The 72089-nt window shown below is 39.9% G+C and overlaps 3 protein-coding genes across 3 annotated transcripts; all 3 read right to left on the bottom strand.

Moving 5' to 3' along the window:
- Nucleotides 1–4496: 4496 nt before the first annotated feature.
- On the bottom strand, nt 4497–29056 carry LOC121943430 (Down syndrome cell adhesion molecule-like protein 1 homolog). Its single transcript, XM_042486953.1, has 4 exons — nt 28905–29056; nt 17604–17924; nt 7899–8045; nt 4497–4585 (listed from the first exon to the last, which is right to left on the bottom strand). The coding sequence occupies exons 1-4, from the start codon at nt 28945–28947 to the stop codon at nt 4497–4499; spliced, it is 600 nt and encodes a 199-aa protein (XP_042342887.1). The 5' UTR covers nt 28948–29056.
- Nucleotides 29057–44175: 15119 nt separating this feature from the next.
- fxyd6 (FXYD domain containing ion transport regulator 6) lies at nt 44176–56588 on the bottom strand. The gene is made up of 8 exons (XM_042487330.1): nt 56386–56588; nt 48409–48462; nt 47939–47962; nt 46240–46275; nt 45998–46072; nt 45745–45781; nt 45442–45491; nt 44176–44653 (listed from the first exon to the last, which is right to left on the bottom strand). The coding sequence occupies exons 2-8, from the start codon at nt 48455–48457 to the stop codon at nt 44616–44618; spliced, it is 309 nt and encodes a 102-aa protein (XP_042343264.1). The 5' UTR covers nt 48458–48462; nt 56386–56588; the 3' UTR covers nt 44176–44615.
- A 1240-nt stretch (nt 56589–57828) lies between these two features.
- On the bottom strand, nt 57829–70442 carry tmprss13a (transmembrane serine protease 13a). Its single transcript, XM_042487144.1, has 13 exons — nt 70253–70442; nt 66503–66677; nt 66254–66367; nt 65193–65357; nt 63868–63994; nt 63438–63536; nt 62679–62722; nt 60859–61021; nt 60410–60588; nt 59765–59863; nt 58918–59060; nt 58194–58346; nt 57829–58068 (listed from the first exon to the last, which is right to left on the bottom strand). The coding sequence occupies exons 1-13, from the start codon at nt 70268–70270 to the stop codon at nt 58054–58056; spliced, it is 1494 nt and encodes a 497-aa protein (XP_042343078.1). The 5' UTR covers nt 70271–70442; the 3' UTR covers nt 57829–58053.
- Nucleotides 70443–72089: the final 1647 nt, after the last annotated feature.

Below are 72089 nucleotides of genomic sequence, written 5' to 3'. Positions count from 1 at the left end.
ATGCTTGCTTGCAATTTATATGCATACGCACCCATGCACACACGTACAAATGTACGTACATACACACACACACACACACACACACTTCACCACGGTTGTTGTGCGCTGTCAAACAACATTAGATTGCAAGGAGGTGTCAGTGGGATAATTAGAATAACACATCCACTGTATTCTTCATTATGTGTGTCATCTTCACTTACTGGCTGTGCATCCTCACTGACACCACCCTCCACCCCTTACACTACCCCTTACTCTACCCCCCTGACACACACACAAACACACTCTCACCCCATCCTAAAAGTCACATGCTTTTAAAGGCAAGTCATGATCCCTATTAGTGATGGCCTCAAGTACAGATCTGATTGTCTGAGCCCGATCATATTTTTTCCCTTAATTAGGTTCTCGGGCAGGAGGAGGAGGAATGCAGCAGTGATACACAAAGTTGATGCACAGCATTACTGTTTGAGGAAGAGGGTGTTGGCGAGGAGATCATGGTGGGTGATGAGTAATGCTCTGACGTCTGCTCTGCATTTGGCAAAATATTTGACAGCGATTCTGTCTGCTGGCATGTACTTACACTATTATAGTAAGTATATATGCAGGAGGGTACAATGAGGCACGTATCTGTTCAGTCAGAAAGATGCAGACGCACTGCTGCACTGCAAGTAGAGTAAGCAACGATCTTATGCACAAAGACTATACAGTAGAAAATCAAAAGCATATCAGCTGGCAGGTCAGAAACAAACAGATTCACATGCATGTACTCGTGCACACCTTGGCTGAGTGCGGGTAATGAATGACTAACAAGCAGAGAGGAAAGGGAGCCATCTTCTCTGAGTAAGGCCAAATGAATTCGGCGAAGCGCTATGCAAATGTTCCCTGGGCTAACGAGACTGCCTGCATGATTGGAGTGCCATTGAAATTCTCCTCGTGCACAGCCCTCTCTCACTTCCTACCTCCCTCCCTCCTTCAATCTCCCTCCCTCTCCCGCCATTTCAATCTCTACGCAGAACATCCATGTTCCTGTGCATGTACAGTGTCTGTCTTGTCTGTCATCCCACAAATAACCTGCACATTAACTTCTCGGTGTATCTTAAAAGCTACAAATCAGCATTTCCTTTCAACACTCAAATCATGTCAACCACTCAGATACACACTGCGGCCCTTGCAGTGCCTGGACGGCAGTGAATGCCCCTGTGTCTTACTCTCTCTCTCTCTCTCTCTCTCTCTCTCTCTCTCTCTGTCACTATAACACACACACACACACACACACACACACACACACACACACACACACACACACACACACACACACACACAGACACAGAGTCCGCTCAAACAGAGCGCGCTCAGAGTCACTCTGCACCTGTTCTCTCTGTAAAACATCCAAACACGAGTGCTGAATAAATAACCCAACCTAACACAAATAACTGCCAGGTTCACACACAGACACACAGACAGACAAATACACACACACACACACACACACCACAGCCCATAAACACACATCAATAAGTAAACACCACCTATTTCCCCTCCACGGCTACCCCCTGTCCTCTACCCTCCCACCCCTCACATTAGGCACAAACTGCTACCATCCCAAAAACAAACACACATAGATGTGCACGATGTGTGTAATGGTTAATGGTTAGAACAGGGATAAATAAAAAAAAGTCTAACACAGAAAGAGAGATGGAGGAAATAGGATAGGTGGTGGGCTTTAAGCACTTGTCAAATGCATCTTTAATGGCCAGACACAGCGGATTTAAAGCCCCTGGCCTCCTCTTCCTCCCTTGGGTGCTGGGGACAACAAGAAAACCAAGCACACACACCTCTCTCTTTGTCCATCTTCCCATCCTCTCATATACCTACTCGCCTCATTCCATCATCCCGCCATCCTATGCCCACTTTTCCATCTGCATAATTTAGCATGTCATGCTTTTGTGCCACTTTGTCTTTCTTTTTCTGCCTATTCTGCCATTTTTTGGTGCCTATCTGTTGTTCACTTTCGGGTTTGATGGAGTGGAAGGAGAGGATGAAGCTTTGTCACTTCATCTCCTAATAAGTGCCTCTAGAAAGGAAGCGTGAGGGAGGGACGAAGTTAAAAGAAGAGTGGATAGACGAAGTGGTAGAGAGAGTATAGGGCCTCTGCAGAGTGGCCACAAAATGGAGACTGGGACAGAAGCTGCAGCAGCTGTGGTGACGCTACACTTAACACACACATACACACACACACACACACACACAGAGAGAGAGAGAGAGAGAGAGAGAGAGAGAGAGAGAGAGAGGGAGAGAGGGAGAGAGAGAGAGGCAGTGTGTGTGAAAGAGAAGGGGGATTAAACAACCTCAATCAATGAAAAAAAACACAGACGTCACACTTTTCCACACCCTTGATACGCTCCCTCTCTCTGTCTCTCTCCCACTGTATCAACCAATCAATGGCTCAGTAGATCAATATTTCAATCTATCTATGTCCATATCGTTCACTTTGTGTCTTTCTCCAATGGTCTTCTGTCATTCTGAAGCCTCTTCATGTAATACAGCAGAAGACAGGAAGTACTGTACGATTTCATCATATTTTTTTTTAACAAGTTATTATTTATATTATCGTAAAACTATAAATAATTTTTTTCTTAAAATGCAATTTTAAAATATAGCCAATAGTGTAAAATATATGTATTAACTAGCCTGATTTATCACAGCAATATGTATACAATTTCATGTTATATTTCCAATTATTTCTTTGCGGAGGGGCTGCTTACCACAGTGGTTGATACTTCAACACAAATTGTCCTTTCTAGAGCCATGGTTTGTCCATTCTGAGCTACTACACAACCATGGCGGTGCAGAATAATATTTCCATGGACAAGGTCCTACTGCCTATGTAGATATAAACAGCTTATTTATATGTCACAAAATGCAACCATTCTTATTTTCAGGTGATTATACATCAAAGAAAGCATACTTATTGTATTACATTCCATATCTGCCAATATGTCCCCTCTAAACCCTTCACAGTGGACCTGTAACTAGCCTGATTTATTACTGCAATGCATCAAACTGTCAATGTGTTCTTCTACATTTGAGGAATTATGCTAATCAGGTGTCACCGATTTGATATATTCAACCTGTATGTAATGTGATTCACATGAGCATGAGGAATTTAAGAAGAAAGTGCTATCTATGCTATGACGACAGCAGCGCATGTAGATGCAGCAGCCTGTAGCTTCTCAAATCCTTGCAACTTTTTTGCCATATTTTGTTGGATTTTTCTATTTTTTCAACACAATGGCCCCTTCTGCTGAAGAATGACTTTTCTAGGATAGAGTAGCACTTATCAAAATCGGGAGAAGTTGTGTGGGGTTGGGACTGAATATAGCAGACCGCAAAAGGATCCCTACCAACTGCATACGCCAAGCGGCCAGTCAGACCAGAGGGGAAAAACAAAACTGAAAGCACCGGACAAAGAGAGGGGGAGAGCCGGCATCGGGGCAAGGCTGCGTTGTTCTTCTACAAAGCCTTTTTTTGGCTAAAGTCCAGTAGCAGGAGAATAAAGTAGATGAGATGTGATTGAGGCTCACTCAGCAAAGGTCTTCACAGAGACATGGCTAACCCTTAACATCCTGGATCAAGCTATTGCACTGGATGGGCAGACCTTGTTGGGAGCCATAAGGACATGAGACTCTGATGCAAATTCAAAAAATGCACTGCAGGAATTGAATGATGCCATCAGCAGCAACATGCCTGAGCAAACCGACGAAATCTTTATAATAGCTGGTGATTTTAATCAACTCATCCTTCAACTGTAGACATCCCATGGCATCCTTTTGTACCAACCATGTTGGAGTAGCTTGTCAGAAGTGGGCTAATAGTGGGCCACATAAAATTACGAATTTGGTGGTCCACCGCCAAAAATGTAAAGCGTCAAACACTTAATTTTCTGCACTTTCTGAGTACATCAATCTGTGCATTGTTTTTGCATCAGTTTGTGGCTTTAATAATGGTGCAAAATTTTGACAAAACTCAAGTCCTCCATTACTTTCATGCCCCCAACTGACTTTCATGCCCCCAACTGAAATCTACATCTTTGACCCATTGGCTGAGACACACACACATTATCAATATATCTACCATAAGAGGATATTTACCAATACAGAGCATTGGCCCAGCTAATTTATTGGTCTTGCTCTCATGTGTACTGCACAGGCACATAGTGTCACCCACAAACCAGAGATACAGTTAGACAGAAAGAAAAGTGCTAAAATCTCCACATTTGTAGATGAAGATTCATTCTTCTGATAGTGACGACATGTATATCTACACCTCCTGTCACTGAAGTGTACATAAATATGAGGCTATGTCATCCGTGTGTGTGTGTGTGTGTGTGTGTGTGTGTGTGTGTGTGTGTGTGTGTGTGTGTGTGTGCGCGCGTGCAGGAGCCGAGCCGTGGTGATGCACTAATAAAAATCAGGCATCGATGCATCCTCACACCTTCCTCATTCCGCCCGCCGGTTCGCACCCGTTACCATGGTGACCAGATAAAACTCACACTGTTTTAAGCTCCAACTGGAGGAGGAGATGGATACTAACAAAGTGACACACAGACAGACACAAGCGCATGCACACAGACACACAGATGAAGTTCCTTCATACACATCCGTCAACAGAGCATCCTCTTTCAGTTCCCTAACTGACAAGCAAACAAATGCTAATTTTCTAACCAACGGCAACACCAGCAAACCATCAATTAGAGGGAGAGACGTGGTGAGATAGAGAGATAGCACGAGAAGGGGAGGTATGACAGGGGAGTAAAAACCAGGATAGCCAGTCAACACACAAAGCCCTCCTCTGTTTGACTGTCTGCCTGTCTATCTATCTGTCTACTCCTTCCCCCCCTCACATCCCTCTGTGAACGGGCCTCAACGCAAACAGATTTGGCTGTCAAATACTGACACGACACCCAGGCAGGGTCGTCTCGCAGTGAGGCCAGCTGTCAGCAAACACCCTCCTGCCTCTTCATCAAAGCCCATTCAAACTCAGCTTTATTGACCAACACAGCCGTCTGTGTGACATGTGTCATCCTGTCAAGCCAATACCTTGGCATACACTGTCCCTAATAAATGGCAAACCACTAGAGCATCTCGAGTGCTATCGAAAGAGAGAAAGCTGTACTTGCCACCAGGAGCTGATGGATAGAGTGGATGGATGGATGCATGGATGGATGAGGTGTCTGGTGGAGTGTAGTGGGGTGGGGGGGGGGGCACACATGCACTCACGTGTGTGTGTGTGTGTGTGTGTGTGTGTGTGTGTGTGGCCATGATGCTGACACAGGCCACCAGTCTGTACCAGGGAGCGAAAGAGATGAGAGGAGGCTTCGAGCCAAAGACGGATGGAAAGAAGAAGAGGAGCACTGTGTTACTAATAAGACCTATTCATCAGCCCTGGAAAGAGAGGGAGGAGAAAAAAAGAGAGAGAGATGGAAAACAAAAAAAGCTCTTAAACCTTTTTAAATGCAAATTGTTATGGTTTACTCTAAGATGGTTATTGATGATTAAACTACATTTCGGGCAATATTCTTTATTACCTTTTACTAATTTCTTGCAATTTGTGGGACATTTCTTGCCAAGTTGGTCATTGTGTTTTTTTCCATGTTTTCTGAAAGAAATCAAACCAATTTTCTCAGGTTTTAAAGGGTTAAATAGCTTGTGAGAGGCTTCTGAATTTAGCACATGAAAACCAATGTTGAACTACGTTTTAAAGGGTTAAAATGTCCATCACACCAACCCATGTTTTGTCTTGCTCAATCAACACTCCTTAACTGACAAAATATTTTCAATCACATGAAATAGAAAAGCAGCAAATCCACATAACAAAAAAGCTGGAACAAGCAAGTGTTTGTCATTTTTGCTTGAAAAATAATTGAAACTGAAATAGTTGTTTGATTAGTTTGATTAGTCGATTAATCATTTCAGCTCTAAAAATGTTGTTTTATATTCTGTTCTGCCAGACTGGTCCACTAAAAATCTTGGAGTGGCACACCACAACCAAAGCAACAGCTTAATTTCACAATTTCTATTCAGCTGTTGCTACAGGCTAGTTTACAACTATGTCAATACTGAGAGTTCAGAGATCACTCACTGATATGCTTTGGTTTCTTGTTTACAGTTAATTATAAATTAGGTGCATTATTTAGCCCACTTCCCAAGCTACTCCAGCATGGCTGGTACAAAAGGATGCCATGGGATGTCGACTTTTACAACATGCCAGTATCTTTCTAGCCTAAAAAAATAAGCAGCCACAGCCTCTTAAAGACAGAAATGTCCGTCTGCAGTTATTTTCACCTGGTGGGAGTATACCATATATACCATATAAAAAGCAATAATTTTATCCAGTTTTTTAACCTCTGGATATGATAAAAAATTATGAAGTCTCTCCAGCATGAACCTTTTTTACATGGCATTATTTCTAAGATGATTCTGTAAATATGGTCATCTGATCATAAAGGTAAAAGATCATTTACAGCCTATGGATGACTTTTTCTGATCTGCTTAGTCACATAAAGCTGTTCCTGTGTGTTTGCGCATGTGTGCGTGTCCACACACACACACACACACACACATGCTCTTGCTTGTTCATATGTGCATGTTTTAATGTCAAACAGACTAGCCTGGCCTCACCACACTCACACTGAGGGATCCGTGACAAGAGAGAGGGGAATCCAACAGCAAGCTCTATCGATCCAGACTGGAAACCCCCCTCAGGCCACACACACACAAACACACACACACTCTCTACAGCTGTGCTGGATCAATGAGTGCTCCTGTGTGAAGGACATGAGCCATACAAAGAGGCGCACAAACACACACACACCTCTATTCACACACTATTGAGAGAGATGAAAGGGGTGCTCAGTATCAGAGACTGAGATAAGGGGCAGAGGGAGCAATACGTATCATCTGACCTAAACAGTCTCATCTGACACCCTGCAATTTGCAGTTGCTCCACAGAGCAAATGTTAACACTGTGCCACACAAGCCTGCACACACACGCACACACACAGCGCAAGTAGACACAACATACAGCAGCATGTAGGAGACTGACATTCAAACTGATATTATTATTCCTCAAAGAATGATTTGAACAGAGGATGAGACGGAACAGACAGAACAGCTCTAGATACAGCAGAGCCCTAGAGGTGTGGCTGCTCTCTTTTGGGTGACTGTGATGAGCAGCTAAACAGATCTATCACTCATCAAATTAGACCCCCCCCCCCCAAGCCACACCCCCTCTGTCTTTCTCACATACACGCACACACAGCAAATGTCTACCAATGCCTGATTTATCCCTGTAACACAGCTATTAACCACAGTGGTGTCAGCTAGTGAGCGAGGAGCCGAGGATGTGCCAAGCAAAGGCCATTTCATCAGACTTCTTTCTGAATGATTGCACCATTTTTTAAACCATCCTCTCTCACTGACCAAACAGGAGATGTCAGTTACACAATTACATTGATTAGTATCTATTAAGGGCTGTCCACAATCACAAACACACCACACAAGGAAAAAGGTCTTCATTATAATAAAACATAATAGAAAATCCCATTTTTAAATCACTGACAGAACTCTGTATTTTTGGTCCCAGTTTAAAAATGAGGGGAGGATATTCTCATTTCTTGCAGAGCGAATGTTCTTGAGTCCATTGACATACTGGGATAACATTAGATTATTTGCTTTCCATTAATATCCACCACCTGATCAAACACAGCCAGCATACACTCAGCCAAATACAACTCGCAAAGCTATATGAGCGCAGTTTGTAGTGACAGTATAGATAGGACAGCAACACAAAGTGGATGTGGGTTTGTGTTTTGGTGAACCTTCCTTGGCTGATTTTCTTACCTGGGACGATAGAGACGGTGTCTTTCTCCCAGGACACCACGCTGACATACTCCTGGACGGCTGAGGGGATGAGGCACTTGAACACGGCGACATTACCCCGCATGGAGCGCTGGTCGGCCACACGGACTGTGTAGGGCTCCCTGAACACTAAGGTGAGGAGAAAAGAGCTCTAAGTTAGTCACTGGAGGTGTGGTGATTGATGGAGATAGGTTGAAGAACATAAACTTCTCCCCTGTGCTAGGTAGATGTGAGAACTAAGGCGGCCGATGCAAAAAAACCCAAGCAGCAACCTCCAAGGATGAAAATGAAGCACAAAAATGTCAAAAACTGCAGTTCCTTGAATGGCCATTGGGGCTGGCTACAAGAATAAGTCAATCCTCGTAGACCCTCATCTTAAAATGCTCAGCGTTACAGGAGACATATTCACTTTTACAGTCTGATTATAAAAATAATAAATATTATTATTATTTTGGTTTCTATTACAAATTTAAACATTCATGAGAACTGTATTAGGTATGAATTTTTGTATTAATCACCTGTTAACATTTTATTAAGGCTTAAAAGTTATGCATATTTGATGGTGGGGCCACTTGAATGACAGGCTGTCTACAAGGCATCGCTACAGTCTGAGTCAGATCCTCCCCTCGCTCATGCACAGCTCTAACCTCATGTCCAGACAGGGTCACTATTGGCTTCAAAAAACCGAGCTGGGTACCGCTGAAATGCCATATCCAAGCTTTCAAAACAGCAGTCCACAAACCAATTATTTTATACAGACTATATCCCAAACCTAAAGAAGTTCAATTTATCATAGGATTATACAGAACACTGAATTGTTACAGTCACAAAGCTTGAACCAGCAAATATTTTACCTCAATAAAATGACTCAATTATTAAAATGGTTGTCAATTCATTTTCTGTCGATAATTATCTAATTAATCGACTAATTGTTTCAGTTCCTGTGTAAAGGTAATAATTCACTCATCTTTACAACACATGTCGACACTGTACAGTTGACACCCTTTTGTCCTATTTAACCCATAGCAAAAGCTGGGGCAGGCCTCGTAAACAAACATGTCTGGTGTCCTGTTCAACCCCATTAAGTCGGCGTTTCTCTCTTTAGCCCCAGATCTGAAGTCACACTATGATTGTAAGGAGGGCTGACACAGAGCTGCGTTGAAGGGGATACACAGTGAGCGGCCCTTGGCCTTTTAAAGAACAACGCCACAGATGCTATGCGACGGCGGAGGAGCGGAGGGTTGCTCACGGCCGATGGACCTGTCACATGCAGGCGCCGAGCTTCAGAAACACACCCCCTGCACATGGCACGCAGAGCACTAGGCTGTGAATCTGTGCCAGAGTAAAGAAAGGATGGTGGTGATTAAGACGGGCTTAATGATGAAAACAGTAGCCTGTAGCTAACCAAATTATGTCTCCAGTTAACTCCGTCACATTTAGACTAGTGAGAAATGTGAAATGCTGAATCAGAGCATACATTTTCATTAAATAAATTAAGTAAAGTGAAATTAAATTAATGGATTATTTTGGCGAGGAGGAGAGACAGGTAGTTCAAGGGCATGCTAGCTTGAATGAATGGCCTGCACTTTCCGAACTGAGCTGAGCTGAAGTGGTGTAACCCTCGACCATGATCTCATTTATATAAAGGGGCGTTGCCACATTTTTCTCCAATAACTCTAGTATCGTGACTGTCAGGGGCCCTAAAAAATTCAAGACTGTTTTTTTTCAATATAAAATGATAAACCTATTATAATTAACAGGATATTCTATTTAGAAATGTGATAACAAGCACTCACCGTTTCTTTTTCCTGTCATATTTTTGGCAACAAAAAAAGTAAACATTCAGAGAGCCTCTGTATTATACTCATGTCAGCTCATAGCTCATAACTGAAATTTTTGTGATGATGTTATTTCTAGTGGTTTTTAACCTCAGAAAAGTAGAAATAAAACAGTCTAATATATATAATGCTTAATCAAAAGAAAAAGTCCTGTATTCAAAATGCTACTTAAGTTAAAGTATTATCAGCAAGTGTCAAATAAATGTAGTGGAGTAAAAAGTACAATATTGCAAAGATAGAGTCATTTAAAACCCTGAATGGGTAGACTGGGTTCTGGAGGTGTGGTTACAGCTTTAGTGCAGGAATCGTGTGGCCTGTGGCCCAATGTGATATTTTTCCAGGGGGCCATACATCCCTAGCGGCGCTAGTTACAGAAAACAGAGGCTGATGTTGGGGAGTGTTTCTGGGATCACAATCTAACACAATCTATCTGCTCAACCAGGCTTCCCATTGAAATGAGGACAATAATGGCCTAACAATGTAAAATACACACACACACACACACAGACAAAACACAGGGAGAGGCTCCACCCTCCCGTGTTTTCACTCTCTCCCCCAGCTCTCCAGTGATATAATTAACGCCTAGCCTGAAGGCCAGTTTCCTTGGTCATTAATAATGGTTTATGCCAGCCGCCACTGTCACTGGAACCCAGTGGAACCAAAGCCGATGTCCTTGTCCAAATGGTGGGGAGTCTTTCACCTTAAAGTCCAAGGTTTAATCTCCTAAGTCTTTGTCTGATTCCGTCCATTGCTTCTACACTGTTCTACTTTTTCATAATTGGCCGAACTTTGGACCTTTTCTCTCTTCTTTCCTGACATGTGACTGAGTTAAGACTGGAGTGGAGCAGGGACTTTTCTTCAAACATTGTTGAAATTTAACCTTGAATATGTGGCCATGCCAAATTTGCATGAGGTTTATACCACTGGATTTTGGGTCTTAAGAATTCCAGTTGTGATGCTACTTGGGTAAATTATTAGTTGCAGTAAGATATCCTCTAGAGGAGTTCCCAATTGGTGGTCCTTGGTCCAAAAGTGGGTAGCGGGTCCATTCTGAATAGACCGCAAGTGACCGTTGCCAGTAAACATGGCAAGTTTGTAAAAAACACACTTTATTTTGAATTACAGTGAATTTACAGCACAGAGCTTTTATTTTGAAGTGCTGTTTCTGTTTATTCCTGCAGTATGATTTATTTCTTTGTGTTCTAAGTAGGGCTGTCAAATGGTTAATTTTTTTTAATCACAATTAATTGTGATTTTTTTAATCGCATAATTTCAATTCCTTTATTTTGCATTACAAAACATTTTTGAAGTTCATATTGACAAGATAGAGCAAGTCTTATCAAATTGTCTTGATTAGCACTCAAATGACAGCATAAAATTGTGAGGGAGTAGCATCAAGTGGGCATGCCTATAAAGCGGAAACTCATGGGTACCCATAGAACCCCTTTTCACTCAGATATCTTGAGGTCAGAGGTCAAGGGAACCCTGTGAAATGAATGAATGATGCTGTTTTTCCGTATGATTACGGGAATGATTAGTTCGTATGATACCAGTATTATTACTCTAGCTTAAAAACTCAGCCCGGTACAGGAATTCCCATAAAAACAGGAATTTTGGCTGGTGATTAAAATGATTTAAAAAAAAACAACACGTTATGTATGGACCTTAATAACATCGCAATTAACTCCTTAACGCTGACAGCCCTACTTTAAGCCAATGTGTTGTTTCTGTGAAATAAAATTGAAAATGTGGTAATTTGTCTAATGTGTCGACCTTGATCTAATGACTAAAGAGAAATATGGAGCCCCTGGCTGGCCCAGTTGGGAACTACGGCTCTAGAGAGCATATCACTTCTCACTATGGTCACCTGACACACAGGACACTAATGTGAGCTGAAGCCTCATTTGTAAACAAGACAAAGGTAAAGGACAAATAATTCCAATCAAGTCTTCATTTCAATTCTTCACTGAAACAGCCCCTGCTTCTCATTGATGCCATCTACCTACAGATCAATACTCAGGATCGACTGAGTAGCCTGGGCTATTGTGGCCGAGCCAATTCTTTCAATCATTTATTTACTCTCTGATTGACCCTGCTGCCTCTCGTCAATACCAGTGAAAATCCCCAATGCCCACTGTGCCTCTCATAGAGTGTTTAAAGCCAGCTTGACAGCTTGTAAATGTTTGGTGCAATGATGACAGTCATCACACGTCAGTTCAGTGGGAGTTCAAATCCAGTAACCTCGGGTTTCTGCTTCCCGTGCTTTGACCCCAGCTCGTCCTACACTTGCTAACCTCTGAGAAAGTGTTGTTTAGCTACTGCCCCCTCACCCTCCCCCATTAAAATCAGTGAAATACACCTTGTATGGCAACATGCCCTTGTACACAACCATGCAACAAGCTCTAATAAGAGGCAACTGTTGTGATAGCATTGTCATTTAACACACGTTCCTCTTCCAAGATATGAAAGACACAGGAAAAAAAAATCATTACATATTCATTCTCTTAAGCCTTGTGACAGGATGCAAATGGTAGCCCAACTGATTTGTGTGTAAATTGCACTCCCCCTCATCGCATGCGCAGCAGAATCATTAGGATGTTACTGATGCCTGACTATATGCAGCATGGTTGCCTAGGAACGAGCTAAAACATGGGTCTGGTGCACTGGGCGCACTGGGAGGCAAGTCTTGTATCACTGTCGCTTCAATAATTAACGACGGGGAAACCAAATACTGCATTTACTTATTCATAAAGCGAGCAGCAAAAACACAGAGAAGGAGAAAGAGAGAAATAATGACATACGGGAGAAATGAATGGATGCAGGTTTCATTATTGAATGGATACTATAAGAAAAGCAGTTCTTGCGTATCAGGTTCAGGGACCCTACTTATTGTATTAGTCAGGAAATATCAGCCAGAGAAAAGATGAGGAGGGCAGGTGGACGAAAAGGATCTGAACACCTGCTCTCTTGACCCGGGCCTACATAGGTTTGTGTGTTTTAGTTGGGACAAAGGGGAGCTGAGGTGAGCTCACTTAACAGGTGTCCTCATTTTATTTTATTTAGCTTGTGTAAAGAGGACGACAACGCCCTCAGACTCGGGCAGAATGTTTTTCCAGCACATACGTCTGCAATGACTTCCTGTATTTGCAAAAGGTGTTCTTTCATTTTGAGAGTAAACTCACACATCTGCCATTGAGTCTCCTTAACTTGTTACCAAAAGTGAAAATGATTTGTGTGTCCTTAAGAAAAAATAAGTGAAGAAACGCATTGGCAAGAAAAGATCCTTAAAATACAGTACGACCTTATTCCTGAGGCTGCAGATCCTGCCAGACTACTAAATATGTTGCATACTCAAAATGCTTTACTTTAGGAGTTATGATCCGATTCACAAATATGGCTTAATGCAGATTTATTTATGTGATGTGAAATTGATTATGTCGGCCTTTTTCTTTCATAATACTCAGTTTGACAACTGAGAAGATTTGTTTGGAAACTGATTGCCCTTCTTCTCACTCTAAAGAGAAGAACAGACGCAGATAAAGTGAAACAGGTAGAAATCTCAGTCTCCACAGATGACAGTTAAAAAACAAGTTATAAAACAAGTGCAGATAATGTGCTTTTTAGAAGTATTCGAGTAAAATGGTTCACTATCTATACTGGTGATGAAGGGAAATTGTCCTTTGGGTAGCTGTGTTCAGTCTCTTACTCTTCTGATGAAAATGAAAATCTTAAGCTCATTTCTGAGGCTGTTCTGTAGTTTGTTTTCCAATAAATAATAAATATAACAATTTCTGATCAACTAATGTCACCCTTTCCAGTTATACTTCTAGCCACTTCCAGGTTGAACTCTGCCTATTTCGAATATAGATATAGATACAGAAAATTTAGTTAGTTGAAGAGATACAGATACATATAATGGTGTACTCACACTCATCCCTTATAATTAGAATGTGTTTTTTTATCTAAACAAAAGGGCCAATGTTCAGCCAGCCAAGTAGCTGGGATATTAAGACAAACAAAGGAATTATGTTTGAGAGATGAAACAAATACTATGGTTGAAAATAATTTTTTTCTGCTCAACACAGTTAATCTAAAGCAACCAGTTAAGAGAGAAATGGAAGCGGCTATACCAGAATAATTACCGCCACTGCAAAAGAACCAATTAAAGAAAAAAAAACTTTCATGAGCAAATTCATTTTCAATTAAATTTCTTTTTTTCTTTATAGTTTTTAAAATAAGACCTCCAGTGATTTCGCATGTTAAGCCCATTTAGCTAAGGCACGTATTTTGCATGTATTGTTTCAGATTCAATTGATTTCCATTTGGTATGACAATAAAAAAGCAGACTTTGGAAGTTTACTTGAGTTGTGTAATGCAGCACAGTGAATATCAAGCATCCTTTCATTTTGTCTTAGTTATCTAATTGTTATCTAATTTTGGTGACCAATCCGTCTGAACTGCATTACCATGTGACAATCTGAGATTGAACCAGTCTAGGATGTCGAGCATATTGGAGTGTCCTACACACTTCAGTATGTAGTGATTCTTTATGTCATTTGCTCTTGTCCTACAAGTAATAATGAATCAGTAGCTCTTTAGTTGTCTCTCAAACCTCATTCTGAAAACTATCAAACATTTTTTTAACTATTACAATAAATGTGTGCAATAGACTGGTGTTCCAAAAAACACTGTCAAAGGTGCTTGAGTAAAAATAAATACAGAAAACTCAATTAGCCGCAATGAGAGATCCAAATAAAAACATATACAGGAAAACAAGCAGCCCACATGGTGGTTTTCATAAATATAGCGCTATCCAGACAGGTGCTAGTGCTATTATTGGCCCACAATCAGCATGCATGGGAGAGGGTGAGAAAGAGGGAGAGGGATAGAGAGAGATGTGAAGATGTGAAGAGAAGGGAGAGTTAGAGAGGGAGGGAGAGGGTGGGAGGGAGGACAAGACGGATGGCAAGGGGGGGTGAGGGTGGGGGTGGGGCATATTTTTGGGGGGGTGTCACACTGTGAGCTGTCAGCTGCCATCATTCTCCTACGCCACCTGAGACAGGGCATGCCACACCCTAGCGCTCACGCCTCTGTCGCCCATGGCAACTGCAGTGTTGTGTATGTGTGTGAGCGTGTAAGTGTGTGTGTTGTGTAGGACTCTGGAGGTAATGAGGTGCACACACATGCACGTGAGCCCTGGTTATGGAGCTGTGGAGTTGTGGTTGCCTCAGCATTTAATTGATTAATTGTTGTAATTATTTGGGCGGGAAGGTCATCCCAACACTGAGGCTGGCTAGAAGGTCACTCTCACGCTGGAGGGACTGTCCTCCTCTGGGGACCGCACAGGCCATATGGGTGTGTTTATGTGTGTGTGTGTGTGTGTAGGTGTGTGTGTGTGTGTATGTGTATGTGTATGTGTGTGTATGTGTGTGTATGTGTGTGGTGGTGAGGAAGAGAATCCAGCAGCATTTTGGAGAATAATTTTGTTCGCATCCATGTGCAGGGTAGGGAACTGCTGACTGCCTCTTCATGCAGGATTGATCAACACAGTTAAAATGTCTGCCTGGCTATTACCGTGACCTGAAAATCCACTTTTTTTTCATGATTCTGTTCACATCTTTCCATGTCTGTAGCTGACTCTCCAAAATCTTTCCTGCCAAACACCCTGACAAAGAGCTGGCAACTAAACACCAAGAGCCAGCTTGACGAAAATGGCTGTGTGTGTGCACGTGTATGTGTGTGTGTGTAGTTAGGGGACTTTCCAGTCCATGGACAGATGGAGAGACTGGGAGACAGGAGGCTTGCTGGCACGAGATACACGCAGGCTGGTGTGCATGTAAGCGTGCGTGTGTGTGTGTGTGTGTGTGTGTGCATCTGAGTGTGTGCGTGCATGTGCATTTGCATGTGAACATACATGTCTGTTGTATACACATGTATCCAGTGTGTATCACATTAAGTCGTATGCACGTGTTTATGATGTTTATGTGTTTGTGTGTGTGTGTGTGTGTGAGAGAGAGAGAGTGTGTAATGAGTGTAATGAGTGTGAGAAAGAGCAGTAACACCTTCCCTCAGTGTGTTCAGCGGCTCTCTCCAGCTTTGACCTTGGCATGGAGTGCGGACAGGTCACCAAACCAACTGTCTATGTGGCTGCGTGTCTGTCTCCTACAGAATTTTTAATAAGCAAGGTCAAGATGCTTGTGCTTTGGGACACCTCAACCTTTTGACAAAAATGTCACATAGAGCCTTATAATTCTAAGGTGATGATTTGATGATGACCAGAAAAATATTATGACCCTGACTCAAGCTGCTGTATTGAATTTTCACTGTTCCAAAACAAGTTTTTAAAGACTCACAAAAAAATAATAATTCCCATGATGTCATCAGTGCTACCTCTGACTAGTCTTGAGAATTAAAATTCTCAACACTAAGTCTTTGTTACAAAATTAAGCTGTGATGTTTGAAAGACCAGGTAGGTCAGACCTGATGAAAGACAATATTGAGCTGCATTATGGAAATTATGGGACCCATTCTAGAGAATAAAAGTCAGGATGTCTCAGCTTCAAATGCTTTAATTTTGACCACCCCTATTTTAAAGAGTACCTTGTGATACTCCTTTTTACTCTATTTTAATGAATGTCCAATGTGGAAATGCTGCAGTACACCTTTAAAGATTAGGCCAGTCTTAAAATAAGTTAAAGAAGTATTTCACTGCCAGAAAAATCATCTTTTTTTCATAAACTGGGTTATCGATGCAGAAGAAAGACACAAGTACTTTCGAATTGGGTGCTATATGACCAGAGAAAAAAGAAAAAGGGCTGTGGCATTTGCTTTTGCTCAAGAGGTAGAAAACCTTCAACTACCAGAATGCACTGCACTGTAACAGACCAATAAATGCTCCATCTGGAGGGGAACACAATGTAAGCTTGGTCATTTTAACACAGGAAAAAATATGCCAGACAGATGGTAACAAAAGTTCTCGAATAATAGTAAAATGGTGCACTAAAATACTGTATGTTTCTGAAAAAAAATTAGGTGAGAAATAGGCAAAATAATAACAATCCTGGTTCATATTTAATCACCACTGCTTTGTTTTACAGTCTGAGCTCAGTATTTTCAGCTTCTATTTTTACCATGCAGGAAACAGTATAGTGTCAACTTCAACAATTTCTTTTAAAATAGTTAACATTGCACTAAATTATTGTTTTATGAAGACATTTTAGGTGAGAAATAGGCAGTATAAGAAAGAGATAGAAATGAAGAATCTTGATCCGAATCTATATTTGTTGTGTCCATGGTGGCATGCACACAAATAAGTGTTAATACAATCTGTAGGTGGAGCAACAGCCTTAGAGTCAGCAAAAGTCTGTGTTCACAAACAGTAACTGACAATCCTGCATTGCAAACCTTTAAATTTGATGAAGATTTAACTGCCACTACATGCTGACTCCTACTCCTTTAAAGATATCATACCAAGGATTTTATAATTGTCTGATTTATGGGCCACAAAATGTTTAAACCCCCAACATGTAGAGGCTCTCCATGTCACCCTTAATAGCATAAGCGAACCCAATGAAGGGGCTACAGAGCTTAGCAAAGAGCTGCCCTGCTGGCCCCACCCAACTCACTTAGTCCACAGTTCAGGTCACGTGCAGTATTGATTCAAGAATCATCCAAAATATTTGCAAAGGTAAAGGTAATGTCAGCTTTCAAAATTCTTCAAAAATGCATGCACAGACCTTAAGAAGTATAGCTGGGTGTTTATGCAGTAAGTTAGAACAATTAGTTAAGTTCCCTGAGAGTCAAACTTTGAACATTGGCTTGGCGTTCATACAGTATGCCCAACGCTCACCTGCTTTGATGTGGATGCTGGGGCTACGAATCTTGCCTGCTTGGTTCTCAGCAGTGCAGAAGTACTCGTTGTCGTGGATAATGCTGTTATAGGCGGAGGGGGAGAAGGGGTAGAGCTGGAGGGTGCCGTTGGCATGCACGTGGCGGATATGGGGCACGTCGTAAATGTCGTCTCCGGCGGCCAGGTACCAGCGCAGGACGGCATGGGGGGCGCCGCCCGCAGGGCAGGGCAGGGACACCCCCACCGAGCTGGAGAAGGTCACCCGCTGCAGGGAGGCGTTCACAAAGTACAGCCGCGTAGAGACAACATCCTCACTGTTGACTGTTGGATGAGAAAAAGGGAGACAGAGTCAGTCAGTTGGCAAAGTGTCAAACATAAAGGCAGCATTTACAAGTCAGATGGGGAGCATGTACACAATTATGGTGCATTGCTGAGGAATAACTGAAATGCTCATTGTGTCAGCAAGACTCTAAACTGATAAATTGTCCAGTGTAAATAAAGTATGTAATATTCATAACTATCTTTTCTGATTGTTTTATTATCACCTGAAAACAAGAATCATATTTTTGTAACCTTAGAATGATCTGTTGATATTTACATACAGTACATAGCTGGCCCTCCTCCATGGAGTCCACCATGTTCTACAGTAGCCCAGAATGGACAAACCAAACATTGGCTCTAGATGGGGTCATTTGTGTTTGCACGTCAGCCGCCGTAGTTCTCTCACACACTTTACACACCAGAGAAATTTCAGTTCTGCAACCGCTAAATTCTACACACTGGATCTTCGAATAAAATGGAACATTGAATAAAATGTCATAGTGAAAAAAAATGTTTTCCAGTATAAAAACAATTTAACAACCTTTTAACACTTAAAGTGCCAAAACATACAACCACCAAGGATATAACAACAAAAGTACAAAGTGTTAACCCAGTCCATGCAAAAATGCTCTGATTATTTACTAAAAGAAGCGGCCAAAGTATTTCTCAACATTGTCAGATGTTTCTGTCTCTATTCTTAACTAAAGTGAAACCAAAACATCTCGATCACCCCCGGTGGCTGGCTGCAGTACAGGTCATAAAAATCCCGCCCCCTTCATATTTGCAGATGGGACATTGGACATTGGCCAAACTAAAAAACTCCAAGTACATGTTAAATTTTTCTTAAAGATGTTTTTTTTTGTCATTTTAAGTAGCTCTTATCACAGTGATGTATGTTCAAATGTTTGTTTTTCTTTTAAGTTTTGTTTTAATTAGTCATTTGATGCCATATAAAGGGGGGTTTGACATCTTGATACAGCTGTATGTGCCAACTGTGCAGACACCAGCTCCAAATTACATCATCAGAAATATTAAAGCTACGTTTTTTTTTTTACAGTGAGGGGAAGTCTTCCTACTTTATACACAGTAACTGTGATGAACTGACTCAATACTGAGATAATAAGTTACCGATTTGCCAAGCACCCGGTTGCCAAAAAGTTTTAGCCATGGGAAAATATATTTAAACAGCAAATTAAAAAAAAACAACAACATGGATTCATAATCAAAATGAATATTTTTTAACTTATTTTTTCAAAAATGCTTTCACAACTGTGTACGTCTAATTTGCCAAATGAACTATTTTCCTTATTTTCCATATTCCATATTTGTCCTTAACCTGTACTGTTATTTTTCCAATGAGCCAATTAACTGGTTACTTTGAGATATTGAGAAAATCAAATAGGATATTTTTGACAAAAAAACTCAATATATTGCGAAAATGTTGTGCGGTGCTATAACAAAATTTTTACACAATGAGATTTTTGACAAATAATCATTATTAATGTAGATATAATAAGAAATCAGATAAAGGCAAATATTACAACAGCTATAACAGTCTGGTAAATCACGAAGATTACATCACCTTACAATAATGAAGCATGGAAAACTAGGAAAAAAAACACTTAGAATATTATGATATCCAAAATCTTTATCTTTATCTTAAATCTTCATATTTAAAGGTAAGCAACACTCACTTTGCAATATGACTGAAAATACTTCCTGATCTAACACACTTACACAGACACCCTTATAAAGTATACAAGCTGAATCCACAGGCTTTCAGGTCACCTCAACACAAATAACTTTCTCCCTGTGTGCCAAACTGCAGCCATCCATCTCATCCCATATGCATTATCCTAATATCTCTAATCTAATATATGTGTCCAGAGAGCCCTTTAGAAATCTGCCTCTCAATAGAAGGGAAAAATGGGTCACATAATTTGACTCTGCCACCACCCTCATCTTTTTTGTTGATATCCTCTGTCATTCAGGAAAACAAAGTATTCACACAGGCGTGATAGCAAAATGCTGCACTTCTGAGCACAAGTCTGACAGATCCACTGTTCTCTATCTCTAGCTGAACAAGCCCGAGGAGCTGGATACCACAGATGTTTGCTGTAAAACAATGCTGTTGTGGCACAGATGAAGAGCTACAGCCAGATAAGCTGTCCTAGGGGAGATAGACCATCATATATCCTCTCTCTCAAATACCCTCCTCCAGTTTAGAGTGGGGTAGTGAGGTGTCTCTTAAGATCTGTGTGTTTCTGTGTTTGTGTGGTTGCTGTGACTGGGAGGGTGGGGGTGTAAAGAAGTGCTGAGCTCAGCTTGGCTAGAGGCCAGGGAAAGACGCTGTGCCCCAAGCCAGAGAAGTTTCTTCTCAGACAATGATACTTAATTAATCCCTTTTCCTGGATTGTGTCAACAATGCCTGGATTAGCCATATCTCTTTAATTCTCACTGTGCTGGGAGAAAATAGGGTGTCGGCTAAGATACATCAATGGAGACATAAAGACACTATCTGGTGTCATTTAGGCTCCAATTTCTACAGATCCTCTATATTAATGGATAATCATTAGTAGCTAGCTACAAAATGAGAGGCAGGAGCCCACTGGCTGCCTTTTTTAAGCACTTAATACATGGCAAGATGAATGAGTGGTTGATACAAAAGACCATTTTCATATCTGTTCTGTCCAGTATAAATAGTAACATGCAGTGACATAATGACATTAATAACATGGCATGAATGGGATGAATCACATGAGAAAAGGCTCAAAAGTAAAATGGAGGGATTAGGGATAAAACCCAACATGACATAAGGTGATTTTCACTCTGTCCTCCATTGTCTGTTGTCTGACACTTTATGCATCTGTCTGCCAAACCTATCTTATCTAGCTGAGTTACTCGTCTTTTTTTCTTTGTGTTTCACAATCTGCCATCATTCTTTCACCCCCTACCTCTCCAAGACACTTTCTTTCCCGTCTTTTCCTGCCACACTAGAGACAGTCAATGTTGTGTGATTGGAATTTGTATGCCAGACGCAGAGAGTTAAACCCACATAATCTCCTTTCACATTTAACACACAGTCTATCCACTCTGTAATCGCACTGCTGTGGGAGGCTGGTGTCGGACTTCCCTGGTTCTCATGTGGGAGTGCAGCGGAAGGCAGGATCGGGAAGCTAGGCAGGAGCGCAATATTGTAGACAGGACATGGGTGGCTGGTCTGGGGGAAAGGTGCTGAGGTGCAAAGGTGTTTGGATGCAACCCAATGAGTATGTGTGTGCGTCTGTGTGCAGTAGGTCAAAGGGATAGAGAGGTTAATGTTAAATGACTGCCTCAGTTCTTGATGTCAAACTCAGCCAACAGCAGAGGCCAAGGTGTGCGAGAAAGAGATGTGATCACTGCTTAAGGCAGGGCAGAGATGCTGAGAAGGTAGAGAGCCATTGTTCTCCTGCCTACCAGCTAAAACTGGAGCAGATCCTCTGCGTTAAAAAATCGGAATTCAGGTCAAGTTCAATCCATACCGCTCGAATCCATGTCAATCATTCTCACAGGCTGCTAGGCTGACTGATCTGCACTTTCAGCACCACGGAGAGCACCACAATGTACTGCATACTCCATACGGAGCAAATAGGAAGGACGTTCTTAGATGATACTAGTGACAGTGACTTGCTTCCCTCTGATGATAAATACTATATTTAAAAGCACAATGTTTTCATGACAAAAACAACCTATTCTTGCTGTAAAAGCCCCCATGAAAGACAAAGTATCACTTTATGAGAATTTGTGCTTAGAATATTCTCATTCTGTCAAATCATAAAATAAAGTCATCCTTCAGACTAGTGGTTCCCAATCATTTTTGTCTAATGCACCCCCAAAAGCCTTACCAAACTATAGGTGGGATGGCCTTCACAAAATTGTCTGACAGTATTTCAGAGAAAACCATGATTGTGAGAGGTCAGTGGCTACACGTGATCCTGAAATTGTCTCTTTTTTTCTCTTTCTCTTTTAAGTTGATTTGGTGAACTTTTCATTCATTCATACAACTACCACTTTAATGGCAGCAGCTTTATCCATTACTTTTAGCGATATGTTTTGACTATCATGCTCAATTACAAACTATTTTCATGCAAAACCTGGCACGGAGGCATGCAATCAACTTGTAGCTCGGTGGTTACTGGTTAAAGGTCAGCATCAGATCAGATGCGGCTACATCTTAAATGTATTTATTTTATGAAATCATAATCAGCATCTTCTGTTCATATGTGTCTGAGTGACTCCACAGTCTTTCCATGTGCTCCCTGGTAACTGAAAACATATCCTAAAGGGTAAAAGTAGGATGGGTGTCAGTGCTTTGTTAAGTTTCCCAAGGTTTTGGCACTTACCCCATTAAAAAGATTGTTTTACCTGAATCATTCCTAAAGGTCTGATGTGGAAAAACTGTCCAGTAATACAAAGATTAGAGGGAATTCTAATTAAATAAATAAATTAAAGAAATTGACTTTTCTCCATTCTTAGCCTGTTAATCATCTCCCTGCTCTTGTGCTGAGTCCCGATCCCCAGGTTGGGAACCACTGCTTATATCCAAGATGCTCTAAAACTTGATAATCTGTTCAAAATAAACAAACCTTAAATCATCATGTGATAATTAGCAAAAATGGCCTCAAACCAAGTTAAAACAGCTTTAGATGCAACAACTCAAACTCAGAGGGAAAACCTCTAAAAGGCAACGGCTTATGATGCAGTGGCTAATCGCTTTGTCCTATGGTATGAATTCAGGTCACCGAGTTCACAAACACACGCTCATGCATACAAAGACACATGTGTACAACCACACAGAAGCCAGCCCTGGTGTACCCTGCACGGATCACAGCCTCCAGCGAAAAAGACAACGCTAACCACGTGTCTTATCGCAGTAACGGTCTCGAGTTTGATGTCAAAACATTAAAACTGAATGAGGAACGATGAGAGTGAGAAAAAATAGTTAAGAAGGGTCTGCCTAAATAATCCATGTTTTTTCACTTGGCAGAAGGGTGTTCCAGGCTGCAGCTGTTGATCATGTGGGACATGATGCAGACTTTGGAAAGTTTTTTGTCTTCCCTGGAGCCTCTTTGACCTCTTTGGGATATCTGACAGTTGAGGTTTGCAAATGGGACAACAATCATAGGCATTATTTTCAAAATGCGGTATGCCGCATCAGTTAGCTTGATTAAGGACATAAACAAATTATCCAGCCCAGAATCCTCCATAAAATTGGAGTAACATGTATAGATGACCACAGGGAAACTAAAGAAAATGTTCTCAGTAACTATCATAATAAGCTGTAAACATCTCATGCAAACAACATGAAGCACAATAACCCAGTTTTTCCTCTTTATCTGGGCAACATGTAACCTCAGATGGTTATCAGAGTCCTTTGGTAGCCCCAGGCTCCCTCTCCGTCCCTTCCCAAGCAGAGAAAGATAGAGCAAAGGAGCAGCACTCATCCGATCATAAACTGCATTTTGATTTTCTTCTTCAAGCCTGGATGCCTTGATTACAATAAAGACTGCATGTTTGGGGTGAAACCCCCAGAAACATTCGTCCTGTCAGCTGAACCCCTCAAAATCCTTTTCTATATTTGTTCCTTTTTTCTCCTGTTTTTTTTAACCTTCCCTTTTTTGTTTTTGCACGTGTTTCCTTTTGACTCAACTCTCTCTCTCTGCTGTACACTCAAATAAATTTGCACCTTTTTTCTCCTGTTTTTGCAGTGGATATGAAAATGGAGTATGAATATGTATGCTGGAGAAGCAAGGATATTGCCTATGGTGAACCGCTATGCATAATGCAGCTTTTTCTGTCTCATCTACATTCATTCAGACACACACACACACACACACACACAGATTCATACCATCACGTGCATAGAAAAACAGGGCTATAAATCCCTTTCCTTCTCCCTCCTGCTCTCACTCTCTCTCCTTCAAACACACACACATACAAAGTCACATAAATACATCTCAGATTGCATATATATGTTCATAATGGCAAGTAGATTTTCTATGTGGTGAACCATGTAGCACTACAGATAACAGCACGCAAAACACATTCAGGCCAAATAACAGCTGAAGCATTGAAGTCGGTGGCAATACAGTCTTTGCAGTGATGCTACAGAAAAATGGCAGAACATAAAAGGCAAAAGATATGATCATATTTGATAGTGGGGTGCTGCTCATTTACTACACAACGACTCCAGATTGAGATATGCATTAGGGTTGCATAATGTGTCTCTCTGCTTTTGTGTGCAGTCAGAAAGGAAACCATTTCTAACATGGTGTCATTTCACTGGGAGAAACACTGTAGTCAAGAAAGAAAAACTACATTGCATGATATTAGGGATGTGGATACACACACACACACACACACACACACACACACACACACAAATACTGTATGTGTGTGTGCATTGCTAAGAGGGGGGTGGGGGTGGTAAACAACCCCTATACACAGTTTATGCAGTGTCAGTAAAATATTAGGCAGCCATTTCAGCATTTGGAAATTCACATCACCCACTTCAAAAGGATGATTTCCGTTGTTGAAGTGAGTGTCAGATTTGTAGAGATGTGTTTTTTTCTCCTATTCTCCCTCAGAGACAGGGCCATAAATTGTTTGATGGTAAGCAGAACAGGAGGGGGAGAGAGAGAGAGAGAGAGAGAGAGAGAGAGAGAGAGAGAGAGAGAAAGAAAGGCAGAATCGATTGTGGGATGCTAAAGTGAGATTGTTGGATATTCTTTTGTCATTCAGGACAAGACCATCAGTCTTTCTCCGTGCGTAATGGAGAGGCCACCGGGCAACCGGACACTACTCTTGTGCGTCAAACCTGTTGAGTGAGCGGTCCAAATCCACTTTTGAGAGACAGCTTAGTGCAATAACGATGTTGTTGCTATGGGCTATAGGATCTACAGCTGTGTGATGATAAACAGACATTTGGGGACGTTTGGATTGTTTTTTTTTTCAGAGTGGTGCGTGACAACTGAATAAGCTAAAAGCGAGATTATCCCTCTTATCGAGTCCTTTCGTGCACTATTGTGCGCTCGTGAACTCTAATTTTCCTTAAGCGAAAGAAAATAAACGTTAGAATGTCCGTGTTTTGACAAAAGTGTTTTAATGCGCCTTCAAGACAAATCCACAACTGAAATGATCATCTCACACCAACTGGCAGACGCTCAAGACAAACAAAATGTTCAGACTGAATATGAGACCGAGTGACGTGTTGAGATGAACGTGTTTGTGCTGCGCGGGTCAACTGCCAAACGCAGCGCCAAACACTTGACAATGAAAACAGGCTTTGCTTGCCAGAGCACAACGAGGGGGGCGAGTTAACCTGAGAGTGACATGTAGCTATTATACTGTGGAGCTGTGTCTCTCCAAGAAAACTGAAAGGTGGTGCAGGCACAGCGGGACTCAGAGCCGGAGAACTACGACGTAAAGTGGGGCCCTTTTCCATGCTTTGATCTCAAGTGACTGTTTGGAAACTATCATGCGTTATTGGACACCTGGCTGAGGATAAATTGCGGGTGAATTCAAATAAATAATCTAAGCTCTGTATGACTGTGTTAACTTAATACAAACACATCTTTATATAGAGTTGATGTTTGCACGATTCTGATGTAGAATTATGCAAAGCCACGTCATTTAAGCGGAAAAACAACAAAACTCCCACGCAGATACCTTCCGTCATCCAAGTAATACACATCCGTTTGTACAAACCACTTTTTCTTTCCCTCAAAATAGTGATTCCTGAACTGTGTCACACATAAAAACCTCCCAGTCTCCAAATCTAAAGTAATTCACCCGAACTTTACGTTCAAAGACGGAGACAGATTAAAAGGGAGAAGGGGAAAAAAACTCCGAAGTTGTCACACTTCTTCTATCAGTCTCTAAAGCCTCAGTTGTCCAAGTCAGATGCAACATCTCTGAGTGCATCGTGCGGGTGTAGCCGAGTAGCCACCTAAGTCTGACTCATACCGCAATTACTGGGCTCCCCCTCCAAGCACTTCTCTTCGACTCAGTGTCTATTTTGAGTCCAAATATACACACAGCCCGTCGTCTGCAACGCCGATCAGCGGCTAAGGCCGGTCTCAAGAACGCACAGGAGTGCCTTGTGAATGAAGGAGAAAATACAGGTGATCTTACAGCATGTCAGATGCCCAAACTGCCCTCACTTTACACATGAAGTGTTAAAATGTTGAAATTATCGGGACATTTTGTGTGTGAAGTCAAGTCACAAAAAAATCTGATATTAAATGTCATAAGTGGCAACATTTCATCACAAGACACACACACGTGTGTAAATAAATGAGAGGAAGAAAAGGGAGAAACACGATGTTTACGCCATTTACGTCAAATCCACAGATAAAAATTAAATGTATAAAAAAACATAGGAGCCAACGTTCTTTTGCATCTTTGCACGAACATTATAACACAGTAGGCCTAAAAGCTGAGTTTAATGTGGAGTGTGCGTTGCAGGAGGCCTGTCGACCGAAACTGGATAAAACCGGAATCACATTAATTGATGAAATAATTATAGCAAGAGCTCTCACTGCATCTCGATCACTCCATTTCATTTTTTTCCTTGAAATCTTTACAGTCACTGTTTGACTCTATCCAAAATCCACACAAACGCAATTGTGTTTTTTTCTGATTAATTTTGAAATGTATTAATTGCAGTAATTATTTAAGCCCCTTTCCGATTTCTCAGGCCCTCTTCTGGCCTATCAGGCCTGAGAGTTTGTCTCAATTTTATTTCCATAAATTGACAACTAACCTCCCAAACATGACAAAGAAGAATGAGTGTATCCTCCCCCCTCCTCTCTCTCTGTCTATCCATCTATCCATCCCTCTCCCCCTCCTCTCCGCACTCATGGGTGCAGGTGTGCTGATATGCAGCCAAAGCAAAGAAATAAACGGTCAGTAATAACCTAATGAATGTCGAATTAATGAGAGAGAAATAAAACATAAAAAAAGACTAAAATCTTTTAAACTATGTTGTGGTGTGTTGTCAAATATATTTCCACACTAGTGTATAAAAATAAGCAGAGACTTGTGTGCCATTCTAGGAGGCGCGGCCGAGCCAGGAAAATACGCAGTACTAATGCATATGCATGTATGATAATAGATCTACCTTTCCTCTCTTAAAATAAAGTTTATTAAAAATCGCAAATTTCTGACATACACGGCGGCCACCGGAGACAATAAATCACGGTCGACTCGCAAAATGAGCGGAACATGGCGTTGAAAAACAACGGAAAATGGAAGTTTGTTTTCCACTGCGTTATCTACATCTCTCCCATCTCAAGCACTCTTTCCGCTCCAGTGGCTGTTTGTAGCCCCCAACCCTCCTCCCCTCACCACACACTCTCTCTCTCTCTCTCTCTCTCTCTCTCTCTCTCTCTCTCTCACTCACATACACACGCACACAGGCACATACACACACAGAACATCTCGTTCAGTCACGGGACAGGGCGATGTACAGTGTGTATAATCGAAATAGACCCTATAATCCAATTACATACAACAAAAACAGCACAGAAGTCCTCGCCGCAGCTGCAGCCTGACAGAGGGCACTGCCAAGGCCAATGATGGAGACCAGCACCATGAAACACGCGTACTGCCCACATTTATTAATACATGCTTAAGGTTATTTCAAATTTCCTTGACTAATAATGTTTATGATCTGCAATTTTCAGTTACACACACGTGCGTAAAGGAAACGCATGAAATAAAATGAAAAATAAAAGCTTATTTTTCCCATTTTGTGGTTGTTACGAAGTGATAGAAATTTGTATATCACAAAAAAACAGATCATTTTACATTTAAAAGCAAACTGAATCATTCTCTTCCATCTGCAGCATTTAGAGCGAAGCCAATCAGTAGAATCTGGTGCCACAGAAAATGGTGGATGAATAATTAGACCAGGGATGATAACAACTGAGTGTGTGCGCACACACACATGCACATACAGAGAGACACTCCTTCATTTTATCAAAGGAAACAAACTGTAATATATGGCCTCGTCTTTTAAATATCCAACTGGGGCACATTATCTACAAATTAAAGGCCAGCGCTCAATACCCCCAGCATCAGTTCACACGTCTCTCATAAAACGTATTGACCCTTGTTGCCACACAAACATGCACACTCAAGCTGGTGTTAATGCTCTATTTTAGTACTCCTTCCAAAAAAATAGCTGATAAAAAGGATGCTTTAACCCCCTAGGGTACCCCTTCTTCTCCCTCCCTCCTCACGCGCACGCAAACACAACACACACACATACACTGGCATCCTTTTTGTGTTGGAACGGGGCAGAAAAAGTCAGCAAATACATTAAACTCCTCTGCCCACTTGAACTTTTGCGAGTAAACAGCCTACAGCTGTGGCCAGCATCAGCGCTCGAGGTCGCCCGTCTGCCCGTGCGCGCGCCTGCAGATCCTTATCAGCCTCTCCTATTCAACAGCCTCCATATTCACGACACCTCCACATATTCATCATGCAAAATGCAAATGCAGTTGTCTTTTCCATCTTGGCGGACGTAGTGTGCACTACTGAGATCTAGGAGGGTTTTTTCACTGTTTACCCAAATTAAGTGCATATTGATTTTACGCTCATAAGACGGTTTTGATCGTTTTTAATCGTGTTATCAGCTGATCATTATGAGACACTGGGAACGCAAGAGAGACCCGAACACTCGTTGAGGAAGAAAATGAACGCAGATCCGGAAAACATCCTTTCAAAACATTACGAAAAAGTTGCCAGTCTTCCTCCAGAGGTGATGAGAGTTTGATTTGACATCTCTGACCCTCCTTTGTCAATGCAATCAATTCACTCCAACAGCATTCATCAACCCGATAAGCCAATAAACATGCACAACCAACTTCAACATTGCTCTGTGGAGGCAACAGCATGCAGATATGCAACACTTGAAGAGACACATTGCCAACCTACCTTCTTGCAAAGAATACAGCAGAAGTAAAGTTACAAGCCACATGCCATTAAAAGCAGTTATATTTCACAGGAATGTTGTGCAGTCCCCCCAAGAAGATTGCACGGCGCAGCGGTCGGCCAGGCGAGGCTCCGTGCTGGACTGGTTCTGCTAGTGCTCCCCGGCGGTCTCTCCAGCCCTGATCCCAAACTCTCCAGCGCCGAGAAACGAGCCGCGGAGAAAGTACCGCCTCTGCTCCCTGTTCTCTCCTCCCCTTACCGGGACAGGCTGCTGTCGCCCCACCCCCGGTATCCTAATGATGCGCCGTGATGGAGAGGTGAGCTGTACCACTGTCTCACGCGCACTCGACAGATGCTTTTATCCGGCAGCTTGATAGAGCTCCAACAACAAAATTTAAAAATAACCTGTCACACAAGTCATTTTAATTGTGTTTCATAGTGAGGAAGTTAGAAACAAAACAGCCGTTGGGGGAAGATGTCTGCGCGTATTTCCCATGCAAATCGACTCGAGAATTTCCATAAATTAGTTGTCATTGCCTTGGCAGTGGTGCGCACAGAGTGAAAGTAAACACAACATAATGTGCCATAGTAAAGTTAAAACACATGGGCACTTAGAAGTCCCAAGTCCAGGTGAGGAGGAGAGGGAGCGCAGAGAAGCTGCAGCCTCCGTTTCATTCAGGGGAAAGTGGGAATGTGCTCGGCGCTGCGCACCTGCGCGTCACTACCAAGGCTCGTGGCGCTCTTCATTACAGACTGAATATGTTTTGATATTAAAAGGCAACGCGAGAGGGGATTAACTATCACCAGCCTAATTAAGTGTGTATACTGTGATGGATATAGTCAATAAAATCGTTAAATTCGATGAATGATTTTCGCCCTTTGACACTCACTCACTCACTCACTCACTCACTCACTCACTCACTCACTCACACACTCACACACACACACACACACACACACACACACACACACACACACACACACACACACACACACACACACACACACCAGATGTGCGAACTTGAGTCACATGACTCGGACTCGAGTGACAAAATTAATGACTTTAGACTTGACAAAATCCAAAAAGACTGACACATCAACAAGGATATCCACACAAATGACTAATAACTTTACTGGACCTGAGCCGTTTGACTTGAAAATACATGATAATTTTACCAAAGTCCAAAAATTTAAAAAGTATGCCAAGGTCAACATTTCATCTTGAAAGGCAATGTTTAGGACTTTGGACTGTCAGTCTTGACTTGGGACTTGACTTGCAACTTCAGTGTTAAGACTTGAGACTTACCGGTGACTTACATAACAATGACTTGTTTCCTGCTCACACAGAATGACCCCAAAAGAACATGACCACAGATGCATTAATCATGAGTCATGCAGGAGTCTGCACTTTCATCTATCTAAACCACTGTTTTTTTCAAAAATATAAGTACAAATATTTTTATAAACATAAGGCCTTACAAACAGTAACAGAATCTGTGAAGAATACTACTTTAAACCAGAGTGAGGAAGGATTTTTTTTTCCAGACAACCTGCAAATTTGGTGGTCACAGAAGCCTTTTTTTGTAACTTAGCACCTGAACAAGGCACTATCTAAACATCTGACTTCAACTTCTGACTACTTAACCCTATAAGGTGTGCAACATAATCTGGATCAATACATCTTATCATCAATGACCCCAGTGAGAGTGGATGTCCCACCTGATGCAGTGTCAGTACTGCATTGACTGATCTACTGACTTTTCTAAGGAATGATTTCCTTCCCAAACAAGTTTTAAGCTGTCATATTTCACATTAAATCAATTATTAGAGAAAAACAATCACAACATTGCCTCAGCACTGCACAGCTTTAAAGCTGTCCCATTCAGTTCTCTCCTCTTTACTGTCATTCAGTCCAAATACCATATCCAAATACCAAAGCACAGCTGATCATTCATCCATTTACGACTCAGCCACAGAAACCCAACTTATTGTCCACTCAGTCACACTACTAATCTGACATCAAACACTGTCTACTTGACATAACCTCCACCATCTCTCTCTCTCTCTCTCTCGCTTTCTCTCTCTCTCTCATATAATGTGGCGTTTTAAGTGTCAGAACTAAAAGTAGTCCTGGTTTGTAGAATGGAGCTGAGGCAAGCTGTGGCCTCTCTCACTCCCACTGAAGAGCCGCTGTAGTGTGGCAGGCAAGGCAGCACACTCTGCCTCCACTCTCTTATTATGTAACAGGTGGAAACACACACACCCACGTACCCTCCATGTCTCTCTCTCTCTTTCAAACAGACCCATGGACGTGCACGCACAAACTCCACAGGACGACAGGGACACATGAAGTGTGCCCAGAAGCATTTCCATGACACATCCTGTACATCCAGATGTGTACGCTGAAGTTATTTTTATAGATTTTCAGCTTTATGTACCATCCTCAGCCACTAACTAAGGGCCAGGTGTAAAAGTAGCCTGTATGGCGAGTAAAACTCTTGTTTTGAAACGCCCAGGGAATACTATCTGCCTCAGCATCAGGTATTTCTCCTTTCCTAAACTGGCCATATAACAGCACCCAACTCCTTGCCACTCAAACCAAGCTCCTCATACACAGAGTCGTCACCCTGCAGCCCTACAACACATGAAGGACTCCGTCAGGACTTCAAAAGGCAGTGTGGCAAGCTGGTTAAGGGGCTGATGTGAGTCTTCCTGACAGCCCCAAGCAGGTTGTACTGTATGTCAGCCAGTGATCATCATGGGGGCTGACAGGCTGAGCTGGGCCAGCAAGGCCGGAGAAAAGGCAAGTAGCTCCCAGACAGCGCGAGTGACTGTCACTGAGGACAGGACCCAGGACAGGCTGCCACCACACCACACCATGTGACTCATCTCGATCACTCGCCTCGTCACTCTGCTGCTCCGTCGTTGCCTGGAGATAAGGGAAGGAGGTAGGAAATGAGGGAGTTTCGTTGACTGAGGAAGAAAACGGGTGAGCCGGACAGCAGGGAAACACACAGCAGAGGGAGAGGTGAGGGGAAAAAGAGATAGTGATGAAGAGAGTGATGAGGCGGGTGAGTTAATGTGGATGTTAATGTTAATGCTCAGACAATCAAAGCTCCCCCTCAGGGCCCTGACTACATGCTAGGATCATATTAGCGCTAATGTATCCAGTATTAATGCACAGCCCTGCAGCTCAATGAAACCTCAGCAAGGTCAGAATTGGGAGAGGAAGAGGGCACATGGTATGACTGCTTAGCTCTGTGCAAGGTCACGGGGATTGGAATGAGAATGAGGACAGAGCTGCAGGAAAAGGGGTCACGGTGGTCAGAGGAGCTTGAAGAGGCACATCGCTCGATGATGGGTCAAATAAAAGAGTTATGTTCCTTTAAATCCGCATCATGGCAGCAAAAACGGACTTAAAAAAAACACAGCAGTTTGTGTGAAGTGTCACTCCTAAACACGGTCAAAGCCAAGCAGCATGCTGCAGAACTCCTTCACCTCAGTGGGGCCGCCTAGCTAGCTCTGCATGCCGCTGTGTATGAACGAGCCCCTGCATTAGGCTAATATGAATCACACACCACCGTGCCGCAGTACATTAGCAGGAAGGTGCCGACCAATGGAGTGTGTTTGCCTTTAAACCAAGCATGCGTGATTGTTGTGGCAGATGTGTGAGAGTGTATCAGCACATCAGAGGATGTGTGCGTGTGTGAGCATGTGTCTACATGGCGGCAAAGCGCAGGACATATATTCCTGGCTGCTCTTCTACCCTACAGTGGGGCGTGCGTGCACATGGATTTGGGCGTGCGGGTTGTGCTCCAGTGTGTACGTACTTGCGTATGTGTTTTTGCATGAGAGTAGGTGCATGTGCACACGAGACATCAAGGGGTGTTAATTTATTCAAATGAGCTGGGGAGGATAACGAGAGGATGGGGTGAGGGGCGGAGGTGGTGCGTGTAGGGGGGCACCCTCTTCAGCTGGAGGTTCATCTCTCCATTTCTCTCTTTTTTCCTCTCCACTTGTTTTTTCACATTTGCAAATGAGAATATTTGCATGGCTGAGAAGGAGGGAGGCGAGGGAGATGGGGGAGAAAGACGAAAGTGAAAAAGAGGAAAGAAATGGGGATGTGGAAACAGTGCGATTCTGAGGCAGACGGAACGCCCGCAGACAAAAACAGACCATGCCAGGGCGATACCACCACTTCCAAGATGGCTGCCGCTGGAGGCGTCCTCTTTGGGACCAACCCAGAGACCCGATGCTGTCGCTCTGTAGTGGGTGACACACAAACACACTTTCTGATTTTCGTCTGTGTTCCTCAAGCATAACGAGGAGAATGAAATTTGAACAGCTCAGTAAAGGATTAACATCTATCATCTGAATTTGAATATATTAAAGACAGAGTCAGACGAATGTGGTTGAGGCTTGTACGGAGATATTGATCAGAGATATCTAGTGACACCCAGTGGTCACAATTAAAGATGTTATCATTAAAAGATCATACACTGCTGAGTTCTTTGCATAACGTGATTATTGCTAGTTTAACTGATTAATGACTCCAATTCAAGACGTTGGTCCATAGATCAATAATACCAAAAATCCGACCTGTTGATCAATTCTTTCTCTTTTCCAAGAAACTGGTTCTCCAAAGAGTTTGAAACACTTCAGTTTGATTTTTGTAATATTATACATTTTGATTTGATATGCAAACAAAAAAAACAGTCATGTTTTGTCAAATAACTACCAACTAATGGAAACACAGAAAAGCTGCGGCCAGATGGGAGTATACCAGGAGTACTGGTTGTTTTCTAGATAAATATTAAAGCCAATATGCGTAGCCTGCACAAATACACAATGCACAGAGTGCAGCAGGTAGAAATTGGGGATTCATTGGGGACCCAATTGTAAATTTTTGCCCCAGGATTTTCTAACAGGATAATCCAGCCACGGTTATTTGCTGTTGCATAAACATGTTTTAACTAGATTAGTGCCAAACTCCAGTTATTACAGGAATTGGGTTATTGTCAACCAAACAAACAGACCTCTTTACGCAACAAACTTCACGTACTACAGCTTTGACAGGTGTCAATACACACATCAGAAACCCAACAACAGAGTGGTTCACTGAAAATTAGAAATACTGTGCATGTAAACTGCCATAAATCAAACTGTAGGAACCTCCAGGGCATTTAGAAGAGCAACATGTATAAATAAGGGATAAACAAACAGACATAAACTAATGTGTACAGTAAAATCTTTAAAGTTCTGGTCTGTTACATCACATCAAGTCAACAATAAACCGACGCATAAGAGAGAAAGAGAGAGAGAGAGAGAGAGAGAGAGAGAGAGAGAGAGAGAGAGAGAGTTGGCAGGTGTGAGAGGACGTTAGCTGAAGGCAGACTTTCCATCTTGACCCTCTGTGCTTTGATCTTATCACTTTCCCACGCTTTAACACTCCTGTACCTTTTACTGCTTACCCTGTTCCACACACACAAACACACAGGCTTGCACACACAGAAAACACACTCACAAAAACAGCAACAAAATAAGTGGACATAAACGTAGAAATGTGGCTTCTGCACAGCAAAGAAAACGCTCTAAAGCTTCTACTCTTCATTTTCCACAACCACAAAAATATCAAACTGAACACTTGAAAGATGCATAACCATTTATATTTTAGAAACTGTGTAATTTGATGGTCTGGTGACTATGACAACTGATTCATTAAACCATGCATTGATGAAGGCCAGCTCAAAAGGGACTACACTGACAATAATTTGAAGGACAGTCCTGGTTTATATCTTTCTTATTCTTTACAAATCCAATGAAAAGACCAAAACCAACAAGAAATGATTCCAATAACAAGTACAGCCAAAGATTATTAAAAAAAAAATACATAACACAAGCCACAATGTTAAACTTGACCCGTTCCTGCATTACTGCAAACATTAACACTGCATTATTTAAAGTAGATGCCTTGTACAAGTCAAATCAATTCAGGCGAGTCCTCAGTTGAAGACAGTCCACAACAAATTCTTGATTTTGTAGTGTTAACAGGCATGTCCAAGTCTGGCAGACCAACTTTAAATAGCCCTCAGCTTGACTTTCAAAATATACTATGGCTCTCCACACTGTATCGGTTAATCAAGCATGATCACTTTGCATTTTTTTCCCTTCACCTCCCAATGGCAGGATTATAATACAGCTTGAAGACATGCACCAAGTAAGAATGATTATGTTTCCATAAACAAACCGTAAAAAAAAAAGCAAACGGAATAGGTAACAGCAGACATTTCCTATGTCCCAGATATGGCCACAGCAAAGAAACATAAAGTGGACCGTGAAGACTGCTGTTTTCAGGAGCAGTGGAAAGTTGAATACATTGTCACTAAACAATGAAACAGTTGTGTTTGCCAAATTTGTTTGTGATTTTTTTTTTTTTAATTTAATTACTTATTTGATGCGAGAAGCAGCTGGCCCCCAGTTAAATTCACATATTCTGGTCCCCATTCAAAAAAGCCTTCTTGATTTTAAGTTGTGTAAGAAAACTTTACTTCTATGAAAAAAAAAATCAATACATTTGTTATTTTGAAAGTTTAGATTATAATTCAAGATAAAACTTGAAACAAAAATCTCACAGGATAAGGGCAGGGTAAAGACACAAGCTATATTCACAGAGCCTTCACTCTGCTAAACATCCATGTTCTGCATTAGAAAAGTGTTCAGTTAAAACAACCAAAGAGCTTATAGAACAATGGCTAAGTATCAGGGAGAAGAAAACACTAAATTGATTGAAAAATAAGCTTATTAAGTATGATTGTTGAAAATAAAATTTTAAAATGCATAATTCAGACAGAGAGTTGTGTAAGAGGTTCCTTAAAAATATTAGGAAAAATCATGTCTGTTGTAATATTCGCAGGACATAATCTGCTCAAAGTTCATCCAAATCACTCGTTTTACACAAACGTCCTGCCTTTATGGGAACTGGTATTTGGGTTATTTTTCAGTTTATCAGCTGTTCTTTACTGTTATTGTTATGCATTGAATATAATATGAAATGGCCATAAAACTTAGACAGGGGTCATGAGTTCACTCAATGATAGAAAAGGGCTCCCTTGAGGAAAAATGCCATGAAACACTGATTTAGGGCAGATGAAAAGCATCAAGAGAGCGACTGAAACTCAGATTTTCAATGCCATTAAATTCTTTTTAAAAGTTGTTCCAATAACAAAAATATAAAAATACATATAATACATTTAATACAGTTAGGAATATCGCCATCCTTAAAACCTTTGGAAACCTTTGTTAAGGCTTCAGAGCAGAGATAAAAGATAAAGCCAAATAAGAAGTACAAATTACATTAATGCTCAATAAAGAACTGACTATACTCAGTTGAAGGACAGTGAGCAGCATTTTGTTCGCTGTAACACAGACTGAACTATGAGAGCAACATAAGATGACTAATAGAATTGCAGAGATCTTCACGACCCAAATTAAAGCTACATGAGTAATAAAACTTCAAAATGATTTCATTTGTGAAGGGACAAGACAATAAAAGCTTAACACACCCACACTGCATTAACTAGAAAAGCAGCAGTCACAAAGTTTGGAACAACCAACATGTATCTTCTTGTCATGATGTGTGTAGGTTTCTTTCAAAAAGTTCCATCCGTGCAAGGAAAACTCATTTCATCCAGCCTACACCTGTTTGTTTCCCTCAGTCTCAGCAGTCACTGAATCAGCAGCCATCCTAAATGCTTATGGGAACAGTAACTGATCAGTCCTCTCACACCTGTCCAGCACAGAGTCTGTTTGTCTCTGCTGCTGTGATGTTATCAGCTGGAGTGAACTGTGTGATAAATGGCTTCTCATGCTTACCTCAACTGAAGCCCTCATGGAAAGCAGCTGACCTGAGCCCTGAGGGGATACAACCGGTAAAACCGCCAGCTTCAGGGCTCGGCAATAGGCTGTTAACTTTTACAGCTCGGTCCTTCATTTTTTTTTCTCTCCACAAATTCAGGAGGCTGAGTGGAGAGAGAAAGGAGAGAGGGGGAGAGCGAGCAGGGGGTCCTTGGGACTCACCCAGCTGACAGCTCCTGTCTCTGCCTGTAACGACTTATTTATTCAGGGATAATTAATCAGGCGCAGTTTTCTGCCGGTATGATTAATGCGCTTTGTCATCTGTGCTGCAGCGATGAAAATACAGCTCATGATGCCACCGCTCGGCTTTAGCAGGCTCTGATGCAACCGCAAAACGGGACGTCCTGTTTAAAGTAGTGTTGAGCAGTGGATGTAATTTGATTTGAGCGCTTTCTGCAACCAAAAACAATGAACACAGCTGCGACTTCTACCTCTTTTTTTCGCAAAGAGTGACCACTGATCTGTACTGCCATCTGATATGTTTTCAGCAATTAACCATTTTTTATCTGTTTGGTGACACAGTTAAAATACAGCGTCCCTGTTTCTGTTTTATCAGTGATTTAATCTGCAACATCATTATTTCTCAGAGTATTGTATAATGTATAGTTCGTTATAACATAGTTATTCTTCAAAACTTTTTTAAAAAAATAAAAGCTATTTTTTCACCTACTTGTTCTTTTCCAAAGTATTTGGGATCGTTTGATTTCCCTCTCTTCAGTCAGCAGCTTTTACTTCCTCTCGGCCGGTCATCCATGGGTTGCGGCAGCTTACTTGTTCCTCAGGTCAGGCTGGTCTTATGACGCCACCTTGTGATCGTTTTGGTTACCACACGTCCAAGGAGACATTCACATCCGCTTTTCCCAGTTTTTGGCGGAGTATGTTTTTTTTTTTTCTTAAATAAAGCCTAAATAAAGTAGTACCATCTCAAATGCATGCTCGATTACTGAACGAACCCAGGGGCCCAAAATGTCAGGGCCCCCCCTGGCCTCCACATGCAAACTGTCATTCAACTGAACCAACAAGAGACTCAAAATAAACACAACGAAATTAAACAACTAAAACGAGGTGCATAACAGCTGCAATGAAACACAAAAAACACTGCAAGGGGACGCAACGCAACTGCAAAGAGACTCAAAACAAACGACAAAGACACAAAAATGACCCCAAAGACACACAGAATAACCACAGAGCTAAAACTACGGGGGGGGTCACAAAAAATGACCACAAAAGGGCCGAAACCATGTCAAAATGACATAAAACAACTACAAAGAGGCACAACTTTACCACAAAGAGGGACAACATGTCGAAACAATAAAGCCTATGTGTTGTTACTATAGAAATGGCGGTGAGGCCTTTTGCACTAATAATTCGACCATGCTCAAATGGTGTACATTTATGCTTTAACTACAATCTCTACATAACCTGCAGTACTACAGCTGAAGTGTATGTGGGAACCCGATCTGGACACGAGGCCTGAATTTAGGCCAGCAATGCAGAGCACTTTTATTTTCTTAGATTTGTTGTTTTTAATTTGGATAGCTAACTCTTACATTGTTTCAGCTCTGCAAAGAGGCAAGAAACTGCGTGCAAAAACATTATCTTAACCGAAACTGGGTGCGGTATTAAAGCAACTCAAACGTGGAAAAAGTCAACTCACAGGACGCGCACAACGCTTGGCAGAATTCAAAAGCAGGAACAAGAAGGCGGAGACACACATTCAAACTCTCATAGAGGTGGAGCACCTGAGAAGGGCGTTTCCTTTCCACGCAGGAGCGCTTGTTTTGTCATTCTTCTGCCAGATGATCACGTGGTTCTTTGGCATAGCTCTCTCTCGCTTGTTGAATTTGTTATTGTACATTCAACGTGTTTATACGGTTATTTTATATCATATATTCTGGTACTTTTTAAATAAATAATAATATCTTATATTACATATATTCTTTTTGTGCTTTATGTTGTTATTTGTGTATCTCTAAATAATTTGGCACCTGACTGGAGATGCAACTGTGATTGTGTTTCAGAAAAAAAAAAAAATGAGAAAAAGAAGTTCTCTTGAAGCTTAACTATGACAAGAATAAATTGTCCCCCTCAATAAAATCATGAAAGTAGCAGAGGACTTTTATTTTTGACACAATTAAAGCCATTTACAACATAAACGGATGCAGAGAAGCTCATATTAGTCCATAAAATTAAGTAGGAAATTAAGTGCTTGATGTTCAAAATGATCTGCCCAAGGACCCCCGAACTCCCCACTCTGCATATGTGCCCTAGTGAAACAATACATGGGCCTTTGTCTTTAATACTACCAGTACACCAGGAAGAGGGCCTTCAAAGCTTATTTAATTGTTTATATCGATGTGTGTTGATTTTCAAAATAATTCAAAATACATGTGGTCAAGAGCAGCAGGCAAACAGACATAAGCACAGCAAGATTATGTTTACTTTATTAGTACAAAAGCTTTATTCTTACACATATAACATTGCTGTAGCACATTGTAGCACTTTCCTCGGTCCCTTACTGCTTCTGTTCATTTTAGACATCTTCAGCTGGTTTTGGCTGGAGACAATAACACAACAGTTGTAATTGTTATCTGGAGGTTATTCCTATTAATAAATGTTTCATTTTATCTCATGTAAACATCAGATGTATAGATCATCAAGTCAGAACTGAGAGTGTGTAGAAGTTAATACTTTGACCTTTATATATTTTTTAATTATTTGTATGACCAGCAGATGTCACTATAAAGCCATATTACATTTCAGCCCCTTACCTTGGATTTGCCACAGTTGGCGATCTTGTTGCCTTAAAGAAGGATAGATTGAGTGATTAGTTCTTCCTAAACAAAGCTGCCCTGATAACAGCCTGATGGAAGCAGAGACATAGATTGACAGCAATAGATACATTTCATCCCCTATTACTCAGCAAAAATGTGTTTAGAGGCACTTTTCTTTGTAATCTGTCAGTCAACATACTGTGTGATAGAATCTAAACCCCATTCACACACCTTACTGTGGCTTTTCATCTGTTTCACACTGCTTTGTCCTCTGTCTCTGTTTGCACTCCATGTACCAGACTATTCAAATTCACATGGAAGTACACACACGCACATACACACACACACACACACACACACACACAGGATCTAGCAGTTGACCTACCTGCCAACAGAATGACGGAAAGGAACACAATGACCCCAGCGAAGACCAGACCTCCAACACGCAGTGTATGGTAGTCTACAAATTCACACAGAACAATGTCACCACACCATCGTTGTCACATATGGCAGCTTTTACTTTATCGTTCTCTCTCATTTACCCTGTCAGTCTTTTTCCTTTGCACCTTTTCAACTCTGTCTCAGGTTTTCTCTTTTTTCATTTTGCTACAACAATCTAGCTCCTATTTTTTTCTCTATTGCTCACTTTATTTGCCCATCTAACACCTGCATGATGTCCTTTTGTCCCGTTCATGCTTTCCACATTTTCATTGTTAGACTACTGGCAGAAGTTAAATATTTAACAATTTTGTCCAAGTGGATACACTTTCAAAGTTTATTTACTTACCGTATACAAAGTCTGCATCAAAATCGATGTCAGTACCTGGGCATAGACAGAGAATGGACATGGGTAGAAACCCTCAAACATTAAGCAGTTCAACAGAAATGTGGTGGCTGCAAAGAAATATTCAGTTAACATGTTTTTACACTTTATCAGTCACATTTCATTCATCACTTTCACTTGTAGTAATATTGAAGAAATTTTGCACTCATTTACATACATGACTGGCTGACTGACTCATTGTCTTATACCATGAAAGTGAAGAAAATAGATTATAATCAGCATTGGTTCATTCCCTGAAGGTGTTTTTCCACGCAACAGCATGCTATTTTGAGATAGTTTGAGACAGAGTGGAAATGAGATTTGGAAACACAAATGCCAACGTTGTTATTAACATTGTAGCTTGTTTTTCTCCCTGCACAGGGATGCCTTTAGTCATTACCTTCCTAATTCCGGGCAGTCTTCTAACTTACCATGTCATTCTCTTACACAACAGCAGTACCACAGATAGCACAGTGAACGTGATTAGCTGTGACAGCGTGTTGAAATGAGAAGGTGAGCCTTAACTGCAGGCTGCAGGACTCATTTTGGTTGAGCTATTAGGAGACACTTTACATTGCTGTTTATCATTGTCCATTACATGCCTATGTTACTATAAATAAGCAGTTAATAAGTCAACCTTGGTTTACCCAGGTACATGATTTACACATTGTCGCTGTTGTTCGCGCTGCCCTACAAATGCTAACCAACACTAACACAGAAATTAGGAAAATGTCTTCAAAGCTTTGTGACTGTCCGACCAAATATGTTACAGGCAGAAAAGTGGTAAGGCACTCATTATATAAGGATACACTGAGTGTTCACGTCGTAAGGTTAGACCTAAATTAAGATTACGTCATCATCTTCATCATCATCTTTAAAAATTATTTTGTCTTTGGCATCATCCACATTCTCGCATTTATCATTCATCATTACATGCTTACTGCAGTTTGCCTTGGATTTTGGTTGGTTTTTGTAGTTACTACAAGGTTTTTTCTCTAGAACAGAACAACATTTAACCAGGAAATTTTGTCAGAGATATCCAAAGGCTTCATTTTAGGCATAACTCAATTTTTAAGCAAAACTGTAGTTACTGTTATCCTTAGTAGATGTTTTGACTTACAATCAGAAAGCAAAAATGGCTGCGACCTTGCAAATATTATGTCATTAAAATGGTGTCATGTTAAAGTGGCTCTTTCATACACTCCTGCTGGTGGATAATCAGCAGTTTAGGTGCTGTGTAACTTACCTTTAGAAGACATGATGCCTCGTCTGTTTGTGTGTTCAGTCGAAAAAACTGTAGGGACACAATGCAAACAGTTAACAAAAGGCCGGTGATAACAGCAGCTAACAGCTAGCAGCTGCCAGCTGATGATCCATCTGCATCTGCTGTTTTTAATCATTTAACCAAGAACATCTTGTTTTTTAGAACAGCAATAGAAGTATTTACCATCAAAGCTGGCATCTGAAAACTGTTTGCAGGGAGGAAGATTTGTGTAGATTTGGTTTCAATAGTCTCTCCATTTTAATTAGATCACAGACTTGTAGAAGCTTGTTTAAATGAGCTTATTCACTTTAGATGAAAGGTAGCTGAAAGCTTGGAAACTCTATATGTCTTGACAAATTGCCTCTCTGGGCTCCCCCACTACAGACTTAGCAGCAAAGTGATTGGCTTTATCTTCACTGAGAACTTAAAGAGGCTAATGACCATATTGATCCTCTTTCCTCCACCCTTTTCTCTCTTTACACACACAAACACACACATACACAAGCTTCTCATTTGATCTACGTCTCCTGACCTATAATCATTAACTTACGCAGTTTAACAGACTAAAAATTTCCCTTGCTTGCTCCATTTTGCTTGAGCATGCCAGTGTGAATTGTGGACTGCAGTGCTTTCATTCATTATGTGTCTGCACCTCTTCAATGCACCACTGAGCATACCAGGACAGTTATTCATTAATATATTACACCTCTGATATTCATTGACCTTGAACCTTGCACAGTCGAATAGAGGTTAGAGATGGAGGAAGGAGATGTGGTAACGCCTGCCTAATAATGCAGGTTTTCGGCAGATAACCCCAACCACGTGGTGCAAGAATGCATCACTGCTATAAGATTTCTTCAGTTGGGGTTAACAAGAAGTTAACAAGAACATTAAAAACAGAGTGCTGTCTGTTCTTAAAATCCACTTTTACAACACGTATTAATTGAAACATGCTTTTATATTTTGCATCATTGAATTATGGAGCAACTTGGTTAAGAAAAGTTCAACTTTTTTATTGTGAAATTGACAATAAGTTCTATTTTACACAAAAATACACATTCTAAACATCAAGTAACAACTTCAAAACATGAATTAACTTTGTACTTGTGCTCCTACAGTTACAAGTTATACCAATTTATAGGCATCTGAAGTGCACACAACTGATTTATTTTCATAACCTGCTCATTTAATTTAACATTTGTTTAGGAAGGAAAGTTTTTACTCACCTGAGCTGCTGAAGGCTCTGTGTTACCTCTCTCCAAGTGTATGAGTTTGTGTGTGTGGCCCCATCTGTGCCAGGGGTTGGTGCAGACCAAACTCCCTCCCCACAGATCAACACTCTAACGCATGCATGCACGTAAGCGCACGCACACACACACACACACACACACACACACACACACACACACAGAGGGAGAGAGAGACTTCCACGCCCACAGACATATTTCAGTCTAATAAAGTTTGAACTCTGATGCCAATAAAGAGCATAAATGCCAACCTTTGGAATCATAGCAGGTTGAGGAGCTCTTCACCTTTCTCTGCTGGTGAGGAACATATTTTTTTAATAAAGTTTTGTGGTACCAAGTAGTACCCAAGCTGTAGTACCAAACCATGTCAGTAGTAAAACTTTCCTCGTATTACACATTACTACATGGGTTCAAACATACCTTTATTTATTTATGCCAAAAGCACAACAGGTGGCTACACAACAGGGCCTCATGCCTAAAATGAACATAGCATTTACTTGTACAGTTGCCATTTTTCAGACTTGACATCTGACAGGAGAATCACAACAAGAACTGTTCATTTGTTCTCTTGCTATGATTTGCCTGAAATTAGGCTACTATTAATGTAGTCTTGCACATAAATAATGTTAATTCTAAACTTCACTCAGCACCTAAACATTGTCTCTCTTTATTTAGGAATGTAATACATGTATGGTCATTTAAAGCATTACGGCGTTAGAGACTGAGCAAGCAATTTAATGGACAAACAAGAAAGAGAAAAGAAAGAAACCCAGATGTCAGAGATTTGTGGCACTAGTGCGTGTGTTTGGGGAAACTAATCATAGTTTGCTGGAGACAACCTAATCCTGGTGGAGCCAGTGACAGAGTTGTTAAGCATATGTGTGGAGAAGAAGGCAGTGAGACAGCTGATGCAGGAGCTCCCTCCACTATAGATGGCAAAAACACTGTGGTGGAGGAGCTCATGCAGATACCTGCAAACCATTGCTGTGCTCAGTCAGAGCTGTGGCAGTTGAGATTGTCTTATATAAGGCTCATCACGTTTACATGTAGATATACACATGCACTTGTGATATATGCATCACACACATACAGGATATGCACGCAAACAAACCCAACCATTCAAACATAGACCTAAATGAAGGATATTTAACTGAATAGTTTATCTGTAAACTATATCTGTATTTATATATGTACTTATGTGTATGTGTATATATATATATAAATATATATGTATACAGTATATATAGGCTATATATGCATATATGTTGTAATCAAAATGTGACAAACATTTTCCAGGACAACTGACAAAGTAAACAACAAATTGACAAATCCCGAATCCTAAAGGCAGTAGATAGTACGATCAACAACAGACCACACAACACAAAAACTCCTTCAAGGGCTTCAAAGACAATATTGTGTCTAAGGTGCAACTGGCTAAGACAAAGAACTGAAGTGAGAGACTGTCACAGAAAGGCACGGCAACAGACAAGAGCACTGAGGGACTGGCACGGTCACAACGGAGCACAACGGGCTATAGGTTTGTAAATGTATATACATATTACACTTCTAAATGTATACCTCCCTTCTTAGCCTGTCCTATAACCAGTTATAATAACCATCCATTTCTTTACCATTATAGTGGTTTGATATCAAATAGAACTTTAGAAGTCAGCTCGGTCCAGTGGAGTTGCCTCAGTTCTCTGCTGGGGTATCTTTGGAGGCAGCTGTAGCTGAAAGAGTTAAAGGACAAGTTAGTTTAGTTTAGTTAGTTTTAGTTGCAGCTCAAGTGCAAAATAATAGATTTAGACAGAGTAATTTCTTCTTGAATACTTTAGTTAGTTAGTTTATTAGTTTGTTAGTTAACAGCTTAGACATCACAGAATGTGCAAAATGATTGCTCAGTATTCTTTAGTGACAACTTGTGACTTGCACATGTTTAGTTGCTTTCAGTTAAAAGCAGTTTGACACACTGTCAGAAGATCAAACCCTGAATTTCAAATAATAGGGAACACGGATGTTGTAAAAGTGATTTGTTCTATCGCTTCTCTCCATATAAAAGGTTGTTAACTGTGAAATCTCAGATGCTGGAGCATCCTCAAATGCAAATACAGGGAGGGATTTTAAAACAGCCCATGCTTGAAACTACAATTAACATTAAAATGACCTCTTGACAAAAATGTCTAAGTAACAAAACATTCTCAACATCTCTTTGCCACTTGATATCTATACTTTATTGAAGTGAACTGCATCCTGAAACACATCGGCAGGTACAAAATTAAACTTTTAAAATGCCAAGGTAAAGGTCAGTACTTTTTAAAAACTTTATTTAACTTGGAGGTACTAGTGTTACACACATACTGTACAGTTCATCACATGTGAACACATGCACAGAGAGCAACTCAGCCCCCACCTCCTCTGTGTTATGGGCACTCCCAAAGGGAAACTAGATTATGGATGTGTCTCATGGATTGAGCCAGAGGCGGAAGGAGCTGACAGAGAGTTAAAATGTGCATCTTACCCATGGAGACAATCAGATTCTCTTCCTGTGCCTCCTCATCTCCGGGAGCCCTAAGGAGACGATCCACAGATTGTCATGGTAACCAAATTATGTAATATTAGAAAGAACAGCACTTACAAAACTAAATCGTTGTTTTCATGCCTCAATGACAGAGGGACGTGTGCATGCGCCAACGTGCATGCAGCCTGTTGCAGCCACTCATGCTCGTTTACTTTTGCAATACACCCCCCACCCCTCCAGCCCCCGGGGATCATTAAAGTATGTCTTATTGTGATTCTAATTATTTTTCTGACAGTGACGTACCTGGGCTTCTGGTTGATATTACAACGGCATCGTCGACCTACAGACATTATGAATCATTAGTAATGTATTGTCTGTGTCATCACTGTTATTAATTAATAAAGATATAATTAATAAATACACTGTGAGCACAGTATGGTGTAGTAAGATAGCGTGGAAATGCAATAATGATTCATTTATTTATTATTAGTTATTTTTAATAACACACACACACACACACACACACACACACACACACACAGGGAGGTTAACTTACTAAGGATGAGAAGAATGCCCAGTGTGAACAGCACCACCGCAAATGCCAATCCCCCAATCCTCAGGCTCTCATAATCTAGACAAGAGGATGATTACAGAATGAGAGACACAAGAGGAGAAGAAAGAAGTTTAATAAATGTACCATTGTTTGCAAAAAAACTTTTTATATGTGTAGACACTGTTTATGTATCTTAAAAAATGGTTATGAAGGCCAGTGCTTACAGAAAAATGTTCTAAACTCACCATAAACAAATGGGTTTTCATCTGTCTCTTTGCCATCTGTGAAAATGTAATAGAAACCAGACATTTAACCAAGGAGTTCAAATGCTGTCAGCTCTGCTCAACCACAATTGAAAACAAAAGGAAAATGTATTTTCTAAATTACAATACTGTGTCCCTGTCTTAATTATTCCTTATCTCATATTACATGCAGATATATCTCAAACTACAGTCACCACCTTGCAGCTATATGTCCCCACAAACCAGTCAAGTTGTAGCTGCAATTTACATCCATGTCTGTGACTTATATGTAGCCATGACAGTTGACAATGTTTCAAACATTAATGTTTCTGCAAAGAAGCTACAAATTGTAAAACATGGAGGCTTCACTTTGTGCAAATCCAAGGATTCTCGCCCTATTTTCCCTATGAGTGGCTCATAATCGTTGCCTTCATTGGTTGGATTGACTAGGTTTAGGCAAAAGGAGAAGAATTTGTTAACAATGTCAGAGAAAGTAAGTCAGGGGCAGAGTCAGACTAGCCATTGCTTAGCTATCATGGGATTCGTAAATTCACACTCCACACACAACTTCAATTTGGCAGCACAGAAAATCCATACAATCAGCACAGTTTCAAGGTGGACTCCAGAGATTAGTGTCACCAGTTCAGTATCTGCCCAAATCTCTCTCCTTCTGTTCTTGAGATATGATGTTAAATAATGGCCAATGAAGTGGATTTTCTTCATTTTATCATATTAGCCACTTGTGTTAAATTTTGTCATTATTAGTGTCTGAATAATTTAGTTATGGCCAAAAACATGTTTTGTGAGGTCCTGGTAACCTTTGACCAGCAAAATCATCAGTTAATTGTTGAGTCCAAATAAATGTTTATGCCAAAATTGGAAGACATTTTCTCAAGGTGTTCTTGAGATATCATGTTCACTAGAATATGATGGACAAATGGCTTGAAAACAAAATTTCTCAGGCCACAGTGTCGCTGGCTCAGGGGGAATAGGTTAAAAATAAAATAAGGGTTTGGGCGTAGTGGTCGGGGTGGATGGGGACATACAGAGTGCAGGACTGTGACACCAGTAACAGAACCATTTTCATAACAGGAAAGATTATGATTGAGGAAAAAAAGGGTATTTTTTAAAAATTGCTGTAGTCTATTTGAGTGGATAGTGTGTTGCAAGATTGCCTAATTTGACAATAAATAAATAAATAAATATGTTTTTGTGTCTAGCCAGATACGTTAATTAACACAATTTCCTAATTATTTAAACAGATAAATAGTCATTTTCTCAGCATAATGTTTGTTTTTAAAACACATTTACTATTTCAAATTAGCTGTATATTTAAAGGCTATTTCTAGGAGAAAGGCTGCAAATACTGAAGTTCTAGCATGGTTTGCACAGTACTAGCATTTTAATCACTCTGTGCATTAGAATTTCATGTAACGTGTTATTCATACTGTTACATTATCACCTCTTTCCTACCAAACAACCACTCTCCCTGCTTCAGCATTGATTTCACAATAAAGATCTCTTTCCAATGAACACACTGTTGGGCCTGGTCATTCTTTGACTTAATCCATACATCTGCAACTGTTCACTGGAGTGGTGCAATCCATAACGATTTTGCTTCATCCGGGAAACCAATAAACCCCACTTTGTGGCTGTTAGGATTGAGTGTGACCCCATTACAGATTACATCAAGTGTACTCACCCTTTGCACTGAGGTCTTCTACAGCTGAGGTGCAGAGAAGAGGGGAAGTGGTTTAAGTCAGAGGTTGAAAGAAAAAAGAAACACAGGAAATTACGTCTGGGACTATGAGTTAAAAATACTTCAACACAATCCTTTTCTATCTATTAATCTGTCTATGTTTTTCGTCACACAAACTCTAACTATCACAAAAAGCGGCACTATATCATCTATTTATAGTGTTTGACTGTGGGAGCATGTGTTTACATGTCTTACATCTAATCACAAACTATAAACAGTCCTCACACACACAGTGTGTGAAACCCACACACAAAGCCCTGAAGCAGTAATTGATGTTTTGCTACAAGCACACACCCAGCGAGTGCCTTTTCATGTAACATCACTTCCTGCCCCGACGACACTGCCTCCCAATGGACAATTGATGTTTACACACGTGTGTTTGTACGCATGGATGTGAGTAGAGGGGAACTTACCAGCCACACACACCAGGAGGGAAGAGAGGACAAGCAAAATAGTTTCCATGGCAACTGTTGACATAGAGTAATAAAGGGGCGGGGGTGACAGAAAGACAAAAAAATAAAGTGAAAGAGGTCTGCATTAAAACACAAGCACAGAACAGTAAGGGGTGTGTAAAGGGGGAATCACAGAACTGGCTCTATCTAAATCCCTAGAGTTTAACTGATGTAAAAGGCCTACGGATATAGATTTTATCTTGCATAACGATCCATGTTCAGAGATGGCATACATGCTCTCTTTTCCTGGCAGAGATTACTCCTTCCTCCCAGTGGACATCACACAACCTTGGCCTATTTTCATGTAGGCTATTGAATATACAAATGCCCAATGTGTCTCCTGCAAAATGTGCTCATGTTCAATTAGTTTGCACTGGCAAATATATTTTGCATGCACTGTGATGTCAAGCAGATATATTTTTAGAGGGTTAGGGTAGATTGTCTGCATAGATTGTCATGAAACTTTGTTCGGTCATTCATGATCCCCAGAGGATGAATTCTAAAGACTTTAGTGATTCTCTGACATTTACGTTTTTGATGACAACTACGGGATAGATTGCAATGACATTTGGACCATACTGTATATCTATTACACTTAAGGCTCATTTATACCCCCAGATCACACAAAAATATACTGTACATTGTTTTCCATGTGTCCTTTATGTTGGTATAGATACAGCCACTAGATGGCACTAGAGGGCAAGGTCAAGGTTTCGGACAACAACAAAAAGGAGACGGTGGAGGAGTTTGTAGTAACGTACCTTTTAATGAAAGCAGCGTTGTAAATGCTTATGGACTGTGAGGCCATTAAATAAATTGCAACATGTGGAATACAAAGTATTTTCACAATATTACTAATTTGCTCCATTCCACCACTCATAAAATATCTTCCTCATGTCCGATGGTTGTAACTTGTTTGAGCTATGCTACACTACCCCCATGATCTCCAGTGGTAATGATCTATTTGTCTGTATCCATAAGCTTTCAGAAAATGAGCACAGACAAAATGAACATAGAATACGGAAAAAGGGCTCCATCCATGGTCGAAATATTGAGCATAAATAAGCTGTTAGATAATGAACCCTAATGACTTTGGGCATCATCATTTAATTTGTCCAATACTTTGGTTTATGTCTAACCACCTGCAAAACTGAAGACACTACCCCTCAGCCTTAGCTGTACCTTGTATTTTGGAGTGTTGTTAACATGCTAAACCGCTAAACTAAGATGGTGAAAATGGTAAATATTACAACCAGCATACCTAATAATGACGTCAGTGACATTTTAGCATTCTGCCTTGAATGCTAAGCTCAAAGCACTGCTGTGCCGAAAAACACACTCACAGGGCCATCACCATGGCTGTAGACCCTCAGTCTTGTTTTAATCGATATGATGATAAGCCATTTATATCTCACTTGTCTACAAAGTGTTCACAGCCAACGCAAAAGCACCTATATTTACCTATATACCTATATCTGCTATGGGAAGTAAGTGACTGCAGAGCTATTGAGGGACGTTGGCTTGACTTGAACAAATGGAGTGGTCATATTTACACTGAAAGTGTGTTGGGTGATTTACAATGTCGACTCATGCATTGAGTAACGTTTAACATTCTACCTTAAGAGTTTGCGGCAGCTGCTGGTTCTTTGGGCAGCACAGTGAATTGAATTATTTGCATGCATATGAACGATGCATTACTCTTCTGACATTTCTTGATTTACTTTATGGATAATACTGATGGAGCCCATCGGACATCACTGCAACCTGCTTGGAGGCCATTGGGTGTGCATTGACCAAACTCCAGAGATAATCCAACTCATGTGCAACTCAGCACAACTTGGCGTGTTTGAACTAGTAATGCAAACACAAAACAACATAGCATGGTTGACTAGGTGCAGGCAATAGTACCATTGGAAAAGCCCTAAAAAGAACAAAGTGTGAAAAATACAGATGCATAATAAGATCTTACAACAATGCATTTGACTAAGAATGTCAAAGCTGCAAAGTAAATTCATAGAAAGTGGCAAGATCTGCAGTGCAACATGTGTTCTCTAATCACAAGCCTTAGAAGCATCTTGTCAAACCTTCAAGAGTCCAAACATTTGGCTCAGTTCAGGCTTCACCCCTCTTGTTTGACAGCGCCACCTGGCTGTGTACCTTTCTGTCTATATGGCTATATTTCTGACTGTTTCTGATTGACTCGCACAATGACGCGCATTTATTTCCATCCAGCTATCTGGCTGTTCATGTCTACTCAGCTACATCAGCAGTAGAGGATGTAGTTCATTTAAAAGAACAGAATCCATTATAGTCATTAGCAAAGAATTCCTGCCCAGTTGCTGTTTGTGTGGTGGTGCTTTCTTTATTTGATTTGTGAGTCCTCATACAGATCTGAGCAACACAATGTTAACACAGACATTTATAAAATAATGTGACACACGATGACAACAGAGGAACTTTGGCACCCATTACACTAATGGCATCTAAACTTAAAATAAGAAGCAACCCCATGTGACCTTAGATGTGACCTGGAATTTCTTATTTTCATTTTTATGTTTGTTTCAATTTTTTTTTAATTGATTTTGTCGTGCATACCTGAGTTTTTACAAAGACCTTTTGACACTGACATACATTTTTGATTGGAAGTTCTCTTGTTTTAAGGTTTTCAGTACTGTTATTTTTTTTATATTTACTAAATAATAAAAATCATTTAACATTTATGAATGTTATGAATGACAAAAATTAGAATTTCTTCTGATGAGAATTTTCGTTTCAGTTCTGACTTCACAGGTAAGACTGTTAAATGTTACAGTGTATATGTTGTATCCAGGGAGGCACCTTTTCAGTCTGGTTAAAACCAAACACAGATATGAATCATCAGATACAACAATATAGTCTTTGAAGGCATGCCTGTCACAGCAGAGTAGTGTTTCTTTCAACACTGAAAAAAATGACACTGAAAAATGTTGCTCTCATTACAAGAAGAAGATGGGACTTAATCCAACCCAGATTTCAAAAGCTGACACTGAAATTGATATGGGTTTACCAGAAGTTGCTATATTTGTTATTTATTGGAAAACTCTTTACAGAGCAGCCTCAGGATTAAGCTTCAGATCATTTTAAGAGGTTTAACCCAGCTACCCAAACAAGGATTTTCCTTCATCACGAGCACAGCTACTGAAACTATACAAACATGGTTCTCATACTTATAAAAAGTACATTATCTGTAACAGATAATTGTTTCATCCAAGTATTTGACTCAGTGTTATTGTCTACTACTAACAAGAAGATATGTCATAATAACAAGAAATATATGCTGTTACATTCTGTAGAGACTCTAGCTAAAACAAATACAATCTCTTGTTATAGAAAAAAAAGTAGAGAAATTATTTTAACAAATCGATATGCTGCCATACCTTTAAAATCTCTGGCTGAATTTTTCTCTTAACAATTTAACATCATCCTCTACTACCTGATTTTAAGTGGAAAACATTACCCACACTATAATTAGTCTTTGACGAAGTACTCAGTACAGTAGAGCAAACACTCAATGAAAAGGTCATCTCTCAACACATTATTGAATTAACATAGATGACTTCACAAGAAGATAATCACTGACTGACTGACTCCCTAATTTTTCAATCATAACACCAGCTCAATTGATGTGGAAACCTCTATATGTCTGGAAGGATATGGGATTTGGTATAAATGGGAAAGTTGGATGGACAGATGAAAACACGGTCTAATTTGAAAGATGTAGCCTGCTGGAATAAACTCTCCATTGGCTGACTATCACACTCTGTATCACACTCTCCTTTACATTATTGTTATCAATTAAAAACAGCAAGTCTTCTGCCAAAAGTAAAAAGCTTTGTACAATTATGGAAAATTTCATTTTGAAACATGAATAGTGCATGAAGCAGCTACTTAGCCATTTGCAAAATGTTCCTAAATAACACTCAACAAACTGCCTGGCCCTTTATTTAGCAAGAGAAAATATGGAATAATGTTTGTTCCACTGGATGCCCTCCTGCACTGGTAGTATAAAGATAAGTGGCATGTTGCAGAATCTCCTTTGACTCCGGAGGTACCAAATTTAGTCTGGAATTAAAGGCCAAGAAATTAGTCAGGCTCAAAACACTGTACAACCTTTCACATCACAACCAACCCTGTCTTCTAGAAACCACATTTTTATGTTACTAAACTGCATTTCTATGAAGACTGTTGAGACAACGTAACTGCTATGTTCTGAGACAATTTATTCAAGTAATGAAACACAACATTCATGTACCACATAGGCTTTGGAACAAGGTAGTTGAGGAGGATGGTCGGCATACAAAGTGCAGAACTTTGACACCAGAACACGTTTGCGTCTCCACTCCTTTCTTAGGTTTCAGCAACAAAATCATTTTGGATAAGGTTATGGAAGGATTGTGATTTTGGTTTAACGTTAATTAAAAAAAGTAATAAACAAAATAATGCTGTGGTCAGTTCTACTGGATATTTTATTGCAAGATTGCCTGTTTTAGTGGAAAACAACTGAAACACTTTCTCAGTGAAACATTTTGCTATTATGTTCAGCATCAACATTTTTGCAACTTGACAGATTTTTTAATTTGCAACATTTCCTCATTATGTTTACAGCAAATGTGATGTACTCTGCATTACACTTCCCTCAAAATCTATTTTCTGTTTCAAATTAGTTGTAAATAAATGTAATTTCTAGGAGGCAGGGCAGCCACAACACCTGCCCCCCTTTTTAAATTCCAAAAGAAGCAGAACTTTATGTGCTACACATGAAATTCTGAATTGATTATGGAAAGTAATAACTGCAGCTTTTATTTTTGAAGTTATCAGATAATTTCATCTTTCTTGGCAACAAAATACCTTGTGGCATAAGTTGTTTCTTTTGGCGTTTCACAATAAAGTTGTCAGTGTTTTCTGGTTGTTGCTAAATGTCTTTTCACATATTTTTGTATTTCTTCTTACACCAATGCCAATAAACCTGGTTATGTAAAATGTGTTTACAATTCTGACCCATATTTTTTAACCTTACATAAATAAAGAAGATGATCAGATCACGGTAAACAATTAAACTTTTGTTAGGGTGCAATGAATCTCTTTGAGTGGGTTAGTGGGTCAGTGTCACATTTTTGTCTCATAAGGAATCCTTTAAGGTATCTGGCCGCTTTTCAGTGCCTGGCTTTCTCTCCTCAGGTATCAAACATGGCACCTGAACAGTTGCCTCTCCATTTTTCCTTAAACTACTTATCTGCACTATTGTTTAGCAAGATTGGCAAGATCAAGTTCCATAGCCAAGCTTCCCTTTGTCTGGAAGAAGAGGACAAGAAAGGGGTAGGCAGGGTGGACAAGGAAATAGCAGGCAGGAAGGCTGTTTTCTGTAATACGGGGACAAGAAAAGGGCAGGCTGAATGACAGCAAGAATGGGAGACAAGCAGACAGGGACAGACATTGTCTGGTAGAGAGTGCATGTGAAGGGCATGCAGAGGAGACACTGTCTGAGGAGAGCAAGCAGGGAAAGGGCAGTTTTTGTATGATAGTGGCATTTCCAGTGTAAGCAGTAGAAAGAAAGGTCAGGAAATGTAGTGAGGGAGAGGAAGAAACAGGATCAATAAGACAACATAACCAAAAGCAATGGGATTAGTACAACTAAGTGGACGAGGACAGCAGAGTGCTCAACAGATAATGTTGATCTGACCTTTGACATAAAACTGCTGGCAAATGTGTGAGTCTCAAACACAAACATCTGAATCACACTTTCACTAACAAGATCATGAGAGAAAAACTCCATTCTGTGTACAAAAGACCACACCCAGCCAAGCACTCTTATTGTGACCTCTGTGTGCTCAACTTCTAGCCTGGTAAGACCATCCTGATGACGTGAGCTCAACATTCTGTTTCACTCTCAGTCTGGACTCAGTGCTGCCCCGCCTTGTATCTAGAAATCAAAATCCAACCAGGGCAAATCAGGAATCTGCACCATAAGTGACAATGTAAGCAGCCAATCAGGGACTGCGTTGTGGTTGATGCTGTTGTTGTTGACCATGTGCTATCTCATCCCACCATGTGTATTTGTTGACATTGCGGCATCCCAGAGCATAAACAACAAACACAGAAGGATGCCTAACTAGTATTATGTACGTATGTAGGTTCAGTCCACTGACAAAGCTGCAGCATGTGACAAGCTTGGATGTTGGGTATTCGACAGAGGCAGCTGGTTGCTGAATGAGAAAAGGCAAAAACTGCTGGCAACGGATTGTATTATGAAAATCTAATGGGGATTGTTGTTTACGAGGTACACATCACATAAAGATAGAAAAATTTGTCTTTTTTAGAGGTATTGTAACTGTCAAACATATCAACACTGAGGTTATTGCCAACATCAGGACTGATCAGTTTGTCTGTCAAGGTGAGTGGTACTCCACTGGAAGTGTTTGGAAGCATATAATCCTGACTGATACAAAGCATAAAAACAATGTTGAGCTGACAACATCATGATTTTCTCACTAGGCTTCCTGGATTTCTGAGTGTCACTCATGCAAAGATAAAATATGAGGTCATCATTGTGCCAAATCTCCCCTTTCCACTCTTTGCTTTTGTGAGTGTGCAGGACATGTGTTTGGTGACCTGTGACCCGAGACTCCTAATTATTAAAACAAATTAAACAAAAATGTCCTTGTGTCATGAGAAAAATCTATTTCCTATTTTACAACACTGATAAAAAATGTAGGGCAGCTAAATAGGTCACACCACAGGTCTCTATAACCTTTGTGGAAGAAAACAACAAATTGACCCCTTTTTCTGCCATCATAATGATGTTACATCACCATGACAACAATGTGCGTCGGTCCATATTGTCCAGTTATCTCCAAGGTAACTGCCTCCGACTGAAATTATTCCGGCGCCGAGCGATAAATGGTTGGAGATGCTCGTGTGAGAGCACAAAGACAACCAGAGTCCGTGCAGTACATAAACAAGAGCGCGGGGTGTGGCACGCGGCTTTAAAGTCTCAATTATTCGGCTGGACTTCCGTCGGTTTTGAGGTGAATCCCCACACATCAATTTACGAGTAAATACATCTGCAACAGGGCATAATGGTTGTAAATTCAGCGGCTTTTGTGTGAGTTGCGCGCCGACAACAAAGCCGTACCTCAATAACGCACTAATAACCCTTCCATTACATTGTGAACGCGCAGCCTATATGGCTCTGCCAGTTCTCACGCACTGCCACGTTTCACTGACAATAAACAACTGGCACAGTATATTTCTGTATCCAATGCGTGACGTGTGCGCATCACCCACTTGTGCGTCCCTCAACCTGTGGATCATCTGATGAAGCGGAGAAGCGAGCCATCATGCGCCTTGAGATTTTCCTGTTCGTAGTGTAACCGTTCGTAATAACAGCAGTGACCTCATGCACATCTGATGTTTCAACGTACTATTACGAGGTTTACGATAACATAAAGTCAATTGGTCACGCTCGTTTTGAGGCTTTATTGATCCGCATTTGCACAATAGGCGATATATATTTTGCCGCGCAACCAGTTAAGGTTACAGTGGTCAGTGCAAGCAGACACACCCTCATTGTAAAGCACTGATAAACAACAAGCAGCGTTACACTAAACGTCATATCTGCAAGTTAATGAGACCACGTCCAAGAGTGTTTAATACTGCAAACCGCGCACGTTGCCGTGAAATAATTTCACTCATAATTGTGCGTTTTTCACTGAAAAATCTGCTAATCACACAATTTATGTGTGCTCACAAAGCTGCCTATCATTATAAATAATAGCAAAATTTGCGCCCATTTTCAATCCAGCTTTCATAGCTATCGCGAGGCCTACTCAAACTCATTTTTCCCACGAATAAAAAAGACAATAACACTAAGACATCAAATATGCGCGCTTATAAACTTACCACTTGTTTCTCCAACGGACCGCTGGCCAACAAACTGATATCCACCCGCAAAAATCAATCAGCTGGTCTCAAAAGGCTCTTTGATCCAAATATTCTCATCTGTCAATATGTGCTCACTGCTCACATCTATTTGTCCTGGAGAAATAGATGTGATGGATAACAATGACTCCTGGAGTGACTGCTTATCCAGTGCCTGAACCCTCTATCTCTCTCTCTCTGTCTTCTCTCTCTCTTACTTACACACACACACACGCACGCACACACACACACACACACGCATTATCTGTGATTGACAGCTTGTGATGGATCACCTCCATAATAAGGATTTTCCTTCATCTTTATTTTATGTATGCTCAGTGTATAACGTTCAATGATCCCACAAGTTAGACAAATAGAAAAATCTGTTAAACAGCACAGCTAATGCAGGTAAATACGCCACACACAGAGAACACACACATTGACATTCAATGTCAGAAGAACAATTTCTGAAAAACTTCACAGTGTGAGTATAAAGGGAGGTTTATGGCAGAGTACCAGCTCAATATAGAAGGGAGGGTCACACTTGTTTTTTGTCTTTACAAAGTTAATACATAAACTGTCCTTCATTATTCTAATATGGTAAACAATAGTTAGCATTGCAAAGCCTGAGATGTGTCCCTGAGGAAAAAAAACACACCTCTACAATCAATAATCGTTCTTAGAGACTATGGGTTACGGAGATCACAGTGGAGTGGACTGTGTGTCATTGGCACAGAACACAAAGCAAAGGGCTAGTCATCTTTAAAGCTTGCTTAACATGTAGGTAAACATACTGTATAACCAAGAGACCAGAGCATAAAATCAACAATGCAAGACTAAAGTCAATGCATCGATTGGTGTGTATCAATAATCAAGGTTCAGGTAATGTGCATAACAGCTGTATGGCTAAGAATTAATGAAGATGGTGCAGAATGCCAAGACAGAGGTCTAAGTGTTCACTGTAAAATCTGACAAGTTGATTTTACTTTAAAAAAAAATCTAAGAAACCAATTACCTTAAAAAAATGTAAAAAATGTTGAAATTTTTAGTTATATTCACTTAATTTTGTGAAGTTATTGCAACCTTAAAAAGACAATTTTGATTAAATCAATCAAAGTTTTAGCAACTTCAGTAAAAGTATAAAAGTATACTGTGCAATATATTGGTATTCTGCCAAGTGCAAACTAGTCTGTCAAATTTGTATTTTCTTAAACATGTTAACAAAACGGAACTTCATCGTGAGCAAAATTATGTCAGACTAACTTGGTTTACTGAAGTTGCTAAAACTTGGAAAGAACAAGGAAATTTCATTTGTCATTTTTAAGCTGCAACAACTTCACAAACTTAAGTAAATGAAAGTAAATTTTGAGTAAACATTAAAATTAGATAAAAAGATAAATTAAGATTAATAGTTATATTTACTTTACTTTTTTCAAGGCAATAGGTTTCCATGATTCTTTTAAGTAAGATCAGCTTGTCCGATTTCAGTGTCTCTGCTGAGCAAGAAAACATTTATGCACCTGTCTTTCTGTCTAAAGAATCCCCTCATCAGTTTATCCTTCTATTTGAAAATCCATCCATCTCTCTACTTCATAGTGCAGAGTTCATTGGGAAGGAGAGGGCAGGAAATCACCAGGCGGTAAAACGACATCACAGTGTCTCTTGCTGTAATAGGCAAAGAAAATGTTAAGATGATCCAAACCTGTGGCCAAAATCTAAATACATCCTTCTTATCACACATATAGCCACACATTGTTTATTCAATTTTTTTTTGCTCCTTCCATTTTTACCTGCATAGTGCTGTAGATCCAGGGAAGAACACTTTTGACATTGGTGTAAACGCCAGGCTTGTTTCTTAAACCACAGCCTCTTCCCCAGCTGGTGATTCCCACCAGGTACCAACGGTTCCTGTCCTGACACATCAGAGGTCCACCACTGTCTCCCTGGGAAAAAAAACCTTTAAATTACAGTACACAACTGTGGGCTAACTGTTACCTATAAATCCTTGTGCAATAAAGCTAGTTAATGTTAAATCGCTCTGCAGCATATAATACAATTATAATTGTAACTGTCATTGTAATTGTAATTATACTTATAATTATTATCGTTATCATTATTATTATTTATTATTATTATTATTATTATTATTAAGTGTACAGACATTCTTATGAGATACAATTAAGACTCTGACATACCGTCCAGCCTTAGAAAGGACTGGCAAAAGTGCAAAAGGTGAGGCTAATGTACCTTGCCATACTACAACTGATGCTGACTTTACAGCCACATGCACAAATGAAAGACCTGAAAATATTCAGAAAAGTTTTATCAAATGCAACTCAGTTTTATACAATACATGTAGAAGGGTTTGCTGCTCCATCTCTCATTAAGTTAAGGGACCCACGGCATGAAAAATGTTGAAGACCTTGCTCTTTTTTCTAGGTTTGCTCGTTGCTACAGGTACAACACATATTCATCTGACGACTGTAGACGTGTCCCTTTATACGGACTGCTTACCTGACAGGAGTCTTTGCCTCCGTTCAGGTCACCGGCACAGAGCATGTTCCTGGTCACGCTGCCTCCATACACAGCACGGCTGTTACATGACTGTGTACCAATGATGTCCACTGTCACTTCCATCAGATCATTGGAGACAGCGTCTTGATTGAAAAAAAAAGAAAGCTCATTTATTTTTCTTACAATGCTGTGAAAATATATCAAAATCATGGCTGAATCTATGTGAAACTTTATATTGAGCTTAGGAATAGGGTTAGATTGATTGATATGCAGTAATATACCAACAGCTACTGTTACATACATGCATTTATTTGTTACTGTATAATGTACTTTAAAGCCAAATAATTAATTGCATTGCCACAGAAAAAAATATGGTCTTATTTTACTTACTTATTTATACACTTGTGTAACTTTACTGGTCCTTAGTCTATATGCACCTTACTATGGTCGTCTGCTTGTTTTCATGGGGAAAGTTATAACTTTAGAGTTACTTGAGTTTTATTTTCAGCTTTATTGGAGTACTCTGGCCAAATTAAAGGACCATACATATTCCAGTCATAATGTGGGAAAATGAAAATTGGTTGTACTTAGACTCAACACTAACCCTGTAAAACATACAGTATATGTACTGGGCTTCTGTAGAATTGAATAAGTTACCTAACTATACTAGAAAATCAACAGGGATTTACACTTGTAGGAAATAATTGTGTACCGAAAGCAGACCAAATAAACATGTCTTTTTTTAAAAAGAGCCAAAGCTATTGGAGGCCAGTACAATAAAATATAACTCTAATCATTTAAGTTGTGACATTTCCAGTATAATCAGGGGCTCCATATGCAAGCTTACTTGATCCTGCATTAGTGGTGCCAAAACCTGAGGTCCAGCATTTGTATCCAGGGCGAAATTGTTGATCGAAAGCTGGCAGGCATGCTGGCTGGACTTTATCTGAATAACAAAAAAAAAAATAATAACAATAATACAAATTTAACCTTTTGCAAATACACCAGCAACCTTGTTTGATAAACAAGGATAGGATTGCAGAAAGATTTGCACGCACACACAGCGTGCAAAGACACTGGGCTTGGCAAAATCAGATTACCAGTATGACTATGGATTCAGCACAGGCTTGAAAAGCTCAGACTCAATAGAAAGAGACAAATATTTCAATTAATGAGGAACTGTTATAATGTAATAATGTAAAAGAAAATATTGATCTTGTATCTTCAGCTGCAGAGCAAGGAAAATACTGGAGGACATAGAAATTTAGCAATTTGTTGGACGATGTTTCAGCTGCACAGTTAATGCATGAACACATAACTCCCTCACAATGAAAACAGCTATTGCTGCATTTCCTGGTCCATCTCTTGCTATATGGAGGTCCAATTTCCACCACAACAGCTAACCAGGGGCCAATGTAAGGACCAAATTCTGACCGCAGCCTCAGGTATAAATGTAGGGTGATAATTTTATTTAGATGAAGATCTGACTGACCATTGAAAGCAACTGGAGATTTAAGTTTGAGCACAGCGACATCCAAGTCATTGGTCTTGGTGTCGTAATTCTCATGGAGTATGATCTTCTTAACCAGGTAGGGCTGAGGTAGGTTGTTCAGAGACACAACTCCACCGTACACTCTCCAGTTTGACGCCAAGAGAGTTGAAGGGTTGCTTCTGTGACACAGAAAAAGATGGTTTAATGAAAAGCAACAGGCACACCAATGTACACACCAATATGGAATTGGTGTGTACATTTTCAGCCTAGCAAACTTTAAATTTGCATTGTAATTTTGAAATTAACCAGTTCAACAATGTGCATTTCTATAAAGACAATGTATGTATTTAGGGCACAAATAAATACATTTTTTGGCTTTGTAGAAAATAAACATGAATCAATGAGTGTGGAAAATACACCAAGACAGATTTTCTCTGGCAGTCAGTCACCTTTGGAAACAGTGGGCAGCGGTCACCACAAAATCAGGAGTGATCAAGACTCCTCCGCAGACGTGGGATCCTCTGTAGTGCAGCGACAACTGCCAAGGCCACTGACCCGTCTTAGCTATGCTACCCCCAATGATACGGGATGTAGACTGCTGCCGACCACAGTCTGAGAATGGCAGATAATGTGTGATACTGTAAAATAGGCAGCTTAAACATGCTTTATATATGGTTGAAAGATAATTCAGTATTCTTGTTTTGTTTGGTGAGTTTTAGTGAAATGGTGGTGACAGAATGTTTATATTGTGTCATCGCTTAACAAAACTATCTAATTATATATCTAATATCTTATCATTTTTTGGTTAGACATGCAGTGTGACACAGTGTAATGCAGCACTGAACATCTATCTGCTTAATTTATATATCATTTTGCATTTGTATTTACATAGTATAAATTATTATGCAAACGTGTACAGTGTTGATGTCTGCCGTCTAGACTCTGATCTCATCATTCCCCACGGAACAACACCAAGGCCGTCGCAGTAGGGAGTGGAGAGTGATGGTAATTACTTAACCCCAACAGATAAGACACAAAGTTGGATGCCGAGCTTATGAAATGTAAAAATACATTAATTGTAGCAGTCATAGACAGAGTCAGCATAGTTTTAAAAAGCCCTGACAGTTTGCATAAATTTGGTTGAAAGGGTGTGTTGGATGTTGTGGTGCCAGGAATTTGCCATGTACAATAATAGTAGTAGCCAACTCGAGGACTGGAATTAACCGCCTGAACCAGCTTGCAGAGGTGTGCACATGTGTCACATGAACTTGACTTGTGACAGGGACTCATCACTATTTTTGTCCTTTTGACTTGAAAATATGTAGATGAAGAAGTATGTTCTTTAAAACTTGCACTATGATCGATTAATGTCCCTCACTTTCCTGAGTAAAATAATGTTATACTTTTCATTCCCAGATGATCTACTGTTTCAAGCGACCCAGCATCTAGTTAGGATGCAGGAGAGGACCATACAGTATAAATGTTGCTCAGCAATAGTTGGAAAAAGTAACACTAAAGATAATTTTGTTTGTGTACAAAAACTACACTTGGTCAACAAAACAGACAAAGATACAGTAACTTCCAGCTTTGTTAAACATTTGAAGTTGCACAAAGAACATTCAGCATTCAGGCTAACTGTAACAAAGTTAGCAAGCTCATGGTTGGCTAATTAGCTCAACAGCTAAGTAACTGTTTAATAAACTTATTTTACCAATAAATAAAAATTTTGAAATTATTCATGAAAATATATAATGCAATATTACTGTAGTTAGATCTGCATTACAATTAGTGAAGTGTTTGTTTTGAATTGTAAGTGTTTTTCAGGATTTGAAACTCAAAGTTTGGGAGTCAAGACTTGACTTAGGTGTCTTCAGTCCTTTGACTTGGGACTTGCTTTTCTTAACTTGGGAGCAAAGACCAGGAACTTATTTGAGACTTGCAAAACAATGACTTGGTTTCACCTCTGCTAGCTTGCTTGCTATACGTCATATTTGCCATACTGTAATGCAGTATCTCATTGCTGGTTTTCTAGTGATTGAAATTAAACCTTGTCACCTAAACGCTGAGGTCTCTGAGTTTAATTCAGATGTGCTGATTTAAGAAAGATCAAGCACATGGTGTGTCAAGTGATTGATCAAAAACTCTTTTTTTCCTTTTATCACATAGTATGATGTGCAGTAGTATGTACTGTTTGTGTGAGACAGAGAAAGAGAGAGCAAGTGACTGTTTGTGTAACACATGACTTTAGGAACAGATGGAGGCTCCTTACCCACACACTGCAGGGAGACGATCTCCTGGTTTGGACAAGATGAGCTGTGTAATGCCACAATTAGAAAAACATGTCATGTTATCAAGAGTACATGCAGTAAACCAGGGTCCACTCCACTGCTGATATTTGCAGTGTAAGGTTTAATATTTATATTTAAAGCTCAAGCACCTGAGTTTTATTTTTTTCCAAAAAAAAAATACTCACTGTGTCAATTTCTTTTGTAAAAGTAATTGCGACAAACATTTACAAAAAACAACAAAACAATATAAAATGGGGGGCAAATGTCCTGATGAAAAGTGTTAGTACTATATAAATCTCTCAAAATGCTTTTTCCTATAAATGTACAAGTAATGTCAGTCTAAATATATGAAATACTGAAGGGATACCATCAAACATATTTCAATTTAGGAATGCACAGATAATGTCAGATGTAATATTTGAATTACTGAGGGGATGCCAATGATTTTATGATTGATGATTTCATTTGCTTTTTACATCTTTTTGGTCGTTTTTTAAATTATTTTATGTCATCATAGTCTTGTATGTGTTATGTGTTTTTTTCCTGTATTAAGTAGCTAAAAGAAAAAAAGAAAAGAAATATAAAGAAAAGAAATTATTGTGGATAATATCTCTTGAGCTTTTCCACAAATATTGATAGAATTTACATGATGCGATAGAGTTTATAATAAAGACATTGAAAGGATTATAGCTGAGGTCTGAGCTGTGTATGAAAAGAACAAAAAGGGCTAAACTGTTTACCTGACATGTACCTGACCCTGGATAAATGAAGATGATCTGCTGTTCAGAGTTAAACCAGGTCCGGACTGCTGGGTCCGAATTGCCTTGGTGTCATAGGACCTGCAGATAGAGAGAAAGGCAGTTCAGCGAGCTGAAGAATTAAACTTGCACATACAGAAATCATTTTGTTGAAACAATGCCTGATTAAGTTCAGACACTCATTTTGCTTCTGTCACTCTGAGACACCCTGGGGAGACCCCGTGGAGAATCAATTCAACCCTAAACACACAGCAGCAGGTTAGGAGAAATCAGGAAAAATCAGGGCTCAGGAAGAGCAGCTGAGGAGGGATCCCTCTTCCAGGACGAACATATGTGCAAAGGTGTAAAGGTCAGGTCTAACCAAATAATAATTGAGTTAAAGTGAGGATTTTTTTTGTTTTGTTTTTTTTACCTTCTGAATCCTAGCTGAGCGCAGGTCTGGTCAGCGTAGCTCTGATCCCAGTTTTGGTAGCACACTGGTAGGAAGCTGCTTTCTGGAGCTGTCTTCACCTGCAGACCTCTGTTCTTGTCAAACCTCACTGAAGGAGACAAAAGAGGACAACTTAGATGGTGTCTCCTCAGTGGGTTCTGCTTACCACAATATGATAGTAATATGGAGTCTTTGGCCTGTGTGCTGCTGCTGTTGCAACTACAAACAATTACAGTTAAAGATTAAATCAAATATGAAGTAAATTAACTTCACTTAGAAAGATTTGACAAATGCAAGCAAGCTTCAAGCTTTCTTTCATGTTTTTTTTTTCTACAGACAAATTACACTTCAATGTCTGACAAGGTGATCTCACTTAGAATAATATTGAAAATGTATGCCTTGAAAAAGGAAAGTAAATATCAATCTATCAATCTCAATTCATGTTTACTTTATATCTAATTGATAAATGTACTCAAAGTTTACCTGCAATTACTCACTTTTGTGAAGTTGTGTCAATTTAAAAAATTACTAATTATTAATAAGTGGAGTTACCTAAGTTAGTAACTCCAGTAAACCAAGTTGGTCTGACTTTAACTGATCATGCCAAAAGAGATTTTGCCAGTAATGAAGTTCGGAGATCTGCAAGTTATGTTTTTTTTATATCATGTTAAGAAAACACAAATATAATTGACTAGTTTACAACCAACAGAATACAGATATGTAGCTTAGTAAAATTGGTTTACTAAAGTTGCTAAAACTTTGAAAGACTGATTTAAATAAACTTGCCATTTTTAAGTTGCAACAACTTTACAAAATTAAATAAAAATAATTAAATCTTACAAAAACAACAATTAGATATAGAGTAAACATAACTTAGGACTAATATCCATACTAACCTTTTTCAAGGCAATCGGTTTCCTATATTTTTGTAAGTAAGATCAACTTCTTATATTTTTCAGTGTACATAATTTCCTAAAATAACATCTAAAAGCTAAAGTATTGTGCCATCTACTGGAATGCACTTTTTTTACATTTGCTAAAAAAAATAACATAATTAAAATGATCAAGGTTAATCTATTGTTATCAATAACACTGCATACATGAGCCTGTCATAGAATATTGTCCCCATTATGAAACCTATGTATGTGAACTCAACACAAGATCCTCTTGCCTGTTTTTCATTTTTAGGATTTCCTTTTGGCTGTCAAGTGTCTGCTAATCCCTTTTCACCATCTGTCCCTGCGTTAGTCTGTAACTGGTGGGGTTGACGTCTGTGCTTGTGTGTGTGTGTGCATGTGACTGCTCACCACAGTTTGTTTCATCAGTGCCCAGTTGGCAGTCCCTTATTGCATCACATTGGACAGTATTGTTGGGGCAGGTGTCAGGTACTGGCAAAGATGGATCTTCATTTTCAACCGTATCGTGCTTGTTGTAGAGGATTGCTGTTGTCACTAAGCGGGTGCCATAGCGAACTGTGATGGGGAAGGTAATGAGTGTGGTTAAGTAGAGGGAGTGCTGTTATTTTAACTAAGACTAAATCTAGACATGACGCAAAACCAGGAAATCATAAATTAAAACAACACTTCCACATTCCTCACATGATGAGTATCTGTAACCACTTTTAATTTATTCACACATCCTATGGTGATCCAATGCCCGTAAATGATTGTACAATTCAGTTTGCCACAGCTACCAAATTACAACTACTAAACATTTTGTGAATGCCAACAAAGCTCAATGGATATTTAAAAAATATATATATCATATTATTATCTTGCAAGACAAACTCTGTAAAAGGACAATAAGATTAAAAAAATAAAGGAAGCCAGAGCAGGAAACTTTTTTTCAGAACCTGGCAACAGCTGGATGTACAGTCTGATAAAAGTCTGACAGACTGAGAGCTTAGAAACAGGTGAAAAACTGCATAGATGTAAGTGTGCTGAAATCTTTTTTAGAAGATTGGACTTTCTGATGTTTCCAGCAACTTGCCAAAACTAAGCTGGGTTAAGCACTGGTTGTCCTGCAGAATCTAGCAACAAAAACATTTTGGTGAAGATTCTTGGCCATCCAGGTCATGCTCATTTTAAGTGTTATATTGTAGGCAACTGGACTTGCTTGACTTTCTAGAGGATGCTTCACCTCTCATCCAAGAAGCTTCTTCAGTTCTGACCTGAACTCTCTTTGATGAGAGATGAAACATCATCAAGGAAAACAAAATGTTCGTTTTAATGGCTTAATAAAGCATTACATATCAACAATAAAGTCATTTTGTTTCACCTCTCATAGATCTGCCCCATTACCAAAAACAAATGCAAACAAATCTATTGTCTTTAGAACCATCTGATCTGTATGAATAAACACAGTATACCTCCAAGCCAGATGGCCAGTGCCAGCAGACCGAGCACCAGTAATGTTCCCCCTGACCCTCCATAACACTGGGCATTACTCCCACAGCATCTTCTCTTCGACCTACTGCTGGGGGCTGAACACAGATAGTACACAAAAATATAAGCAAACACACAAAAACAAACACACATGAATAACCATCAAGGTGACTCAGTCTCCAGTGCATGCATTGTATTCTCAAGAGAATGTGGGAGCTGTGGAAATCACTCACGTGCGCTTGACCGTGTAACTTGGGGAGCAACCACAGGTGGCGTATACTGGGGAATGTAATGTGGATGGGTATAGGGTGTCAGGCCTGGACCCACTCCATACACCACCTCCTCATAGGTCTTGAGGGGGGGCTGGGTGTGCAAGCCAACAGAGTAGTAAGGAGGAGGGGCCTCGTTCTGTGAGGAAAAGACAATAGAAATCAGATGAAAAGCACATAAGTAGAACATGATATAGATAAAATCCCTTGTTGGAAAAACTCACAATGTGTTGTGAAGTTTTTTTCCCTTTTTGATTCATCTGTAACCATTGGACACAACACACTATGCTGTATTTACATTTGTAGAAGGTAGAATAATATCAGTAGATAGACAACAGATAGGCAATAGACAACAGAGGCAAACCTGTTGCATGTTTTCGGTTGCCAAGGCTGAGCACGTTGACGCAGTCCTAGCACTATTATCAACCCTATGTTTAAGTCCACACCTGAGTAATAACCTCACATACAAAGAAACATGACGTATCCTGGCAACAGTGTCTAAATGATCGGGTTTTAACAGTTCATTTCCTCATTTATTGTTCATGAAATCTCAGACAAAGGATTTAATCAGTATTTGAGTTTTTATTCCATGTTTCACACTAAATATTGACTTCAGTCTGAGGAAGCCATTTGGTTTTGACTTTTTTTGGTATTCTAATGCATTGTACACATTCTGTATATTCTTTGTTTGCATCTTAATAAAGCGACTGAGAGACAAAATACATACATCCTCAAGCTATCAACATCTGCACAACGCACTTCTAAAGCTCACTAATTTACACGTCACATCTTATTTGATTTATCCAGACAAAAAACGCAGTGTAAAAAAAACATGTTGGTGTTGGGGGTGTTTTGTTATGCAGTTTTTCCATTGGAGGTGCTGGATTTTGCAATCTTCATATTTACACAGAAAAGCTGGTTCCTTTTTTTCAGTCTATGTGACAAGATAAGTAGCTAACCAGTTGCTGGCACAAGCTTCATATTTTCCATATATATGTGTATGTGTATGTGTGTGTGTGTGTGTGTGTGTGTGTGTGTGTGTGTGTGTTTGTGTGTAATTTTGTTCTTTTCATCTTTTGGTATGAAAGTAAATATTTCAAAATGTTGAACTATTCCTTTACTTTTCCAGTAAAATGTTACAAATACATTCATGTCAGCCTGGTCTCACATCCAGGGCATCAAAACACACCGCTTCATCAAATACGGATGGACAGCACACCCTTTTGCATCTGAATGAAATGTACCGGGCTTTAAACCAGCTCCCGTGTAAACCCATGCACATCATTTTTTTAAAGTCAGAGCAAAGGACATAGTGTAAAGAGTGTGCAAGTCTTCTTAGGTGGTCCAACAAGCACAGGACTGTAACCCAGGAGACCAGTGTTTGTGTCCTGTATGTAACTGAAAGTCAGTGTTTGGGGTATTTTTATATCCCAGTTGTTATATATGTAAGTCAACTGGCATGAACAACATCAACCACAATCTTTTTCTACCCCTAACAAAATAGTTTTATTGCCTAAACCAACAACCAGTGTAAAGATGCTGTGCAATAGGCTTATAATGACTCTGAAAGCTTCTGTCCAAGTATCAGAATATGGCAAGTAGGGATGAGAACATGCTGTTCATGAACAGTTGCAGCATGTATCCACAAAGCTATCTTGTTTGGTGGTATGTGGGATGGAACAAGATGTTTAAGCAGATATGAATGTTCCCAAATACAAAATGGTATGTCACTAAACTTGTTTGAGCAAGATGTGGCCAGAACACCTGTTTGCATTGTCACCCGTTTACAAAAAGTGATAAAATGCAAGGATGAGTCAGTACAATTTCCTCTGTTTACAAATCAAAAGATAAAGAGACTTTTTTTCATCATGTTTTGTCATAGGAATGAGTTAATACTTTACTGCGTGGAAGAAGTTTGACATGATTACTATCTGTTACCGTGTTTTCAGTATAGTCATTTGCAGCCTTGAGCAGTAACCAAATTCATCATATAGTTCCCAACAACCAATGATGATGGCTTCTTCAGAGCTGTGGTGACCTTTCTTCATTTAACATTGTGGTCACATACAAAAAGAAAATCTTTTGTCAAAAAAAGAATGGGATTAATCTATCGAGGTGGCACTGGCTCACTACAAAAGGTGTTTCATAAGACCGTTTCTGTTGCATGCTGATCAAATATCAAAATACACCTGTAGGCAGCATACAGCCCACTTAATTGAAAATGGCCGGCGTGAACTAGGTGGAAGAGCAGGTTCATCGTATTTCCCAGGGGAGTACACTGGGGTCATCTTGCATAGTTTGCCTGCCAGCCATCATCATGGAAAAATACTGAAGGAGTTAAAAGATTAGGTGTTCACATGACAATTTAAAGGTCAATATTTAAGTCAAATACTTACTATGATAATATAAAGTTACAAAGCTACCCAACATGAAACTGGAAACTAAAGCATTCCTTCACATTTGTCTGTAGTGTCAAAAAGAAATCAGAGCAGTTTTCTGCATTTCTTAAGAGCTTTTAGTGACACATCTGAAATATTTCTCTTATAGTAAACAGGATACAATCAGTCCAATAAAAATGTGAATTTTAACCAATCGTAGCAAATTGACATCATGTACTCATCGTTAGTCAAGTATATTTTTTAGGGCTGTCATGATCAGATTTTAACTACATGCTTATCATCGCTGAAAGAGCTCACAATAATGATATATCGCAAAGTCTATATAAAAAAAAATTAAATGCTACTTTGTTACTTTGTTTATTGTGCATTTATCCCTATTGGCAAATTAATTACACTCAAAAAATAAGTGAAGGAATTGGATATAGTCTGTAACCATAACTGCACTAAAGCATACAAAAAGAGCTTTTACATTGAAGGATAGTGACAAGGCACCCATATGGCACTGGGGAAGGGCGACAAAGTGAGAACAGAAAGAAATACATACGGTTCAAGTGGCAGTGGATTATTTACACAATATTTTCATATGTGTTTTGTTAACAAGATATCAATATTTAATTTTAACATATCATGGTTGTCGTCATTGCCAGTGTATCACAACACTCCTGGTACTTTTATAACCCAAAACCAGTTTTTCTCAGAGGGCTTCTGACAATCTGTGTAACATACAATACTCCTGGAATCCTTGAGATAAACAGAATGATTAAGTATTCTACATCTTAACATAATCAAGCCATTTAAAGACTCATTGGATTATCTTGAAAATGCTTTAAAGCTGAAAACTTGGCTTTTATCTTGGCTCATAAAAAGTTGTTGGAGATGCCTAGTACACACAACAAAAAAATAAAAAATTGGAATATTATGTAAATGATTGTGTTATGATGTAAAGAGTGTAAAGGTGTTGCCCAAAAGAAGCAATTTTTAGCTGTTTTTTTTATTTTTTATTTTGGCAAAACCTATATTTAAACTTACTCCTTACCTCAGTGGTGTCAGTCTATAACCCATGCAATGAGCAGCATTTTTCAAGCTTGTGGAGACCAAGCAGGTTTGTAGACAAATAAACACAGTGAAACTCTAAGTGAGCAAACAGAGAAGCAGATAAAAAAGAACCGCCATTGAGAGTCACAGAGAAAGGTCAGTGGTGATCAACTAGGTATTTGACAATCGATTAGAGGAGGGTTGAAGTAGAGGAGAGGACACACACTGAAGCAAGACAAGAGAGTTTTTGTAATAAAAGAAAGACCTTGCAAGAACCTACCGGGTCATGCTTTGCCATCGGACTGGTCAGCAAAGAGTGGAGAGTGGAAGTTAGCGCAGGTGAGTGGAGCTTTTTTACATCCAGGTGTTTACTCAGTCACTGAGCAGAGGTTACAGCATAGTAGTGCCATATTAAACACCTCTCATCTCCTCTTTCTTTTCTTCTCCTCTCCTTTCTACTGAACTGTTTGTTTGTCACTGACCTTCATGCAAGCAACAACAGGTAGGTCTACCTTCCCCCTCCTTGCCTGACACCTCCTACTTCCAGCGTCCATCATTATCAGTCCTTCATTCCTCTGTTCACAGAGACGGGCGTGCCCAGTGCACCAATTTCCCGTCTGCCAGACCGGTTTCGTGGCAGCCAGATACTGTCAAAGCTCGTTTCAGAGCACCGAGCTCCATTATGGCTCAAATAACACCAGCTGAGCTGTCAGGGCCACGAACCAAAATGTCTTCCTCCCCACAGAGAAAGACAGAAACCTAAGAAAAAAGAAATAAAAAGGGTGAAAGGCTGATTTTTTTAATGTACAATTAAATTCTATTCACATACAAAATACTTGTAGGCAGTATAGAGTGTGTGAGGTATGTCATGTTGTGCCATCTCGTGTGAGATATGTACTCGGTTAGTTCAATCACCAAAAAATCAGTGCTGAGGAAGCTACTTTGAAAACATATAAGCTACCAATTACTTCACACTGAAAGCAACTGGACTACGGTATAGACACCTTTTGGGAAAAAAGTAGTTTGGCTGACTAAAGCTACTTAGCAAAAGTAGTTCAAACTACTTTTAAAAAATTATATAGACAGTTACAACAAAATATAATACAAAAAGTTACATGCCAGCAAAAAATACTGCTCACCTGTTTGGTGCAAAAAAAGTGCCAGCTTGTTTAGAGGTCACAAAAAAAAACAAAAAAAACAAAACAAAAAAAGAAAGAAACACTGCACTTTTTATAGGAAAATGCAACAAATGTCAAGTTTGGTTTTGCACATAATGTCAGTGTACATCTGTCAGAAACTTGCCTCCCGTTCAATGGAATCCAGGTCGGGGTGTTGCAGCAAGCTGGATTACTCAGTATAGCCACTGATCCATTCATCAGGTAGCTATAACAGCTTATTTTATTCAAGGTCACGGGTGCCTGGGTTACATAATATAATGGCAGTCCCGTCCCAAAAAATTTACATGACATGATGTCAACATCACATTGTTTGTAAGGAGAAGCTGGAGAACAAAGAGCTCTCTGCTTAAATATATCAGGGAATAAGGGTAATGATTAATGGGTGTGCAAATTCGCAAATGTGACTCACATATAAGTGCAGCTGCTTCAGTGTTTTCATTAACTGAACTGAATTTCAGGCCCCCACACAAATCTCAGATGTTGCTTGGGGAAACTTTAGGCACTGATTCCTCTGTGTTCAATTTTCCATTCACTTTCAGAATGATCACTGGTTCCTCTCTCAGCCACTTATGTTTCTCCAATTTTGCATATTCCCCTTTTCTTTAGTTTCTGTCACTTGAGTCGCAACATTTCTCGCCACTGTTGTTTTCTGTTCACAGCCTATTTGCATAATCGTTAGTTGACCAGTACTTGTCAGGGTCTGGAAATCCAATAAAACTGATCCTTGGCTGTGTCTAACTTTGTAAATTTCCCTGTGCTCACAGTAGTTTTATTTCTTAGTGATGCTTTTTCTGCATCTTTTTCCTTGAAACAATATGTTAGACTTCATAAAAATCTAGCTTGTGTGTTCAGTATGATAAGAAAGATTTCTGCCTCCATTGACTTGGTGCTGCACTATTTGAGTGCATGAATACAGGCATTGTGGTGGCCTCATGGTCT

This window comes from Plectropomus leopardus, chromosome 5 (assembly GCF_008729295.1).
Source record: "Plectropomus leopardus isolate mb chromosome 5, YSFRI_Pleo_2.0, whole genome shotgun sequence".
NCBI lineage: Eukaryota > Metazoa > Chordata > Actinopteri > Perciformes > Serranidae > Plectropomus > Plectropomus leopardus.
The sequence above is the reverse complement of the archived record's forward strand: the minus strand, read 5'-3'. Positions and strand labels throughout refer to the sequence as shown.

What these genes read in the sequence shown, in the direction of transcription:
- LOC121943430 (XM_042486953.1), bottom strand. Translation starts at nt 28,947, where the DNA reads ATGTGGCTTGTAACTTTACTTCTGCTGTATTCTTTGCAAGAAG. An exon ending in CAGCATCCACATCAAAGCAG is followed by an intron (nt 8,046 to 17,603) that starts GTGAGCGTTGGG and finishes TCCTCACCTTAG; the next exon opens with TGTTCAGGGAGCCCTACACA. An exon ending in CACCGTCTCTATCGTCCCAG is followed by an intron (nt 4,586 to 7,898) that starts GTAAGAAAATCA and finishes TCACTTTGTTAG; the next exon opens with TATCCATCTCCTCCTCCAGT.
- fxyd6 (XM_042487330.1), bottom strand. Translation starts at nt 48,457, where the DNA reads ATGGAAACTATTTTGCTTGTCCTCTCTTCCCTCCTGGTGTGTGTGGCT. An exon ending in GGGCATTCTTCTCATCCTTA is followed by an intron (nt 45,782 to 45,997) that starts GTAAGTTAACCT and finishes TAATGTCTGTAG; the next exon opens with GTCGACGATGCCGTTGTAAT. An exon ending in AATATCAACCAGAAGCCCAG is followed by an intron (nt 45,492 to 45,744) that starts GTACGTCACTGT and finishes TCGTCTCCTTAG; the next exon opens with GGCTCCCGGAGATGAGGAGG.
- tmprss13a (XM_042487144.1), bottom strand. An exon ending in CGTCTCCCTGCAGTGTGTGG is followed by an intron (nt 61,022 to 62,678) that starts GTAAGGAGCCTC and finishes TGCCATTCTCAG; the next exon opens with ACTGTGGTCGGCAGCAGTCT. An exon ending in ATCTCCAGTTGCTTTCAATG is followed by an intron (nt 59,864 to 60,409) that starts GTCAGTCAGATC and finishes TTTGTTATTCAG; the next exon opens with ATAAAGTCCAGCCAGCATGC.